The sequence below is a fragment of the Copidosoma floridanum genome, unplaced genomic scaffold (assembly GCF_036245765.1).
Source record: "Copidosoma floridanum isolate Cflo_tuat_1 unplaced genomic scaffold, Cflo_Japanese_pri ptg000017l, whole genome shotgun sequence".
NCBI lineage: Eukaryota > Metazoa > Arthropoda > Insecta > Hymenoptera > Encyrtidae > Copidosoma > Copidosoma floridanum.
In genome coordinates this window covers 8,130,192-8,202,280 of record NW_028321894.1, presented here as the reverse complement: position 1 = coordinate 8,202,280, position 72,089 = coordinate 8,130,192, and the positions used below count along the sequence as shown (strand labels likewise).

General features: G+C 31.9%; 3 protein-coding genes across 3 annotated transcripts; 1 reads left to right on the top strand and 2 right to left on the bottom strand.

Annotated features, from left to right (window-relative positions):
- Positions 1-30,389: 30,389 nt before the first annotated feature.
- On the bottom strand, positions 30,390-46,236 carry LOC149374635 (uncharacterized). Its single transcript, XM_089592462.1, has 4 exons — positions 46,183-46,236; positions 31,268-31,334; positions 31,035-31,203; positions 30,390-30,558 (listed from the first exon to the last, which is right to left on the bottom strand). Exons 1-4 carry the CDS (start codon positions 46,234-46,236, stop codon positions 30,396-30,398), a joined length of 453 nt encoding a protein of 150 aa, XP_089448588.1. The 3' UTR covers positions 30,390-30,395.
- A 1,143-nt stretch (positions 46,237-47,379) lies between these two features.
- LOC149374634 (uncharacterized) lies at positions 47,380-50,849 on the top strand. Its single transcript, XM_089592461.1, has 5 exons — positions 47,380-47,874; positions 47,926-48,103; positions 48,193-48,421; positions 48,470-49,496; positions 50,772-50,849. The coding sequence occupies exons 1-5, from the start codon at positions 47,380-47,382 to the stop codon at positions 50,847-50,849; spliced, it is 2,007 nt and encodes a 668-aa protein (XP_089448587.1).
- Positions 50,850-59,526: 8,677 nt separating this feature from the next.
- LOC149374633 (uncharacterized) lies at positions 59,527-60,564 on the bottom strand. Its single transcript, XM_089592460.1, has 2 exons — positions 59,688-60,564; positions 59,527-59,630 (listed from the first exon to the last, which is right to left on the bottom strand). The coding sequence occupies exons 1-2, from the start codon at positions 60,562-60,564 to the stop codon at positions 59,527-59,529; spliced, it is 981 nt and encodes a 326-aa protein (XP_089448586.1).
- Between the last annotated feature and the right edge of the window lie 11,525 nt (positions 60,565-72,089).

The window sequence follows — 72,089 nt, the reverse complement described above, 5'->3', positions numbered from 1 at the left end:
ATTGTTATACGTCTATAAGTCATATGAGCACTATAAACTTTGAAAATTCCATTCCGACCGTACCTCATCTCAAAGTGCCGTTTTTTTGGTTTTAGAGCAATTAGTCCTGACTAAACTTCTTGTTTATCACTGTTGGGCTGAAAGACGAGACACGTGTCTCGGGGCTTCGTCCAATCGGCCTCTTTTCGCTACATAAATATAAAAATGGTGGTGTTACTTCCAACGTTGGTAACCAAGTGGTGCATTTCATTAGGTGGCTTTATCTGGGATTAAGTGAAGGCAAGAATATAGTCGTAATACTTAAATTCAAAATCTTTGAATTTTATGACTCGAACGAAAACATACAGGAATTTTTTTAAAAATACTGAATTTAACCCAAAATCACATTATTAGCGATAGTATCGGTCTAATTAAAACAGCTGTAACTTTTGAATGATGGCACAAAATCAAACACAATTTTTTTTTTATTAAAGAGTCTTGATCCCAGCTTTTATTGAAGCCTAGTTAGAACACTTAAACTGTTAAAGGAGCTTATCTACACGTATTTAAAAGAGATACAATTATTCAAAAATCGATGAAAACTGACTTTCATAAAATTTCTTATAACTTTCGACCAGTAAATCTTGTAGTTGCATGTCTTTAAATATTTGTTACTCATGTTGTGTACAGTAGAAATACCATGAAAAACTTTTTTTTCGACCATTTTTTTTTTTAACAATTTTTTAAGTCGATCTGAGCAAATTGCGACAGAATTACTCATTGATATACGTACACGTACACTATTTCTCGATCTACATATATGTAACCCTAAGTTAAACGATGTAAAAGACATTTTGTTCTGTGTTGGCACATTTGTATTAAGAAAGCTTCCCTGTCTACTGCTTTAGGCAAGTAGAAGAGTCTTCTTTGTGTATGTATACGTATATACGTACGTCACCTTGGGCAAAATAATTTTCAATACGAAATAAAAAAATTTAAAACTATTTAATAATTTTCGATATTTCCTAATAATTTTCAATAATTATTATTAGTTATTTCAAGAATTTGGACTCATTTATTTGCAAATATCGAAGATTATTAAATACCATTGAAAATTATTTGCAATAATTGGAACTTGTTGAATTTTTTTAATTTTCTTACTATATTTTGACTTGAAAAAATGTTTAAATGTAATAATGGTGCAAAAATAATTTTGGTTATTGGCTGGACGAGATTGTCTTGAATAGAAAAAAAAGCCTTTGAAATTATTAAATAATTTCAGATAATTTTTGATACTCTGTAATTATTGTTGGAAGAATTGAAACTTTTTTGTAATCATCCAAAACTATCAAAGATTATTAAGAATTATTAGTAGTTATTTAAATTTGCTTAAGTTTTTTCTTAGTAATTTTAGATTTAAAAAAAATATTCAAAAATGGTGTCGTGGTTCGAAAATAATTTCGCAAATTACTATGCGTCAAGTTAATAATTCGTACAATTACACATACATTGTTTTACTCAGTGAAATCTTAAAAGTCTCAAGGAAAGCTTTTTGTAATGTATGAGTTTTTGGTTTATGTGCATAATTGTTAATAGATAAATAGTTTCTCTATAACGTGACGTCAAATTTTTTATAAATGTATAATAGAACAATCATTTATTTTATCCTTAATGAATCTAATAGTTGTTCTCGTCGGATAAGTGCCATCCTCTCCTGAGCTTTTTTGCGACTCGAGGGACGTAAGTTAGCCCCAGAGCGATGATGCTTATGTGATGGATCCTACTTTTTCTACCGAGGGCACAACAGCCTCTCAAAACATCCCAGGTAAGAATAAGAATTTATATTACGGGTGCTTTTTCGATAATGTCACGCCCTTAGTAGAAAAAAAAGTATTAGCCACTTATGTGCATTCCCCCAGGAATTAATGAGTATTAATTAACTACGGAAAATAATTGTAAATCTTGTTATAGAAAATATGTTACTTTATTATTTTTTAGCCCCTACCGTATTATATGACAACATTGTAACATTTAATCGTTTTTTTTAATTAACCACTGAGGAAACCTCTTAACATACTACATATATACTATTTGTTACCGACGCGGATTAATATACGTTGGTTTCTTAAATCGTTCTTTTCACAGGAACTAATTTAGTTGAACTAAATGAAACACTTATTAACATGTCGAATAACTACTGTATCATCATTTTGTTGACGGCTTATTACTATTGGATGGAAAAATTTCACAACTTGTTCTGTTGTATCATTTAATACACAAACGTTATACATAACAACTTTAAGTCCACTATGTGTTTTAATAATTGAATCATTAATTTTCAGATTCTGTGTACAACGTTTATAAGCGTAGTCTCGGCCTATATAAATTAGTTTTTCGTATCTCAAGCAGCTTCCTCCATATGCCAAGTTTCTTTCTTGTTTGTTTAAATTTTAAGGAATTGCTGCACCAAGATCTATTGCACAGCTTACAACAATACATAATTTTACTCGATTATCGAAATTTTCTAAAAATTCAATGATTCGTGGTCCAGTTGAAAACTTTGGGGCAAAACTTGGTATTGACCTGTAAAACGTGTACTGTTTTGCTATTTGAGTAGCAAATTCTGTTGGGCGTTTTTTTTTTATATGTAATAGTAAATCATTTTAGTTTTTAGAACAAAAGGCATCATGAAAATATAGTGGACCAAGATCCACAACAATTCGACACACATGTAGTTATAAAAGTATGTTACATTTAATTTCTTCTTTACCAAAGTACTTTTGAAAATCTAACAAGAATTTAATTAAAAGATTGTTAGTAAATTTTACATCCTTTAAACCAATTGCGTCTCCTAGTACCATTGCAACTTCCCTGACTAATTGAGACAGATGTTTTAAATATTTTGACGGCAAAATACTATCCAGACATATTATACTATAACACAGTAACCATAATCACTAATCCGATGCACTCCATAAAGCCCGATGATTAAGAGATCTTGCTGTTTTTTATATTAACTTTGGTGTTTTTATAGTTTGTAGACGGTCGTTTATCATAGTCAGTTCTGTTGGGGATCCAACATAGTATTGTTTCTTATAAGAATTTAGTAGTAAGTCCATGTGTGGTTCTGCCACACCAAAGAGTATGCAATGCATGCTGTCTGGAGTCATTCTATCTGTTAGATCAAAATATTTAAAATTAGTTAAGGCAAATGTACCTTTTACACCAATAATTTCTTCAAATTTTACCTGGCCAGTTCGTTTATCCAACTCTCGCGTTGACATCATATCTTTAACGATATTCACATGAGTTTGAAGTAAAAAAAAATCATTTTCAATAGTATATTTTTGCACACCGTCTATGTTTTCGGTTGGGTGGTAGCAAAAAGTTTACTTAAACGTACCATTAAACCGTTTTATGTTAAGAATACTGCACCTGCACGGGGAATCTACACAGCATGCCAAAGAAACAATTTTAAATTTCATTTTTCTCCACTCATTTTCCAATCGATACCTTCCGTTGACAAAGAGTTAAGTTTTTCAACAATTAGTAGTAGAAGCGTATGTGTTTGTGGTTTTTCTTGATTTACCCATAATTCAAATGAAACGATGTTATTGTTTCGAATTTTTAGGAACAGCTCGTTAATTTGTAGGTAAACAGGCCACACACTTACAGAGTTTGTATCTGTATGAGAAATTATATTTATGAGATAAAATATCGCTTGGAGAGGATGATCTTTTATACAATACCCCATCATAAACATCCTCAAAATTATTTTTCTTAATTTTCTCGCGGTCCCATCTGTAATAAAGATTTGGTTATACAGAGGAATTTTATAATAACTGATACTGATTACAAGAAGTTGATGTATTTACAATTAAGTAATCTTAAGTCATTCAATAAATGCGGCTTTTAACATGCTCAGAACTTCTTGAATTTTTTTTTTTTGTGATAATAAGCAGTTAATTTAGGAATTAACCTGCTCAAGTGCGAATCCATCTTGTTTTTTACAGCCCTTTCATCGTTTTCCTGTCAGTATTTTTGAAAATGTCTAAGCTTTTACGTTTATATACTCAAACAGTAAATTAATTTGTTATGTTTCTAACAGGTAGCTTTGTTAATATTGTTGTGATAAAATGTTTATTTAAAGTGTATTTCTCAAATTATGTAAAACAATAGAAGCCTTCAGAGGAAAATACGGTGGATGCAAGAGTATAATCAAAAAATAGGGTGAATTCGACTAGTCCGATATATGCGACTAAGAATAGAGTCCGACTTTAGTTTGTTCGATTATCTATCGTTCGTTCATTAGAACCTATGCTTAAGGAATGTAGGAAAACATGAGTTGTTTGGTAAACTGTACGTTTTATAATGATTTGTTCTACTTAATAAAGTGCGAGCGAATAAACGATAGATATTCGAAAGTAACAACTACCATTCAACTAATCTAAAAAAGCCACCACTCTCACCAGAATTGAAAAACCTCAACACTCGTGGAGATCTAAATTTTTTTAGAAAATAAATAGTTATATTAGTAAGAATCATTTGCGGCAATATTCAAATTTATATTCTACTTGAAAATCGATCATTAATTTATTTTTTTAAGGTTAAATATCGAGTAAAAGACAAATTTTCATCTTGCCGCAGATGATAATATTTAATAGAACTTTTTATTTTCTTAATGTTGGTCTATGTTGCCGCTAGATTGTAAATTCAATCACATGGCACTACTTAAATTACCACGTGACTCTTTACAAGAATGAAATATGGCAGGAACATTTTTGATTTATAAGAATCATGAAGACTAACAATTTTAGTAAGTGGCTGCTGGTTTAGATTTTCAACCAACCTTGAGCCTCAGGGGCCATATCATTTAACATTTTTTGCTTTACGGGCCTATGTTATAACATAGGCCAATGTACAGAAAATAGTTGCATGGTACGGCCCCTATTCTTGGTCTCTTCTGGGTTTTTCAGGCGCCCAAACTTTTAGGTTTTGGAACATTCCAAAATAATTAGATGTGGGTTCAAAGTCCAAAGTCGAAAGTCCACCTGAGTTGTCCGCATTTTAGAACATGCCCAAAACTTACAAAGATAAATACCAACCTGACTAACAAAGGACTTATTACAGCTGCTGACTTTGTGTACCTTCGATTAAACCACTACTGACACGTGTTAATACATCAAATGTAAAGCTTTAGAGCTGCCTAATTCGTTTAATAATAAACTCGTTAACTTGTTGATAAATTTTGTGTGCGCTTTGCGTTCATGTCTCAAAGCGACAGATAAGTATGTCAACGTGTACATAAAATCATTAGATAAACTTGAGTATGTGAAAGGAACTTAAATTGTTAACTTTGAATACGAAGAATTCGGTCAGCCAAGTAAAACATTTCAATCAAGGCCATTGTAAAAAAAATAAAAAAAAAAAGTAATAAAATGAAATAAAAATAAATAAAACAAGAAATAAAAAAAAAAAAAAAAAAATAAACAAGATAGAAAGAAAAAAATTTTAAAAAAAGTAATAAAATAAAATATGAAAAAAAAACCAAAAAAAAAACAAGAAATAAAGAGAAAAAAAAAAACAAAATAAAAAAAAACAACAAACCAGGGGGGATAAATGGGTCATGGGACCCACGGTAAGAACGAAGTTCTTTAAACATGAGATGAGTATAGATACAATTTCTCAGGTAACAAGGGGGTCGCCAGACCCACAGGAAGAACGAAGCTCTGTAAACGTTAGTACTGCATTCATGTTGTTTACTAAAACAAACACTTGAAAAACGCATAAAAAAAAAAAAAAAAAAAAAATAGTTTACAACTCACGATGGTTGGACTTCGTGAGAACGTCGTGCAAAAATACAGTAAAAAAAAAAAAAAAAAAAAAAAAAAAAAAAAAAAAAAAAAATAGTTTACTATTCACGATAGTTGAACTTCGTGAGAACTTCGTTCATAAATACAGTACTCACAAAGTTCAATTATCGTCAGTAGTAAACTATTTTTTTTTTTTTTTTTTTATTCGTTTTTCAAGTGTTTGTTTCAGTAAACAACATGAATGCAGTACTAACGTTTACAGAGCTTCGTTCTTCCTGTGGCTCTGGCGACCCCCTTGTTACCTGAGAAATTGTATCGATACTCATCTAATGTTCAAAGAACTTCGTTCTTACCGTGGGTCCCATGACCTATTTATCCCCCCTGGTTTGTTGTTTTTTTTTTATTTTATTTTTTTTTTTTCTTTATTTCTTGTTTTTTGTTTTGTTTTTATTTTATGTTTTATTTTATTATTTTTTTTTTCATTTTTTTATTTATTTCTTGTTTTTTTTTTTTTTTTTTTTCATTTCTTGTTTTTTTTTTTTTTTTATCTTTTATTTTATTACATTTTTTTTCATTTTTTTGCATTTCCTTTATTTAATTTCTTTTTTATTTCTATATTTAATCTTTTTTTTTGTTCCCTTTTTTTTTTTTTTTTTTTTTCCAATTTATATAGTTATGTGACATTGTAACACAATTAGTTAGTCGAATTTAAAATCTTAAAAACCATTGATACGTTGTGCAACTCTATCGTATATGTTTATTTTAATAATTTATTTATAAAATAATTTATTTATAACAGTAACTATTAGTATTACTGTAATGCCAAACAAAACCTCAGGTTTAATAAAAATCGGTCGGTATTTTATGCATCAAATGCATTTTTTTTTTTTTTGAACACAAATACACAATTTATCATGAATTAAATGTAGTATCAGTGAATGCATGTAAAAATGGAATATTATCGTTACGAACCGCACAATAAGTACAAGAAACCGATCTTCTATAGTCGGCAGCGCTTGTAGCAAAGTGGGTGAGGGACTGGACTCACGTGCAGGAGGTCGATGGATCAAATCTCTTTATTGGAAAACGTTTTTTTTTTTTTTTTTTTTTTTTTTTTCAAGAATTGTAAAAGAAAAAAATTAAAAGTAAAATAAAAGTTATTGTGGGAAAATAAAATTGTAATTGGTTTGAAAATTAATTGCTTGGGAGTGTGAGGGGAAATGGTGGGTAAAGGTGTGAAGAAGGGTAACACGGCACGGTTGACAGATATACACATATAGTGGGGAAAGGGGAAGTGTGTAGAGAACAGTAGGTGAGGGCAACGGAGTAAGGGGAGAAACCTGAAAGGCAGAGACTTTGGGTAAAACTACTCTCGTTTTCAAAAAAAAAAAATCTGTCGGTTTTATAATTCTAGCCCCCCGAGTAACGCGACATAAAGAACTTCGTTCTGAAAAGTGCATTTAAAAAAAAAAAGCTACGTACGCCAGAGTCTTGCCGTAGAAAGTTTGTAAATTGTATATATATTTATTTTTTGACAAAACGATAATGACTAGAGATTTTTTCAAAATTGCATGCGCTGTTTTTTCTTCTGCCATTTATTATTGAAGCTTTCAAAAAAATTAATGACCTTTTTTTTTAGCTATTAGAAAAGTAACTAAGAGCAATGTAGCAGAGCAACGCCCCCATGTAGTAAAGCTCAATGCATCAGACATGCATGTCGATGAGGAAAATCATAAAAATGAACTTGAGGTTGAAAGAAGTGCAGCTAAAAAATCTAATAAGGTATGACAGTTTCTACAATTGATAATAGTTATGTTTTAAATTTTAGATTACAATAGTGTCTGTATACATTCACTCGATAAAACACTGTCACAAAATTTTTTAAACATCAAGGACACAAAAGGTAAGAAAAAGAAAAGTGCTTACAAAGTTACGTCTGAAGTGATTGACCAGTATCAGAGCAGTTTGGTGTCAAATGAAAAGTAAGATAGCTAACTAGTAATGGAAATATTAATCGGCAAGATAATATTGAAAATGAAGAACATTTCGCTGGCCCCTCTACTGAAATACATAGAATACATGGAGAGCAAGAAGTGTATTCGTAATTCTTTTTAATTCATAGGATATATGTAACCTTGTGAATATAACATATATAATCACTTCCGTGAAATCTCTGATAAATAATGATTTGTTACTATTGCACAGAAAGTAAATTTAAAAGAGTCAGTAAATATAGATGAACAGGTAAAGGTTAAATTTGTACTATACAAACCGCTTATAATATCTGAATGCAACATGAGTTACTTTTTTATGATTTCTAGGTATTATTTAAAAATAATACGTCCTTACAAGTTTCTAAAAATTCTAAATCAAAAAGGCTACTCTCTGAAGAAATAAAGAAAAATCCATTTGCTTTGGACACTGTTGGAAATTTGCAGGCCACGTGTGGTAAAATAAAAAATAAACTTAATGCAGCAGCTGCTAAATAAGGTAAATACATGCTCAGATGTCCATTATTTACCAAATTTGACTATTAAGAAAGTATAAGATTTAGAGTTAATACGTACCACAAGACACAAAAAGATTTCGTCTTTAAATAGCATGAATTTTTTAAATTACAACCTTGTTTTATTACTTTGAACACTTAATATTTTTTTCGATCTTCAAAGTGTACCATTGGATTAAATATTTTTAACACTTGGAAATTTATTTTCTCCAGCTCAAAATAAGCAAGTTAAAAAAAGTTGATTTTGATGTCTAAATCTTTCGAAGAGAAGAAATTCCAAAAAAAATCGAATTTCTCAACAAACTCCTTTTGAGCGAGAAAAAATGAGTATCAATTTTAAGCAATATGTAACAAGATTTTATCGCTTAATAATCCTAAAAAATTTAAGTCCCATGGTATTTTAATAGGAAATTAAAATGTGTATAAGGATATAATGGCACGAGTTAACTCTTAAGCTTTTGTATTTTTTCGGTATTTAGGGATGTAAAGAAAAGATTTAAGAAGGTATATTATCAAAAAATTGAATTGGGTAAATAACGGACACCCTAATGTACGCAATAATCTAAGTCATACAATGAACAAAACAAGGAATATTACATTTGATGATTGTACTATTTGTAAACAGGAGCTGATGCAGCTGAAAGAAAGGCTTAAATAAAAAGAGAGAGCTGAAGGGCTTTCCGCCTATTATAAGTTCAAAAAGTACAATTTCGGCTCGTAAAGTGGCAGTTGAAAATGCCGATTTCAAAGTTGAGCTAGCTAAGTTTTACATCAATATGATGAACGCTACTTGGAGCTTCTAAGAGTTGGCAAATAAGTGTGTCAAAAAAACAAAATGAAACTCAAGGCATGATACAATTGACACCTAAACGTATCGAGTCGTTAAGACACACTTTTACAACTTTTTAAATCATTGTGAGTACCCTGAACTGCTGTACAATTTGCATTTATGTAAAATGAATGATTATGCACGTTGAGAAATCGATGGTTCTGTTGTTCATATGAAACTCATCGAGAAATATCCAGAGTTGAACGTTGAAAGTACCAAATCAAATGATAATATGATTGAGGTCTTAAATGTAATGATTTTCTCTTCTAAAGAACCCGACTGATGGAGTCATCTGATTTGTCAGCTGACATATCATGCCAAAATTTTATGTGAAACTTAACTGATAGTAATAAAATCGACATAATATATATCATATCAGCTGACACGTATTATAACAGAATAGTCATTACTTGTATATTTACGTGCAACATAGTGCCAAAAATACAGTGTATAACGTGTATTTTGCATTTGTAATGTACAAAAGATTTGCGATATATTGAATGAATAAAGTTTTTATGTATAAATTCATAAATTACTCTAACTTGTATGATTACTTTTGTTTGTCAGCAAATTTAATTATAATTAGATATGAAATGACTATTTTTTAAACTAAACTATTTAAAAAAAAGTTAAACATGACCTTAAATAATTTAAATAGTCTTCGAGAATTTCAAAACATATTAAATACATACAAAAAATTATAAATATTTTTCAATATTAAAAAAAAAGTCTCAATTCTTATGATTACTATCAAAATTAATCATGTTTTGTTCAAAATTATTTATATGTATCGAATATCTATGATTATTTAAATTTTTCGAAAATTATTGAAAATTATCAAAAATTATTAAATAATTTCAGTTTTTTTATTTCCTATTTAAAATTACTTTGGCTAGGACAGTGGTGGTATTCTGCTAAGGTCTGTCACTTAATACCTTAAGTTTTTTTTTGTTCTTTTTTTTTCACTAGGTATGAAACGCTCGTGTTAAGTCTCTATCATACATAACAAAACAATCTCATTACAGCGCAAAAATCATAACGCGATAAGTTACAGATAAGCTGTGCCAACGACAACTTATTTAAATATTTGCCAAACTAGATGTCACGGTGTCAGAATACAAAAAGAATTTATCATTCATTCTAAAACTCCCGCAAATAATGATAGTAAATTCATATGTACTATTACAATAAATCGAAAAAAGTTCAGTACTTTTCATAACTTGCATACATTATACAAGAAATCATTCTTACGATGGTCTAGAAGTCAAGTGACTATGTCCTTTTTGCGATAAAATCCACATTGTTGTATTATTTTTAACTGGCCACATATGAGGAAAAACAAAAAAATTAATGTTACAAAGATGAAGCAATGGCTCTTAATAACTTAAGTACATTAGAGAGAAATATGTCACAGTCTGTCTTTGTTTATAAGAATATCAAATATTACTGAAAAAATTTAAATGACAATAAAAGTTTTAATGATCCTAAGCCAGTTGAAAGTTGCTAAGAATCAGATAATTATAATGAACAACATATACAGAAACTATAATGAATTATATAGAATCAGACTTAAGTTGAAAAACTTACCAAAATTTGATCTCAAACTTAATGGTCAATTCTATTTACCTGTAACATTAGTGTAATGTATTGTCACTTACCTTAAAAATATTCAAAAACTAGCATTTACAAAGAACAAACAAAATGCGAGAGAAATCTTGCTTAAAAATAATGTTTCAGTAGAAATGGTAGATAAAATCACAATTAAAATTTAATGATAAAATTATTTTTGACAAAATCAGTAGTTATCTTTTTTCCACATTTTCCTTATAATTGGTTTTCATCTTTCTGGTAGCCCTGCTAACAAGATAATGCCAAGCTGCGCGTCTGGCATGGCCAAGCTAGTGCTTTTTAACTTGTGCTCACATGTCATAATTTTACTTACGTAGTTCTGTACCATTGCATAATCATGAAGCTTAGTAGATATTGGTAGAAAAACAAGCTTTACCCATCTCGTGAAAGCATCGTCTACGAAAATGCATGCAAGCTTACTCCACAGCTCTTTTCTATGACCAAGGTTGACCTTTCATTCAAACGTTACAGAGCTTTTGTAACACTTTTAAACACTTAACCCTTCTCCTAGTGTCTTAGATTTTCCAAAGCCCATTACCTGGTGAATGAACAAATGCGCAACCGTAAATGGGATAACAAAATAATTATAGGGTAAGGGATCAAGAATTGACTTTATTTAGTAATAATTGAGCTCGAGGGCTGGAAAGTCAACTCCTGTTACAAGCATACGGAGCATTATTAAATATTGCTAGAGGTAATGCCTACAGACTGACTACGTTTAGAGCTTAGCTGTACGTATAGATATAAACTGGACTCAGTGTTGGCCACGATGGTCAAAAGTTTACTGCATAGTACAGCCTATAGAGCCTACTACTGATTTTGTCAAAAATAATTTTATCATTAAATTTTAATTGTGATTTTATCTACCATTTCTACTGAAACATTATTTTTAAGCAAGATTTCTCTCACATTTTGTTTGTTCTTTGTAAATGCTAGTTTTTGAATATTTTTAAGGTAAGTGACAATACATTACACTAATGTTACAGGTAAATAGAATTGACCATTAAGTTTGAGATCAAATTTTGGTAAGTTTTTCAACTTAAGTCTGATTCTATATAATTCATTATAGTTTCTGTATATGTTGTTCATTATAATTATCTGATTCTTAGCAACTTTCAACTGGCTTAGGATCATTAAAACTTTTATTGTCATTTAAATTTTTTCAGTAATATTTGATATTCTTATAAACTAAGACAGACTGTGACATATTTCTCTCTAATGTACTTAAGTTATTAAGAGCCATTGCTTCATCTTTGTAACATTAATTTTTTTGTTTTTCCTCATATGTGGCCAGTTAAAAATAATACAACAATGTGGATCTTATCGCAAAAAGGACATAGTCACTTGACTTCTAGACCATCGTAAGAATGATTTCTTATATAATGTATACAAGTTATGAAAAGTACTAAACTTTTTTCGATTTATTGTAATAGTACATATGAATTTACTATCGTTATTTGCGGGAGTTTTAGAATGAATGGTAAATTCTTTTTGTATTCTGACACCGTGACATCTAGTTTGGCAAATATTTAAATAAGTTGTCGTTGGCACAGCTTATCTGTAACTTACCGCGTTATGATTTTTGCGCTGTAATGAGATTGTTTTGTTATGTATGATAGAGACTTAACACGAGCGTTTCATACCTAGTGAAAAAAAAAGAACAAAAAAAAACTTGAGGTATTAAGTGACAGACCTTAGCAGAATACCACCACTGTCCTAGCTAAAGTAATTTTAAATAGGAAATAAAAAAACTGAAATTATTCAATAATTTTTGATAATTTTCAATAATTTTCGAAAAATTTAAATAATCATAATAATATTAAAAAAAAAGTCTCATTTCTTATGATTACTATCAAAATTAGTCATGTTTTGTTCAAAATTATTTATATGTATCGAATATCTAATATTGAGAAATATTTATAATTTTTTGTATGTATTTAATATGTTTTGAAATTCTCGAAGACTATTTAAATTATTTAAGGTCATGTTTAACTTTTTTTTAAATAGTTTAGTTCAAAAAATAGTCATTTCATATCTAATTATAATTAAATTTGCTGACAAACAAAAGTAATCATACAAGTTAGAGTAATTTATGAATTTATACATAAAAACTTTATTCATTCAATATATCGCAAATCTTTTGTACATTACAAATGCGAAATACACGTTATACACTGTATTTTTGGCACTATGTTGCACGTTATTATACAAGTAATGACTATTCTGTTATAATACGTGTCAGCTGATATGATATATATTATGTCAATTTTATTACTATCAGTTAAGTTTCACATAAAATTTTGGCATGATATGTCAGCTGACAAATCAGATGACTCCATCAGTCGGGTTCTTTAAAAGAGAAAATCATTACATTTGAGACCTCAATCATATTATCATTTGATTTGGTACTTTCAACGTTCAACTCTGGATATTTCTCGATGAGTTTCATATGAACAACAGAACCATCAATTTCTCAACGTGCATAATCATTCATTTTACATAAATGCAAATTGTACAGCAGTTCAGGGTACTCACAATGATTTAAAAAGTTGTAAAAGTGTGTCTTAACGACTCGATACGTTTAGGTGTCAATTGTATCATGCCTTGAGTTTCATTTTGTTTTTTTGACACACTTATTTGCCAACTCTTAGAAGCTCCAAGTAGCGTTCATCATATTGATGTAAAACTTAGCTAGCTCAACTTTGAAATCGGCATTTTCAACTGCCACTTTACGAGCCGAAATTGTACTTTTTGAACTTATAATAGGCGGAAAGCATTTCAGCTCTCTCTTTTTATTTAAGCCTTTCTTTCAGCTGCATCAGCTCCTGTTTACAAATAGTACAATCATCAAATGTAATATTCCTTGTTTTGTTCATTGTATGACTTAGATTATTGCGTACATTAGGGTGTCCGTTATTTACCCAATTCAATTTTTTGATAATATACCTTCTTAAATCTTTTCTTTACATCCCTAAATACCGAAAAAATACAAAAGCTTAAGAGTTAACTCGTGCCATTATATCCTTATACACATTTTGATTTCCTATTAAAATACCATGGGACTTAAATTTTTTAGGATTATTAAGCGATAAAATCTTGTTACATATTGCTTAAAATTGATACTCATTTTTTCTCGCTCAAAAGGAGTTTGTTGAGAAATTCGATTTTTTTTGGAATTTCTTCTCTTCGAAAGATTTAGACATCAAAATCAACTTTTTTTAACTTGCTTATTTTGAGCTGGAGAAAATAAATTTCCAAGTGTTAAAAATATTTAATCCAATGGTACACTTTGAAGATCGAAAAAAATATTAAGTGTTCAAAGTAATAAAACAAGGTTGTAATTTAAAAAATTCATGCTATTTAAAGACGAAATCTTTTTGTGTCTAGTGGTACGTATTAACTCTAAATCTTATACTTTCTTAATAGTCAAATTTGGTAAATAATGGACATCTGAGTATGTATTTACCTTATTTAGCAGCTGCTGCATTAAGTTTATTTTTTATTTTACCACACGTGGCCTGCAAATTTCCAACAGTGTCCAAAGCAAATGGATTTTTCTTTATTTCTTCAGAGAGTAGCCTTTTTGATTTAGAATTTTTAGAAACTTGTAAGGACGTATTATTTTTAAATAATACCTAGAAATCATAAAAAAGTAACTCATGTTGCATTCAGATATTATAAGCGGTTTGTATAGTACAAATTTAACCTTTACCTGTTCATCTATATTTACTGACTCTTTTAAATTTACTTTCTGTGCAATAGTAACAAATCATTATTTATCAGAGATTTCACGGAAGTAATTATATATGTTATATTCACAAGGTTACATATATCCTATGAATTAAAAAGAATTACGAATACACTTCTTGCTCTCCATGTATTCTATGTATTTCAGTAGAGGGGCCAGCGAAATGTTCTTCATTTTCAATATTATCTTGCCGATTAATATTTCCATTACTAGTTAGCTATCTTACTTTTCATTTGACACCAAACTGCTCTGATACTGGTCAATCACTTCAGACGTAACTTTGTAAGCACTTTTCTTTTTCTTACCTTTTGTGTCCTTGATGTTTAAAAAATTTTGTGACAGTGTTTTATCGAGTGAATGTATACAGACACTATTGTAATCTAAAATTTAAAACATAACTATTATCAATTGTAGAAACTGTCATACCTTATTAGATTTTTTAGCTGCACTTCTTTCAACCTCAAGTTCATTTTTATGATTTTCCTCATCGACATGCATGTCTGATGCATTGAGCTTTACTACATGGGGGCGTTGCTCTGCTACATTGCTCTTAGTTACTTTTCTAATAGCTAAAAAAAAAGGTCATTAATTTTTTTGAAAGCTTCAATAATAAATGGCAGAAGAAAAAACAGCGCATGCAATTTTGAAAAAATCTCTAGTCATTATCGTTTTGTCAAAAAATAAATATATATACAATTTACAAACTTTCTACGGCAAGACTCTGGCGTACGTAGCTTTTTTTTTTTAAATGCACTTTTCAGAACGAAGTTCTTTATGTCGCGTTACTCGGGGGGCTAGAATTATAAAACCGACAGATTTTTTTTTTTTGAAAACGAGAGTAGTTTTACCCAAAGTCTCTGCCTTTCAGGTTTCTCCCCTTACTCCGTTGCCCTCACCTACTGTTCTCTACACACTTCCCCTTTCCCCACTATATGTGTATATCTGTCAACCGTGCCGTGTTACCCTTCTTCACACCTTTACCCACCATTTCCCCTCACACTCCCAAGCAATTAATTTTCAAACCAATAACAATTTTATTTTCCCACAATAACTTTTATTTTACTTTTAATTTTTTTCTTTTACAATTCTTAAAAAAAAAAAAAAAAAAAAAAAAAAAAACGTTTTCCAATAAAGAGATTTGATCCATCGACCTCCTGCACGTGAGTCCAGTCCCTCACCCACTTTGCTACAGGCGCTGCCGACTATAGAAGATCGGTTTCTTGTACTTATCGTGCGGTTCGTAACGATAATATTCCATTTTTACATGCATTCACTGATACTACATTCAATTCATGATAAATTGTGTATTTGTGTTCAAAAAAAAAAAAATGCATTTGATGCATAAAATACCGACCGATTTTTATTAAACCTGAGGTTTTTTTTGGCATTACAGTAATACTAATAGTTACTGTTATAAATAAATTATTTTATAAATAAATATTTAAAATAAACATATACCATAGAGTTGCACAACGTATCAATGGTTTTTAAGACTTTGAATTCGACTAACTAATTGTGTTACAATGTCACATAACTATATAAATAAAAAAAAAAAAAAAAAAAAAAGGAATAAAAAAAAAGATTAAATATAAAGATAAAAAAGAAATTAAATAAAGGAAATGCAAAAAAATTAAAAAAAATGTAATAAAATGAAATATAAAAAAAAATAAAACAAGAAATGAAAAAAAAAAAAAAAAAAAAAAACAAGAAATAAAGAAAAAATGAAAAAAAAAGTAATAAGATGAGATATAAAATAAAAACAAAAAAAAAACAAGAAATAAAGAAAAAAAAAAAAATAAAATAAAAAAAAAACAACAAACCAGGGGGGATAAATAGGTCATGGGACCCACGGTAAGAACGAAGTTCTTTGAACATTAGATGAGTATCGATACAATTTCTCAGGTAACAAGGGAGTCGCCAGACCCACAGGAAGAACAAAGCTCTGTAAACGTTAGTTCTGCATTCATGTTGTTTACTGAAACAAACACTTAAAAAACGAATAAAAATAAAAAAAAAAAAAATAGTTTACTACTCACGATAATTGAACTTCGTGAGTACTGTATTTATGAACAACGTTCTTACGAAGTTCAACCATCGTGAGTAGTAAGCTATTTTTTTTTTTTTTTTTTTTATACTGTATTTATGCACGACGTTCTAACGAAGTTCAACCATCGTGAGTAGTAAACTATTATTTTTTTTTTTTTTTTTTTATTCGTTTTTCAAGTGTTTGTTTTAGTAAACAACATAAATGCAGTACTAACGTTTACAGAGCTTTGTTCTTCCTGTGGGTCTGGCGACCCCCTTGTTACCTGAGAAATTGTATCTATACTCATCTTATGTTTAAAGAACTTCGTTCTTACTGTGGGTCCCATGACCCATTTATCCCCCCTGGTTTGTTGTTTTTTTTTTATTTATTTTTTTTTTTTTCTTCATTTCTTGTTTTTTTTTGTTGTTTTTACTTCATATTTTATTTTATTCCTTTTTTTTTTATTTTTTTCTTTATTTCTTGTTTAATTTTTTTTTTTTTTTTATTTCTTGTTTTATTTATTTTTATTTCATTTTATTACATTTTTTTTCATTTTTTTTACAATGGCCTTAATTCAAATGTTTTACTCGGCTGACCGAATTCTTCGTATTCAAAGTTAACAATCTGAGTTCTTTTCACATACTCAAGTTTATCTAATGATTTTATGTACACGTTGACATACTTATCTGTCGCTTAGAGACATGAACGCAAAGCGCACACGAAATTTATTAACAAGTTGACGAGTTTATTCTTAAACAAATTAGGCAGCTCTGAAGCTTTACATTTGATGTATTAACACGTGTCAGTAGTGGTTTAATCGAAGGTACACAAAGTCAGCAGCTGTAATAAGTCCTTTGTTAGTCAGGTTGGTATCTATCTTTGTAAGTTTTGGGCATGTTCTAAAATGCGGACAACTCAGGTGGACTTTCGACTTTGGACTTTGAACCCACATCAAATTATTTTGGAATGTTCCAAAACCTAAAAGTTTGGGTGCCTGAAAAATCCAGAAGAGACCAAGAATAGGGGCCACACCATGCAACTATTTTCTGTACATTGGCCTATGTTATAACATAGGCCCGTAAAGCAAAAAATGTTAAATGATATGGCCCCTGAGGCTCAAGGTTGGTTGAAAATCCAAACTAGCTGCCACTTACTAAAATTGTTAGACTTCATGATTCTTACAAATCAAAAATGTTCCTGCCATATTTTATTTTTGTAAAGAGTCACGTGGTAATTTAAGGCGTGCCATGTGATTGAATTTACAATCTAGCGGCAACATAGACCAACATTTAGAAAATAAAAAGTTCTATTGCATATTATCATCTGCGGCAAGATAAAAATTTGTCTTTTACTCAATATTTAACCTTAAAAAAATAAATCTATGATCGATTTTCAAGTAGAATATAAATTTGAATATTGCCGCAAATGATTCTTACTAATATAACTATTTATTTTCTAAAAAAATTTAGATCTCCACGAGTATTAAGGTTTTTCAATTCTGGTGAGAGTGGTGGCTTTTTTAGATTAGTTAAATGGTAGTTGTTACTTTTGATTATCTATCGTTTATTCGCTCGCACTTTATTAAGTAGAACAAATTATTATGAAACGTACAGTTTACCAAACGACACATGTTTTCCTACATTCTTTAAGCATAGGTTCTAATGAACGAACGATTGATAATCGAACAAATTAAAGTCGGACTCTATTCTTAGTCGCATATATCGGACTAGTCGAATTCACCCTATTTTTTGATTATACTCTTGCATCCACCGTATTTTCCTCTGAAGGCTTCTATTGTTTTACATGATTTGAGAAATACACTTCAGGTAAACATTTGATCACAACAATATTAACAAAGCTACCTGTTTGAAACATAACAAAATAATTTACTGTTTGAGTATATAAACGTAAAAGCTTAAACATTTTTAAAAATACTGACAGGAAAACGATGAAAGGGCTGTAAAAAACTAGATGGATCCGCTGAGCAGGTCAATTCCTAAATTAACTGCTTATTATCACAAAAAAAAAAAAAAGTCAAGAAGTTCTGAGCATGGTAAAAGCCGCATTTATTGAATGACTTAAGATTACTAAATTGTTAATACATCAACTTCTTGTAATCAGTATCAGTTATTATAAAATCTCTCTATATAACCATATCTTTATTACAGATGGGACCGCGAGAAAATTAAGAAAAATGATTTTAAGGATGTTTATGATGGGGTATTGTATAAAAGATCATCCTCTCCAAGCGATATTTTATCTCATAAATATAATTTCTCATACAGATACAAACTCTGTAAGTGTGTGGCCGGTTTACCTACAAATTAACGAGCTGTCCCTAAAAATTCGAAACAATAACATCGTTTTATTTGAATTATGGGTAAATCAAGAAAAAATACGAACACATACGCTTCTACTACTGATTGTTGAAAAACTTAACTCTTTGTCAACGGAAGGTATCGATTGGAAAATGAGTGGAGAAAAAATAAATTTAAAATCGTTTCTTTGACATGCTGTGTAGATTTCCCGTGCAGGTGCAGTATTGTTAACATAAAACGGTTCAATGGTACGTTTAAGTTCACTTTTTGCTACCACCCAACCGAAAACATAGACGGTGTGCAAAAATATACTATTGAAAATGATTTTTTTTAACTTTAAACTCATGTGAATATCGTTAAAGATATGATGTCAACGCGAGAGTTGGATAAACGAACTGGACAGGTAAAATTTGAAGAAATCATTGGTGTAAAAGGTACATTTGCCTTAACTAATTTAAAATATTTCGATCTAACAGATGGAATGACTCCAGACAGCATGCATTGCATACTCCTTGGTATGGCAGAGCCACACATGGACTTAATACTAAATTCTCATAAGAAACAATACTATGTTGGATCCCCAACAGAACTGACTATAATAAACGACCGTCTACAAACTATAAAAACACTAAAGTTATTATAAAAAACAGCAAGATCTCTTAATCATCGGGCTTTATGGAGCGCATCGGATTAGTGGTTATGGTACTGTGTTATAGTATAATATGTCTGGATAGTATTTTGCCGTCAAAATATTCAAAACATCCGTCTCAATTAGTCAGGGGAGTTGCAATAGTACTAGGAGACGCAATAAGTTTAGAGGATGTAAAATTTACTAACAATCTTTTAATAAAATTTTTGTTAGATTTTCAAAAGTAGTTTGGTAAAGAAGAAATTAAATGTAACATACTTTTATTACTACATGTGTGTAAAATTGTTGTGGATCTTGGTCCACTATATTTTAATGATGCCTTTTGTTCTAAAAACTAAAATGATTTACTATTACATATAAAAAAAAAACGCCCAACAGAATTTGCTACTCAAATAGCAAAACGCTACACGTTTTACAGGTCAATACCAAGTTATGCCCCAAAGTTTTCAACTGGACCACGAATCATTGAATTTTCAGAAAATTTCGATAATCGAGTAAAATTATGTATTGTTGTAAGCTGTGCAATAGATCTTGGTGCATCAATTTCTTAAAATTTTAACAAACAAGAAATAAACTTGGCATATGGAGGAAGCTGCTTGAGATACGAAAAACTAATTTATATAGGCTGAGACTACACTACCAAAAGTTGTACACAGAATCTGAAAATTAATAATTCAATTATTAAAACACATAGTGGACTTAAAGTTGTTAGGTATAACGTTAGTGTATTAAATGATACAACAGAACAAGTTGTGAAATTTGTCCATCCAATAGTAATAAGCCGTCAACAAAATGATGATTCAGTGGTAATTCGACATGTTAATAAGTGTTTCATTTAGTTCAAGTAAATTAGTTCCTGTGAGAAGAACGATTTAAGAAACCAACGTATATTAATCCACGTCGGTTACAAATAGTATATATGTAGTATGTTAAAAGGTTTCCTCAGTGGTTAATTAAAAAAAACGATCAAATGTTACAATGTTGTCATATAATACGGTAGGGGCTAAAAAATAATAAAGTAACATATTTTCTATAACAAGATTTACAAATATTTTCCGTAGTTAATTAATACTCATTAATTCCTGGGGGAATGCACATGAGTGGCTAATACTTTTTTTTCTACTAAGGGCGTGACATCATCGAAAAAGCACCCGTAATATATATTCTCTTTCTTACCTGGGATGTTTTGAGAGGCTGTTGTGCCCTCGGTAAAAGAAGTAGGATCCATCACATTAGTATCATCGCTCTGGGGCTAACTTACGTCCCTCGAGTCGCGAAAAAGCTCAGGAGACGATGGCACTTATCCGACGAGAACAACTATCAGATTCATTAAGGATAAAATAAATGATTGTTCTATTATACATTTATAAAAAATTAAACGTCACGTTATGGATAAACTATTTATCTATTAACAATTATGCACATAAACCAGAAACTCATACATTACGAAAAGCCTTCCTTGAGACTTTTAAGATTTCTCTGAGTCAAACAATGTATGTGTAATTGTACGAATTATTAACTTGACGCATAGTAATTTGCGAAATTATTTTCGAACCACGACACCATTTTTGAATTTTTTTTTTAAATCTAAATATACTAAGAAAAAACTTAAGCAAATTTAAATAACTACTAATAATTTTTAATAATCTTTGATAGTTTCGGATGATTAAAAAAAAGTCTAAATATAGTAAGAAAATTAAAAAAATTCAACAAGTTCCAATTATTGCAAATAATTTTCAATGGTATTTAATAATCTTCGATAATTGCAAATAAATAAGTCCAAATTCTTAAAATAACTATTAATAATTATTGAAAATTATTAGGAAATATCGAAAATTATTGAATAGTTTAAAATTTTTTTATTTCCTATTGTAAATTATTTCGCCCAAGGTGACGTACGTATATACGTATACATACACAGAGGAGACTCTCCTACTTGCCTAAAGGAGTAGACAGGGAAGCTATCTTAATACAAATGTGCCAACACAGAACAAACCGTCTTTTACATTGTTTAACTTAATGTTACATATATGTAGATCGAGAAATAGTGTACGTGTACGTATATCAATGAGTAATTCTGTCGCAATTTGCTCAGATCGACTTAAAAAATTGTTAAAAAAAAAAATGGTCGAAAAAAAATTTTTTTATGGTATTTCTACTGTACACAACATGAGTAACAAATGTTTAAAGACATGCAACTACAAGATTTACTGGTCAAAAGTTGTAAGAAATTTTATGAAAGTCAGTTTTCATCGATTTTTGAATAATTGTATCTCTTTTAAATACGTGTAGATAAGCTCCTTTAACAGTTTAAGTGTTCTAACTAGGCTTTTATAAAAGCTAGGATCAAGACCTTTTGATAAAAAAAAAATTGTGTTTGATTTTGTGCCATCATTCAAAAGTTACAGCTGTTTTAATTAGAACGATACTATCGCTAATAATGTGATTTTGGGTTAAATTCAGTATTTTTAAAAAAATTCCTGTATGTTTTCGTTCGAGTCATAAATATCAAAGATTTTGAATTTAAGTATTACGACTATATTCTTGCCTTCACTTAATCCCAGATAAAGCCACCTAATGAAATGCACCACTTGGTTACCAACGTTGGAAGTTACACCACCATTTTTATATTTATGTAGCGAAAAGAGGCCGATTGGATGAAGCCCTGAGACACGTGTCTCGTCTTTCAGCCCAACAGTGATAAACAAGAAGTTTAGCTAGGACTAATTGCTCTAAAACGAAAAAAAAGGCACTTTGAGATGAGGTACGGTCGGAATGGAATTTTCAAAGTTTATAGTGCTCATATGACTCATAGACGTATAACAATGACTTGTCCACCCATACTCAATTTTCTAGCTTCAAATGCAATAAGAGAACTGTAGTTTGTGTACCTGCAAACGTACACGGAGTGGTTGTTCCATGGGGGGTCAGAATGGAGTAAAATGTTTGTACGCACGAAATACGTAAGTAGAAGAGCTTCGCTATTCGAGACACAACAACTTCTGGTACTACTGTCATGAGTCTGTTAATTTTAGTCCTATACTTTAAAAAGTAACCATTGGTTAGCATTTCTAATCTAAAAAGTTATTAGTTTGAACTGATTTTTATTAAAACTGTTATTATGGTGTAGATATGCGGACAAAATCTATGCAGTGAACTCTTACCCATCTTTCTCAATTATTAGTGGGGCTAAGATACAAATCCTATCCCCAATAGTTAGGGTATAAAATGCTTACACACCCAAGTGGCAGACAAGCTTTATTTTTTACCGGTGAAAGTTTTTATGAGTGAAATTGAGTTGTGGACATGGGTCGGGATGGAAAATTCAACTTTAAATGATCGATTATCTCAATGAAAAACATTACATATCGGTATTAGACAGTCTGTCAAGTGAAATTGACAACATTTAATACAATTTGACGTTTTTAAATTTTTGAGCAAGTAGGTTTTACAAAAACGATCAGGACTGCTAGTCGGCAATTAGTAACGCGTGTCATTACGCTTTCTCAGTGATTATACTGGTGAATAAAATGAATTTCATCCACTTTCCTTTCTGTCCCCCCCCCCTTAGACCCACATTATACGCTCTTTACTTCAGGCCACGTAGATCACCGAGGTAGGTTATTACTTGTAGATAACTATTCGTACTACTATACATACACCCACTCATTGTCTGGCTAATTGGCTAGTGCTTATTTTTTCTCCCGTTGAAAAAAAAGGTATGCACTCTTTCACCAAAATTACTGTGTCGAATCTCGCTACATGTTTTCATGTCTATCTTACGCACTACAAGGAATATGGCAGAGTATCTTTATGTATGCTGTATGAGCTACAGGTATGAGCATCAGCGGTTCTAAAACTTTTGTAGAAATTTAAAATATTGTTATTACTTTTGAGAATTCTTATAAAATTAACAAGTTTTTTAAATTTGACAAATTTTTTTAGGTTTTAATCATGATGATTCAAATAAAACATGATTTTAGGGTGATACCTCAAAGGCCTTCAAGCAACAGTTCCAAACTAACCGTAGATTTTATCGGATGTATACGGATTTTGTAAGGTTTTTAATTAACGAACACGGTTGAACACAAATTTTTCTACGTAAATCTAAGTTTACTACAAAATTTCGTAAACAAGACAACTGTAAGTATGTCTTATATGTGCGTAAGAACTCAATAATTTCTCACCTTATTTAATAATAGTAGCATTTCTTGTGTCAATTTGTGAGCAGTATGTGTTCTCACATAAAACTAACTCTTAATAGTGGCAACTATTACAAAAGTAGTTTTTCTTCTCAACGTCTTTGAATATGCTGTAAACTTCTGCAACTTAACCTTGACATCTGTATCTTGTGCAATTTTTTTAAACACAAATAACTCACACAATATATCAAACCACAAATGACTGATACATAAATGAAGTCTATTCTGGCTTTCACGCTTCTCGTCGGATTGGGCGAATCTTTTGGTGACATGGTGACATGGTACGCTAACTTGTGGCTCAAAGAACTTGACAAATTGGTTTTCGCGTCTGTGACATCCCAGACACAAGCAATTCTACAAATGAGCCAACCGACAAGCACTACTTTATACTCAACCTAGCGTCGTTCTATTAAACGATCTTTACCAGCAGCGAAAATATTTTCATGTTATATGTTAAATTTTTCATAACTGTACTAAGAATTTTGAACAATGTGTGTAAATGCTAATGAATTCGTCAATATATCTCACACATGCCACACATTCGTACAGTTAAGTTCTTGCATAATAAATTCTATTTAGTCTATCTAGCATAGTTTTGAAAAATAATTGACAAGTTTTTTTTACTTTTTTTTAAAGAAATAAGAATTCAAACAGATATAGTACCTTAAAATTACAATGTTCTCCAATTATGTACCAAAAAATGAGTTTGGAAACATGAAAAACGATTCAAAACTTTTAAAGAGACAGCATTTTGAAAAATCATTATATATATATATATATATATACAACCGCAACTAACGTATGAGGAATTCAATCAAATTAACTCAAAATTTAACCTTGTCTACATAATACGAAAAACCAATATTCCTGAAAGTTTCGAAAAAACTGAATTATAGTAAAAAATGAAAAAGACTGGTTTAGCATGTATTGTTATGACGTCACACACAAAAGGAGTATATCTATAACTATGAAAAATAGAAAATCTCTTGGGGTTTCATCTTGTAAGATTTAAAAAAAAAAAAAAAAACATGTGCTGATTATTTTTTAAAATCGTACAAAATGAAGCCAATAAAAAATTTTATAAAAATTCTCGTTAAAATATGAGAACTCTTCATACGTATGACTGTAAGGCACAGTCTTGCTACGTACAATGTTCTGATTTTTAATGCTATAATTAAAAAAATAAAAATAGACAGCTTATAAAACTTCATTAATTGTTTCAAAAATGGAGATAAAGAATGATGATAATAAAGTTATAAATAGTTTACTAGTAATAATTATAAATTTTTGAAATACTGCTTATAACGTATAAAAAAAATTCAGATAAAAGTTAAAAGAACCTGTATCGAACCTGGAATATTTTTATTTTACAGAATTTAGAAAAAAATTTTCCTTAATAGACATAAATCAACTAAGCGTACTCAATAATTTTTTAAAAGTATGAAATTTTATATAATTCTTATGAATAATCATAAAAGTAATATTTAATGAAAGTTTTGTACCACATTTTTAAATGCAATAAAAAATTCTCAAATTTTTATCCTAACATAACAAATTCGTTCAGTACATAAATAACAAAATTTGTAATTATGATTATAAAATGTAATAATTCTTTTTTTATTTTTTTATTTTTTTTTTTTTTTACCAAACTTCATTATAAAATAATGAGGACACTTAATAAGTGCATTGCTTGTATTAACGTTCTTATTGCATTAGATTTCATAACATCGTACATTCATTGTTTTTGATACAAAACATGCAATTTTCGATAGATGTATTTTTTCAATGATTCTCAAAATACGTTATATTTTTAAGAGTGTTATTAAAAAGTTCCAAAGAAAAGTTGTTTGTAATAAAATTTTTATCCTAACATAACAAATTCGTTCAGTACATAAATAACAAAATTTGTAATTATGATTATAAAATGTAATAATTCTTTTTTTATTTTTTTATTTTTTTTTTTTTTAACCAAACTTAATTATAAAATAATGAGGACACTTAATGAGTGCATTGCTTGTATTGACGTTCTTATTGCATTAGATTTCATAACATCGTACATTCATTGTTTTTGATACAAAACATGCAATTTTCGATAGATGTATTTTTTCAATGATTCTCAAAATACGTTATATTTTTAAGAGTGTTATTAAAAAGTTCAAAAGAAAAGTTGTTTGTAATAAAATTCACCTATCAGTGCAGGTCTTTTTGGTTATTAAATTTTTTTTTTCGTTAATGTTGCAATCTAAAAAAGCATGAGCTTTAATTATATTTATTAACAAAAAGTATCTCACAATTAATTTGTAAGTCTTAAAATTCAATTGCCACTTCGATCATAAAAGTAAAGTAAAAAAGAAGGACTCTAAATTAACTATTTTTAGAGAAGCATAAATAGAATTGGTACAAACAAATTTTTGTTAATCTTAAATTCATCGAAGTAGTGATGCTCCACAATACTAAGTTCGTTTCTTAATATTAATAAACCTTTTTTCACTCATATTCAGTTTTTTAACAACATTATGACCTTGCAGCTTTTTAAGCACCTTGAAATTTGTCAATTTGGTATATTTGCTATCTAAATCTCCTCAAGTTTCAATTGAGTTAAGCTTTCAGACGAGTCATATACAGCTCATATCATATCATATACAGAATTGCAAAAAGCAATTGAAAAATCTTTAAACGTTTTCATATTTTTCTATTGTAGTGTTCGACATACAAGCATCACATCTACAATTACGGTTAAACTTGTAAGGTCATGGATATTCGCAACAAATTCAATTTCTGCCTTTGCCTCTAATGCCTTTGTAAGATCGCTTTTGTTTTTTTTCTTTTTTTATACTACCACTTTCAGTAAACAAATAATTATTTGGTATTAACTCGAACGTAAATAATTGACGTAAGCTAAAATTTCGCTCTTTTGCTAATTCTATTATTTTCTGAGCCATTTTATTTTGTAGGATTATTGAAAGACTTTTGTTTTGAAACAAATTGTTGTCTGAGTATCTTAAATTTTATATTTTAATTGTGTGAAAACATTGTTCGCGTTTTTTACTTACTTTTCAACAATAAATAAAGTTTTTTTTTACCAATAAAATAAACTTCTTAGTAATAATTTATATAAGTATTACTTTGAAAGAATGAGTATTTTCAAAAAGTATAAGCAAATTAATAATCAATCTATTTCTAAAAATAAGTTTTAAGCTTAATAAGAAAAAAGTAAGAAATAACAAAACTATTTTAAAAAACATTTTATTGATGTAAACAATGTTTTGAAGGCAAAAATTATAAATTTTGCCGTGAATAGTCGAAAAACAGCGATTTTCGGCCAAAAATGGGCCCAAGCTCGAAATGGGACCAGAATTGGGCCTGGTACCCTCGAAATTCAGAATCAGCGACCCCGAAAACATATGAATACGTTAGGTACTTGAGGGGACCTAAAATTGCATGCTCAACCCCTCCTAGCACCAGAACTAAATACCGCATGATTCTTTTTGCTAAAATATTAAAGTTAAAGCAGTATTGGTTACAGATGTAGATAATTAAAAACGACTTATACGGTCATATTTATTGAGAAAAAATTTAACAATATTACAATTAGATGTACAACGGTTTGTACAAGTTCTAGCAGTATTTTGGACTGTCGTGCACTCTGATTGTGGAGTATATGACGAAGAAAATACAGCGTGTTATTTTACTCGTTTTACTATATCATCCTTATTTGAAACGTCACTTTTTCAAAAAGGTCAATAGTACATAATATAATGTAGGCCTGAGTGTTTCAAAAGCTAACAGTATTTTTGGCACCATGAGAGCTTCAGATAATTATCTTATTACCTCCAAACAAACTTACGTACCGAAAAGAAGTACTCTATAAATTTGTAATAAAAGTTTAATGTTTCTCAAGTATGATAAATACGTTACTCTCAATGTGATACCCCAAACAATCATAACAAAAAGATTTTTTTTTCTATTATACAACAAACACTTATTTTCAGAAGTCCGATAAATTTTTGTAAATACATTGTTCGTAAAACGATATTTCACGAATAATATATTATTAAATAACAATATTCTCAATCTATTTTTGCAGGAATGTCCATAGGTACATTAATGCATGTTTTTCATCACTATCCTACGGATTACAGACTCAACACTTCAAGTACTTATTGTTTGATAAGATACATCTTTATTTATGGATACACTGTTAGATATATTCGTGTTAAATTTAATGCAAATGGCTTGGAAGCAAATTTCACACAGGCTAATGAAATATTTTTAATACAAATAATTAAATTTAATACACATGACGTACCTATAAGGCAAATTTTCATTAAATTTAATCAGTTAAATGCCCAAAATCTTTTTGAAAATGCAGTGTAATTTTAAGATGTGTTACTTGATTTTAAGAGAAGAACGTATGAAATTTGACACAAGCATCTGAAATATTTTTAGTACAAATCAGTAAATTTAATACACATGACGTACCTATAAGGCACATTTTTATTAAATTTAATAATTTGAATGCCCAGAATCTTTTTGGAAATGCAGCGTAATTTTAAGATGCGTTACTTGATTTTAAGGGAAAAACGTATGAAATTTGACACAAGCATCTGAAATATTTTTAATACAAATAATTAAATTTAATACACATGACGTACCTTATAAGGCACATTTTCATTAAATTTAATCAATTAAATGCACAGAATCTGTTTGAAAATGCAGTGTAATTTTAAGATGCGTTACTTGATTTTAAGGGAAAAACATAAGATTTGGCACACACTTCTGAAATAATTTTAATACAAATCATTAAACTTAATACACATGACGTACCTATAAGGCACATTTTTATTAAATTTAATATTTTGAATGCCCAGAATCTTTTTGGAAATGCAACGTAATTTTAAGATGCGTTACTTGGTTTTAAGGAAAAAACGTATGAAATTTGACACACGCATCTGAAATATTTTTAATACAAATAATTAAAATTAATAGACATGACGTACCTATAAGGCACATTTTCATTATCTTTAATAATTAGAATGCACAAAATATTTTTGGAAAAGCAGTGTAATTGTAAGATGCGTTACTTGCTTTTAAGGGAAAAACATATAAGATTTTTCACACGCTTTCGAAATATTTTTCTTGCAAATCTGTAAATTTAATAGACACGACGGAAATACAGGGCAAATTCTCTAAAAACCTAATAATTTAAATGGGCAGGATCAGTCAGAATTCAAAAAACATTTTTAAATTTCACACATGTTTTTTAACTTTTTTTATTTTAAGTTATTAAATTCAAACTGCTTGACATTAGCATGAGGTACATGTATCCAAAATTATAGACAATAATTGCATTGACGTTTAGTGTAAGCTCAGTGCAAGATTAAGTCATGTCCCTCAATTGACAAAACGTACTTGTAAAAATGCTCCTAATTATTTTTTTTTACATTAAGGAAATAAATATACTTGACATCACAATAATAAAATACATCAACCACTTTTTTTGTTCAATTGAATTATTATATTTAGTAAATACGTTACAAAATTAAATTAAGATAATTAAATAATTATAAACATTAGTCGTTTCCAAGCACTTTTTTTATCACTTCCAGTTTTTAAATACATTTAGTATGCAGAATAAAAGTCTTTAGAAAAATACTGCCAATGCACCTAATCACGTTTTATCACCTAGCCTCTTGATTATCCCTACTTATAAAAACTTATGCATTATTGATTACTTTACCAGATACATGGACTGTATTATACGAAGTATACTTATTGAGACTAATTATTGCAATTAATTTTTTTGTCATTTAAAATTATTAGTGGCTTATCGAGCATCTTACAAGAAATAATTTATTTTTAGTCAGATCTAACTTTTGAGATGATTAATATAGGTTATATAAAATTAACCTCATACTCTGATGTAAACTAATTATAGATCGTGTCCTAGAACTTTTTTTTATCACTTTCAGTTTTCAAATACAACTAGTACACTAAATAAAAGTCTTCACAAAATTACTCTTTATGCACCTAATCACGTTTTATCACCAAGTTTTTTTTTAAATCCCTACTCGTACAAACTTATGCACTATCGATTAATTTTACCAGGTACATAGACTATATATTAAAAAGTACATGTGTTGCTACTATTAAATTCTTTCTGGCTTTTAAAATTATTGCTAATTTATTGAGCGTCTGAAAAAAAAAATATATATATATTTTTCTGAAGTCAGAACTAATTTCAAAGATATTTAATACAGACTTTGCAAAATTAACTTAAGACTTTGATGTAAATAAAAAAAAACATTGATCGTATCCTACCGTTTTTCTATCGCTTTTTCTTTTCAAATACAATTAGTGCGCAGAATAAAAGTTTTAAAAAAAAACATTGTCTACGCACCTTATTACGTTTTATTACAAAGTTGTTTGATTATCCCTACTCGCATTAATTTACGCACTATCGATTGATTTTACCAGATACGTAGACTATAGAATAAAAAGTACATTTTTTGTTACTATTCAATGTGATAAGCCATTCTGGCATTTTAAATTAAGAATAATTTATCGATTGTTATAAAAGAATCATATTGATTTCAGTCTGACCAAAAGTTAAAATTTTCCTTGATAAAGACTATTTTCATTTGTATTGATTTCAAGTAAGATCATTTTAACTATGGAAATACTCTTTTTTTAATTTTATACGGCATCTTGTTCTTCATCTTGTTCTGCATTAAACTCATTTGAAAATCCTGCTAATTGCTTGGCTAACTTAAAAACTGCAGAATCATACGATTTACGCCGTCTTTTAGCATTTGATGGTCGTTTGCTTCCGGTTGGTGGAATAATCTTTAAAAATAATCTGAAAGTATGTAGAAAATTTTTTAGTTTTCTGACCATGACAGTCTTGATTTTAAGTTGATTAACTCATTTAGAAATTCACATAAATGTCTACGTACTTTGTTTTTAATCTTAACATTTCTTAAAAATACCATTATAATATTGTTAAATGAAAAATTTAATCATTTAATAAAGACAAACTTTTATTAATAACTATGTAGAAAAAAAAGATTCGGTTGAGACTCAAGAACAATTAATATGCTATTGCTGTAAGCAACAGTTTAATAATTAATACTTTTTAGATACGAACCAGTAACGTTTTTACAAGTACAACTTTTATACTAGTAATTAAAAATGGTATTTTTTCGAAATATATTTATCATGTAAATAAGTTAAAAATCATTTTATTTAATAGCGCCAACATCTCCGTGCGTTTTATTGCGCAGACATACATATAAAAATTTCATTCATAACATGCTTTTAGTAATTAAAATTTACCTTTGGATGAATTCCAATGTTTTTTCCAATTCGGATGGGTAGCAAAACCCAAATAGGTAGTAAGATAAAAACGTGATCAAGATACCGTCTACGGCATTGGTTACATGAATAGATAATTCTTTTTTAATAATAACGTTGAACTTTGCAGTTTCATCATCAAAACACTTTCCTGCAAAAGTAATACTTTGCTTTGACTGAGAACATTACATTTACACAAAAAATTATTAACATACCTCTGATCATTAAAATGGGGTACTCCGATGAAGCTAAACCTTTGACACCATCATTATCCACTTGGTTCTAGAAAGTAGGTGAAGGATACACAAATTCCATTAAAATAATAGCCTCATGAGCGTGATTCATAGTTCATAATTCTAAAAACTCATAATGGACTTACATCAATCAATTTAAAAAGAAAGTCTTCTGATTCTTGAAAGTATAAGAGCAGCAACCGAAACACAACTGATAATTTTGGTATGTTATCTTTTCTTGCTTGGCAAGCAGCTGTATATTCGGTTAAGATTTCTGTTTTTTTTTTCCATGTTTTTCATTTCTCGAGTTTTTAAATATTGTCTTGTGGGCTTGAACCTGTGCGTTAATGAATGAAGCCATACCTTTTCGATGTCTTTTCCTAATAGTCTAGAGCAGTGTTTTTTTTAAACTAAAAAACAAGTTTTTATTTATTTTTTATTGGATGAAACTAAAACTATTTTATTCGTATATATTTTTTTAAAACGTTAAAAAAGGTTAATTAATAAATACTGACGTTAGGGTCTGTAAATATGGATACGATAAAAGATACCTTGCTCTGTCTCTAAGTAGAAAATAACAAAATTGACCTAAGTAGTTTTGGGTTACTTTATGTATTTTCTGTAACGTTAAGTGAGCTTTAAATACTAGTCAGTGAGTAGAACTTTTTTTAAGAAAATCGATGGATTAAATGAAAATTTTTTTTTAATTTAACGACTTTGGTAAAGTTTTCTAAAAGGCGATGTTTTGCAGTGTTAACAATGGTGGCGAGGAAATATGCTAAGATTTCATAAATTTATTATATTTGTTAATTAATTTTTAACCTTCAAACCATAAGCATCTTGCAAAATAAGGTGAAATCGTTAAGTTTTTGCAATTCTGAAGTTGTGGCTCCCAATCAATCAGCATTAAATTTTTTATAAACGTTTGTATACATACTGAGTTAATTTATTTGTATTGCTACGTAATTCATCAATTTTCATTATAAAATGTTCAATCGCAGTTTATATAATGATTTGTCTACAATAAAAATTTTTTGGATCTCATACGCCACTTTCATACCATTACGTAAAATGTTTTTTTAATAAAAAAAAGAAAATTATAATTTATAGTGCAATTTTTATCAATTAATATCATTCATATTCATTTTTGAATTTAAAAATATTTTGGAATACGTATTTACTTTGAATTGCATAATGTAATCGTATGCCCCAAAAGTGAGTCACATACCCCCCCCCCCGGCTTCACCTTGCTGTCATTTAGCTCCTCTTCAGCTCCCGCTCAAATAATTTAGTTAATCGTTCATTTGCCAAGTAAATTTTCGAGGCTTAAAGGCAAATGCAATTTAAAAAAATCATGTTTTTTATTACTACAGATTAAAAAAAATAACATTGACTCAATTAGTTACGCCATCAATAAATCTATGTATAGATACAATTCATCTATTACTAAATAAACAGAAGCGAGAAGTGAGAAATATACAAAATCCTTCATTACTTTTTCATGGTTCAAACTAAAAGTATTCACACTAAACATATTGTGTTACGGTATTACATTGTAAACGCTCGCCTACTTTCTTATTCATTTTTATCGTTCCTACCTCTAAAAGCTACTTTTTACGAAAATAGAAGCTATGCTAAGTCATGTCACGGCTAGTTCATAAAGAGCCGAACCCGGAACATCTACTTTCTTACCAAAAACATTTCGAGTGTTCGATAAAAGAGAGGAAAATGGGGTGAGAAATTAAGTGATTCTCCCGCGGATGTTTGGCCATGAGTCATATTTTTAAGGAGACAATATCATCGCTTTATCAACGATAAACAGTTTTGGTTTTAAAAACTTTTCATGTAATATATTGCTATAGTGCGAGCGTACTTCATTTGTGATGTAAGCAAAATAAAGTTTTTAATTTTGTTTTTAAAAACAATAAATATTAAATAATAAATGAATGCTTTTTAAGATCAAACATGATAGTTCTTTTTCACAGTTTTTTCTTTTCTTAGGATGAGGTTCATATAAAAATCTTGGTTCCATATAATTCAAATTCTGACCCTAAAATTGCTAAATTAACACAATTTCTTAAAATACTAAAAGCTTACATAAGTTAATATTAATTCAAATACAAGAAATTCTATGTAAATACTTTAAGAATTTACATTACACACCCGATGTTGTAGATGTATACGTGCATGCTTATAATGTGGGCAACACCATGCTTGCATACAAATATATGCAGAACTTTGCATGCAAATTTAAGTTTCTGTAGATTCTTCTACAGTTCAATGCTTTTTTTATCAATCAGTTAAATAAATTTACTTAGCATTAAAGAAAATAACATGAAAGTAAGCGTTATTAGATCTATGCTTTTCAAGATGCATCAAATTTATGGTTACGTACATTCTTTTGACAAAAGAATAGTTCAACAATCTAGAATAGGAAGTTTTTTTACTATGGATGTAAGCTCCTTAAACTTAAATCTACTAGGTCAATGGGTATAAAAAAAAGCTAACTACAAAATTTCAACTAAATTGGATCTTTATTATTTGAGATATCCAAATATATGGATTCCAAAACTTCTTCGACAAGTCAAAAAGTTTATAAATTGTAAACTGGGAAAATCTTTACCCTTAAAGCAAAATATCTGCAATCTTTTTTTCAATAAATTAAGATGTTAAAACAAAGTTACTAACAAAATTTCAACCTAATTGGATTTATATTATTTAGATACCTATCTAACTATCCACTTTATTGTATAGTGAAAATTGACATCCGAAGCCATCGATGACCACTTTTGGGTTTCAAAATGAGTTTATTACTTAATTACAGCATAAACATATTTCAAAACTCCTAATAGCCCATGAATGGCTTTGGACACCTAAGAATGTGATTCTACCTAACTAAACTTCTTAACTTTATAGTGAAAATTTACATCCGAAGCCATCGATGACTACTTTTGAGCTTCGAAATAAGTTTATTACTTAAGTGTTTCAAAAACACATTTCAAAACTAAAAAGTGGTCATGGATGGCTTCAGATGTCAATTTTTATTATAAAATTAAAAAGTTTGGTTAGGTAAAATCACATTTTTATGTATTTGAAGCCATCCTCAGAGAGAGAGTTAAACGCCTAACTCAGGCTAGAAAGCTAAAGGCTAGATTTATCTGTATTTTTGAACCTAACTGCCAAAAACTTTTTTTTTTCAAATTAGTCTAAGTGTAAAAATAAAGCCTATTAAAAAATTCTTGTTTAATTTAATATTTGCGTTTGGAAACGTATCTAAATGTATCATTAAGATGTTGTGATATTTTTTAAACGTTACATTTAAAATACATAAATTAATTTGTTTTGTTTGGAATGTTATGCTGTAACAATTATTTTGCAAATACAATATTATGTCATTCTAGCTTTACAAATCAAGTGTAAAATTCTCTACGAATAAATATCGGTAGGAAAAGGAACGTAAGAGTCGATTTAAGAAAAGAAAGTCATGCACCAGCAGCTTATTATGTGTTTGTGGTAATTATTTTTATTGTATATTGATAATCTTAATGCACATGTCAGTTACGTTTATGTTTTTGATTATTCGATTTACCAATACTGTGCATGAATCATCCAATAACACTGTAACTGAAATTTAATATTTCAACATTCAATGTTAACTGAAAATTTTATATGTTTAATACTTTTAATGCACATGTCCGGTAAATTCAATTAATGCGCGAAAATTTTTAGAGTGAATGTTAAGATTTTCTCAACACTTAGGTCCGACTGATAAGAGAGCACATCCATACACAAGTACCTACAATTGCTCACCCACACTCGTAAACACGGGTTAAAAAACTTGGACTATGTAATTTTTGATTATAACAAGCACGCAGAGCTAGTTCTAACTAGGCAAAAGGACGCCACGTGACACAAGCGCCACGAGCTGCATAAAATTAAAACTTGCGAGTTGATCTGGATTGTAAAGTATTTGCACTTAGAACGCGAGGTTTAGAGTACATATAGGTTAACTTGCTTGCCACGCGAGCCCAACACCTCGAGACACGAGCCGAGACAGGCAGGAACGTGGTTATCGTTTATTAAGCACACATTTGCATCTGTAAGCTGGAAAACGTGAGAGAGGTTCACTACTCTCGTATTATGTACGTTAATGTTAATAATGTTATACTTAAGTGTTGTACAATACAGACTTTCAATATTTCCATTGAAAATGATTTTTGGAAAAGTACATGTGTGTGTACTTACTACGTATGTGTAAATATGTACATATGCATACAAACACTATCTCTTTCATATAAAAATATAATCAAAATTTAAACAGCACTACTTAAGGAGAATTAGCTGACGAAAACGACTTACCTATATTTTGTTGTCACGTTCCAAAATGGTGGTCATACAAGTTACTGGAAACTGAATCTCGTAGTGTATACTATAATCTTGAAAATTGTCTTAATTTAAGTACACTCACGCTGTTGATGCCATTAGTGGATTATTCTGATTCGTTTTCGTACCGACTTACCCTGAGTACTTGGACACGTATTATTTAAAGTCAGAATTAAAAGACTGAAAAAGAGGCCATAACTGTGCTTTGCAGGTAAAGTACAATGCCTCAAAGGGACCTTTCACACAAGTAGCTCGAGCCACACTGCTCACTGTAGAGAGATTAGTAAGGAATACGGATCCTATGGTATACAGTGTATGTCGCCGCCGTCGCTGCTTTGCCAGCAGAAGAGGGTAAAACCAAAATATGTGTATACGGATCTGCATATAATATATGGACTATGGAGAGAGAGAAAGAGAAGTATAGCTTATATGTAATGGGAATATTGGGATCGGAACAACAGTCGTAGACTAAGAGCTAGGGCCAGGTGGGTGGATAAATTGCAATATCGACGCCAATTTGTCAAATATTGGGAAAACTCATAACTCGTGTATATCCGAAGTATTTTTGGGATATCTATTATTGATAATGAGTTAGGTTGTTTTAAAAAAGTTCCAGGGTGTCAAACATCAAAATAGCCGCCACCTGGTCGAATGGATAGATGATAAAAAGTTAATAAAAGAAAGTGACATTGGCGGCAAAATTAGAGTACTTGACGCAAGTTGACCCTCAAGCTAGGACATCCCCGTACAAACACCGAAACAGCCGCCACTTTACCGAACGTTTTTTTTTAATAATATATGCTTAAAAACATAGTGGCGGCAATTTTTGGTAAATTGAAGAAGGGTAAATTATTTTTTTTGCGTAGTCAGTGAGTATTAAGAGTGCTGTTTACTTCATGCGCAACGCTTATATACGCCAAAAATGGCCGCCACTCTGTTTTTAAAAATATGTAATTGTAAAAAAACGTTCGGCAAAGTGGCGGCTTTTTCAGCGTTCATACGGGGGTGTAATAAAAATATACAAAATTTACAAATTTTTATAATATACAGCCCTTTGTTACCAATTTATCGCTACCATGTATTATGGTAGCGATGAATTAATGTATTAGTCAGTCGAATCGAAAAATAATATCTAAATGTAAAGTGTTGAGTTTTTTTTAATTAAATGTTTGTTGTTTTCAAAATTTAATATTCAGACGTACAATTTTAAGTGTCTTTTTTATTAAATATTTATTATGTTCAATGCACATGACGGTCGAGTTTAATGCACTTAGATATGAAACGTAATGCTTCTGTGCATTAATTGACTAATGATACATAACTTAAAATTTAATTTCCATGCATAGAACATTAAGTAACAATTGTCATAAGTACTTATTAATTTTAATAAACACGTATCTTAATTTTATGAAATTATTTATTAAATTTAACTTTGCCATGTATCACTGGATAAGTAACACGTGAATCAAAATTTAATATTCAGACGTACAATTTTAAGTTTCTTTTTTATTAAATATTTATTATTTTCAATGCACATGACTGTTGAGTTTAATGCACTTAGATATGAAACGTAATGCTTCTGTGCATTAATTGACTAATGATACATAACTTAAAATTTAATTTCCATGCATAGAACTTTAAGTAACAATTGTCATAAGTACTTATTAATTTTAATAAACACGTGTTTTAATTTTATGAAATTATTTATTAAATTTAACTTTGCCATGTATTACTGGATAAGTAACACGTGAATCAAAATTTAATATTCAGACGTACAATTTTAAGTTTCTTTTTTATTAAATATTTATTATTTTCAATGCACATGACGGTCGAGTTTAATGCACTTAGATATGAAACGTAATGCTTCTGTGCATTAATTGACTAATGATACATAACTTAAAATTTAATTTCCATGCATATAACTTTAAGTAACAATTGTCATAAGTACTTATTAATTTTAATAAACACGTGTCTTAATTTTATGAAATTATTTATTAAATTTAACTTTGCCATGTATCACTGGATAAGTAACACGTGAATCAAAATTTAATATTCAGACGTACAATTTTAAGTTTCTTTTTTATTAAATATTTATTATTTTCAATGCACATGACGGTTGAGTTTAATGCACTTAGATATGAAACGTAATGCTTCTGTGCATTAATTGACTAATGATACATAACTTAAAATTTAATTTCCACGCATAGAACTTTAAGTAACAATTGTCATAAGTATTTATTAATATTAATGCACAAGTGCATCTTTACATGATTAGGTTACCTTTGCATTAAATTTAATGAACTCTCGTGCATGAAATCGTGTTAAACTTCATGACATTTCTAACAGTGTACATTAAAAATTTTTTTAATACTAACAGCAAGCTATCTGTTAAACTAGACGTAAATTTGTCGCTTTAAAAAATTTAGTAATTAATAAACAATCAGGGAAAACGCTAGTTTGTTCTGAACATCTTGAGCACTTAAAAAAAATTTGTGAGAAGAAGAGTATTCAATAAAATATGCTAAAAAATGCGTATGGAAGTAATAACTTACATAGAAACTTGGATGCGCGGATTTATGTACAAAATTGACTAAGGTATAAGTTTCTGTAACAAAACTGTTTTAAAAAAAACACTTCTTATCATTTCCATTCTTTTCTCATTTAAAGACTTTGTATTCTTGAGAAACTGGCGTAGAAATTTTTAATGTTACTTCATCGTGGAAAATGTCATTACCGTTCAATTATTAATTTAAAAGTCTTGTAACTTGCATAAAGCATGAAAATAATTAAAAAACTGAAGCATGGTTAAAATTACCTTAAGTAGGTACCTAATCTTAAATTTTTACTAGTTTTTATCAATTTATAAAAAAATGATTATTACAAAAATCTTTTCATATTAGAAAATTTAACTTTTTTTGCATTATAATATTGTAAAAACAAACTACTATGAAATTGGTAGGGCCTAAATCGATTAAAAATTTTATCGTCAACAATTTTTTTTTCATATTTTTGCTTCGTAAAATCAATGGAAAAGGTGTATCTAGCCGAAATATCAGGAACCAAATAAACTTACTTCTAAAATTCGTACAATTAAAATTGAAGCTATAGCACTTAAGTTCGACAAAGCTATTGTTTGCTACTTATAACTTTACTTTATTTGTTAGTTATTTAAGCCATCTTCTTACGAATAGCGAAAACTTATTATTTGCTTTTAAGTACAAGTGCATCATTATAGCAGCTCATTTAAGTAATAGGTAGTTCCCAAAACCTTTATGGTTTAGAGTTTGAGTTTTATTTAAGAGTCCTCAATTTGGACTTTCACAGAGCTGTCTTGGTTATCTCTTTCTACCTATAGTCACATTGGACCTACCTATTGTTAATACTTTTACGTGATATGTGTTTAGCATACTGTGAAAATATATAAATTGCAGTCTGCAAGGATAATTTGATTGTTAAACAACATATTATTATTTATTCATTTTTTTTAACTCTTTCTCATAAGTATAGTTTTATATACAACAAACTTAAACTAAAGTAGCATTATTATTTTATCAGAGCTGTGGAATAAAAAATTATGATACAGTAAAAAGCATTACTTGATTTTCAAACAATTGTGGAAATACCTTGACTTGTATTTGTTACATAATATATAGTATTGAGTAAATTTCCTAATAATGATTTATTAAGATTATTTAAAAGAAAATCTTTATTAAAATGTTTTTTTAAATTAATTGTAGTAGCTGCAGTAGAAACCAAAAATAAATTATCACTTATATCAACCTAAAAATAACTATCTTTGAATGGTATAAATAGTTTAGTTTAAGTTTTTTTTCAAGAGAAATTTAACGTGGTATAAATACAGCTTATGTTTTATAAAAAAATTCTACAAAAATAACTACCCGGATCTGCACTTATTATGGTCGTAGCTAAATTTTATATTGACTTAAGTGTGAAGGTAATGTTTATTTAATTTAAAGACAACTGCACTAACAAAAACATTTTATTGAAGAAGATCATTTTTTTTAATTAGTCCATTTTTATACTTGACCTCTAAAAATATCTAATAATTTTTTAGAAAATCTCACAAGACTTGCCATGAAATTTATCAGACCTTGTAATAGTCATGGTTCAATTACATTTATACTATATAATCAGGTACTGTACACTTTACTTTAAAAAAACGGCACTATCTAAAATATTTGGTTGAAGAAGCATATTTTCTTCAAAATTGTCTATTTCTTATAATTGACAGTATGCAAGGAATAAATATGTACGTTCATACTTCTACTCAAAACTTTTATTAGTTATCTTTTAAAGTGACTTCTAAAATCATATGGAAGAAATAAACCAAAAAATATTTTTTTCATTACGAGTTATTTTAATTTGTGTCTTTTGAAATATAATAAATATGTAAGCGCAAAGGGTGGTCGGTAAAAGCGAGATTTACTGTTTCTGTTTTCGTGCAGAGTTCTAGCTGTGCCACCAAAGTTCAGTTTGATATTTCTTAACTAAATTCTTGAATAATTATGATTTAATATGTAAAACATTAGGGATAAAGTATAGTAAAACGTATTAAAGAAAACTTTTAATTCATAAGTGCCCTCACTTGAGTATCGTAATTAATATTCTTAACAGGTAATAAGTACATTAAATGTACGTTTTGAGAAATCAATAATTTGAACGTTTGTATGTATACTCACAAATAGACAGGCATGTTGATACAAATGTACCCTTATATGAATATACTTTGATGATTTGCATTCATAGTCTATGAAGTTTTCTTGTAAGATAACAATTTTCATAAAGTTTTATTTGAATAAAAGTAAAAAGAAGTGTCAGACTGATATCACCTTGGAGTTTTTCTAAAATTTTTGAGAGCTTTACTAGAAGTAGCTATAAATTTAATAATTTCGAATAAATCATTAGCATTAAAAAGTTTGTATTAAGTTTTTTTTGTGCAATAAACTTTTTATATAATATTTGTAGTAGTACTCATTATTACTTTAATTTAACTTTGTCTTTCTTATTTCTGACTAGTACCATATGTATCTTTTAAAAGTAATACATTATGGGCAAGAGATGTTGCAAGGAGTCAACAAATGTGTTAAGACATTATAGTAATCTATTTAGTTTAAGGTTATCCAGTTATAAGTAATAAGTCCAACGATTTATTAAAAAAAAAGAAATAATTCAATGTTCCCTGTGTATTAAGGCTATATAAATATTATAACAAAACCTTTCATTTGCAAAGTTACCTAACATTGTGTTTTTGTAAAAAAATGAGTTTTTTATGGATATTGAAAATTTCAGATGAGAATTTATTATCATTCACTTTTCCAGCACCTTACTTGTAAGCTAGTGCTAACAAAAAATTTATGAAATAAGACTGTTATATCTATAAGATTATTTAAATTTTTGATAATTGTAACTGCATTTTTTTTATGACGTTAAAGATGTATCACAAATTACCCTTTTTTTATGTGTAGCCTTTGCAATTTATTTTTATCACTAAATCATTGTATGGATTGATGAAGTTCAAAGATATCTAAGTTTAAAGATATTTTAAAAGACTCCCTCACAGATCATAAGTGTATGAATGGAGAATCAGTTAATTATCCATTAATTCTTAATTAGACAGCTTTTTTTTTTTTTTTTTTTTTTTTTTTTTTTTTTTTTTTTGTCAATGAAAAATATACATCAAGTAATGCGGGCTTTATAAATTATTTTATCTAATCGAAACTTATCTGTCATTTTGTCATTTAGTTTCTGATACAATAGCATATCCCTTAATGAAATTTCATGAACTAGCTAGAAAGTCAAACAGATCTTGTTATTCTTGTAGAAACTTAAAATTATCTTTTCATTTTTTGGTCATAACTGATGTATATTTATTATCTAACTATAATTATTCTTCAAGGTAAATTGCCTCTTATGTAAGTAATGACTTATGAATCACACTTTTTACGTTCAGTCCTTAGGTTATAAAGCAGGGCCGTATTACCTAGCATGCCAACCATTCGCTACGTGCACAAGCTGAAAAAGCGATCGCAGCAATACCTGTGCTAATATGTGAAACTAAACGATATGTTTGTCTTCTGCTAGCAGACTGCTAAGCATTACTATCATTAGAAAGTTATGTGTTTATACATCGACAACCATTCTAAGGGCTAAATTTTTAATAAAATTATGAGTAGTATGTACATATTTTACTTAGGCATGTTCATTAAAAAACGCAATGAAATACATTGGGTACTGTGTATTTCTTAGAGTTTTTAGATGGGGCCTGATCCTCTAAGCATATCGTATGAACGTGTGTACATACTGTGTGAACACGCCGGAATAGGGCTAACGGAGCTCTCTGATTGGTCAGAGGAGGTCTGTGTTGACTACATTGCAAACTAATAAAACGTATCACGTATCACACAGTACACGGACTTGTGTTGAAGTTATACTCAAGCGCTTATAGTGCTTGTAGTACAAATTTTGTCCTTAGTTATTCACATAAGATTGTACTACTTGAGACATTGTATTAGTTCTTGATATAATAAACACAGAACCTTTCGTGTATCTATCGAGGTACTGTGTTCCTATAGGTATCAAGCACATATCACGAATATTGTCTTCTGCTGTGCCAGACCAATAGCTCTCGTTTTTCCCTTGGTGGCGCTGCTTCAAAATTGTGCACGTAGCGAATACTATCATGTGGGATCACCAGGTAGACAGGGGGTGGCAACAAGATTGATAGAAATTAAAAGTTTAATTTATTTCTAAGATTCACAAATCATGAGTTCGTATGTTAATGCTCAACTTCCTCGTGTTTTAGTAAATAACTTCACCAAAAAATGTTATGTCATTACCTTGCATAAATAGCAAATAATTTTTTACGCGTATTACACATGCAAATATCGTTCGCCAATACAATAACTTAATTCGATACACAAAATAACAACGTAAAATACGTAACATTGGAATGCAAACTAACTTAATTTTTTTTTTTATGAACTTACTTAAATATATTGCGAAAGTATTTGCTTAGTTATAAGACCAAAAATGTAGACGTTCAATAATCAAGTCATAGGTAACAAATGATTGGAAAAAACTAATTAACTTAAATATTTGACTGAAAAAAATATTGTATTTTAATAGATAAAGATTTTTTTTTAAATCATAATGTAAAAGATACCAATTCTTTAAATGTTTTACCAAAATACACAATAGAGTGTACTATTTTCTTACCATGGGATCAAAGTTATCCACAAGCAAAAAGTATGATTTTGCACACTTGGAACGACCAACAACTATAAGGTGGTGAAATTAAAACAGAGTTTGGCTTGTAACTTTGCGGCCTGTTTGTAGAATTACTTAAAAAGAATTCGTTTTATGCCTTATCGAATTATGCTACCACTCTACTTTTGTATTTTTATCTAGCATACTAATAGATTTGTTCTGAAACCTTCTCATAAGTAATCAACCAAGTTTTGCGCTAGAGCTTCTTACTCATGACATACGGAAAATAGTACAAAGACAGATGGCATTACATTTTCTTACTAGGGGTAAATGACCTAATTACTGCGCACGCACCAAATACTGCGCACTTGACGGTAACTGAAAATAAGAAAAACAGACTGAAAAATTTGGGTGCTTGGATATTGTAACACGTACAGACATTATTAACGTTCAATTCAGAATCATACTTTACATCATGACATTTACAATTTTTTAACTGAGTGACTCTAAACGAATCTAATCTACAAAACTTTGTAGTCGTGCGTAGTGATTGGTGCGCAGCAATTGAGTCTAGGGCTTCAGCATGAAAACCTTATGGGAGATACCCGCGCAGTAATTGGGGGCGCAGTGACTGGTGCTAATTTTATAACCGTGCGCAGTAATACCAGCAAGTGATATCAGCACTAAAACAATTATTTAAAAAAAACAAAGTTACTTGACAGAAAAATGTTTGTCGTTTTAATCTCACAAGATGCTGCAGATAAAGATTAAGTAAAACTGGTTCAATTTACATCGAAAAACATTGAGAAATGAAAAATTTAGTACAATCAAAAATTTCAGTGCGCAGTAATTGGGTCATTTACCCCTATCTGATTTTTTGTTTTACTTCTTATTGTTTTAGGTAGTCATACAAATCATAAAATAGTGCAACAATGCTTTTTTGCTGTAGTGGCCGTTTTTCTAGAAGAATATTATAAAATTTTAAAGTAAGTAAACAGATCCAATTGTAAATCTAATTTCCGACGAAGCGACAAAAAAAAAGTTAGGAAATAAAGCAGCATTTCTGGTCTTGTGCACTATTTCGAATCAGTGTCATTAGCAACCATCTTTAGAACTGTTGGCTTCAAGTGGAAAAGAATAGTATTTAGTTTTTTGTTTGATTTTGAAGCCGATGTGGTATCTGCTTTAGTTATGCTAGATACTGATGTAAGTTCATTCGTTACGGGTAGCTAATATACATTATCAGCATCTTTTTTTTTAAGAATGTGTTTATCATAATCATTCAGAAAAGTTTTTTCTTAAAGTTTTAACTATGCTTAAAGAACGTTTTGTAAAGTCTGGTCAAGAAGAAGTCCTGATTTGAGAACTATGTGATGAAAATCTCTTAATTACTGGACTATTACAGTTTGTTTATGCCATTTTTTTTAAACTTCTGTAAAAAAATGTAAAATAGCTTAATTAAAGCTAAGGACATGAGGCATACCGACATAAGAACTTATTTCTTGCTGTTTGAAAATTTGATTATTTAACTCTCACGTAAAGTGCAGTGTGATTATAAATGCTTTATCTTTTTCTTTTACTCATTTAAACGAGCTTGAACAACTAGAGTATTGTTTTTATTCTTAAAAATTCTAGTAAAAATCAACAAAGAAGTCTTATATTTTTATATTTAAGTTTTTGACATAAAATACTTAAACATTTTTATGACACAAATATGTTTTTACTAAAAAAATGAAATAAAAGAATTAATGTTCTAAAAGTGGTGCTACAAATACCGTGTTTTTATCAAGTATACAATTTTTTGGGTCTTGCTAGCCCAAATTTTTTTGAAACTTAACTGGTTTCTACATCATGCAGTCCATAGTGACTAATAAACTCTAAAGCTAAATTAAACACTTATTAGTCATAAAAGATTATGAGTGTTCAGTTACACCCGATATATGTATACATAAGACAGCCGCGTTCATCCAGATAGTCACACCCACAAACAGACACAGATACATGAGTAGAGTCATGGAACTCATTTTTGTCTCACCCGCGCGCAGCTTGAAGGATAGGGAGAAGAAGACAATGTGCATCAATCAGCTCGGCATTATTCGGTAGCCAACGACCAAGCTCGAGTCAAGGGAGATGGTGGGGGTGAGCCGAGTATTGCCAATGCTACACATTATTAATATGTAACGTCATTAGACTTCTGACTCTCTTAAGAATTGGTCGTATATATTTCGCTAATTTCAGTGCTTCACCAGTTGAAACGCATACTTAATTTGCTCTTATTTTCCTTGCTTGATTGTCTCGTTCTCGCTCAATCTCGCTCAAGGGGTTTATTTAGAATCACGCGTTTGCGATCGCGTCTCGCGGCGTCCTCGTGGACAGCGTCGTCTTCGTAGACAATCGACAACATTCAAGGTTCCGGCGCCACGCCAACGATCACTGGCTCTGAGTCATCTACATCCATTTTATCACCAATCAACCCGGTGCCATCGCCAGGTCGACCGTGCACCGTCGATCAACGGCTCAGAGTCGTACCACGAACACAAAGACACATTTACACGTTGTCTGGCTCATACCTTTTGTTCTAATTATTCGTACTTAATTAATTAACGTCAATTCCAATTTTTATTCAATTTATTTGTATTCAGTATTCGTAATTTGTTTTTTGATGAATTGGGTTTTTTTTGCCACAAGGCTTTTTTCCCACAATCACGTGTTATATTTATCCAGCATAACCTTTAAATATTTAACCACGAGGATTTGACAAATTGACAAGGTCTCGACGATTCATTTTGGTGCCTGCTGTGAGGTATGAGCCATTCATTAAAATTAATTTAAGAACACAAACTCAAACAAGTGAAGTGAGAGCCGACAATTTTGCTGGTACGCCGCACAGGCGATCCAGGCCATTGGTTGTCATCATCACAGGACATACAGGACATCACCTGTCATCATCAACGTGGATGCCACCTACTTCCAGCCACCACACACGTCTCCAGGATCGACGATCATCGCACCGAGATAAGTACCTTGTTACTTAAGAGTTATCCAAAATTGCAGTACTTACATCCCATTTGATTTTTCATGAATTATAGTAAAGACATTTGCGCAATTTTCTGCCATCCGCGTAACTATAGTATTTTCTCTATCTTGTCCTTACCGTTTAATTCATATAAAACACTAGAATTTGGAACTTTCGTCCCAGTTGTGCGCGATTCCAGGAATAAGGAGACACTCGTGCAACAGCGGTTGAGCATGCTCGAACCCGAGTGGGAGAGAAAAAGAGATAAGACCTCGTATGACGGTTGGCTCGTCAGCACGTATAGTCTGAGTTTGCGCGGGCTCATGTATATTCAACCAGCATGACCGACCACGTTGCTCTCTTGCAGCGGAAGCGTCCTATACTGAAGGGAAAGATCACCAACTTGAAAACGGCCATTAATGATGGAAATTTCGAACGAACGAATGCAATGATACGTTTTGAGCGCCTTACTACCACATTTAATGAGTATGAGACGTTCAACGACGAGCTCGCCACGATCGACTCAGAAAATGCCGAATTGACGCATATGCCGGGTTTAGAGGATAGCTACGTAGAGATCGCACTCCAGGTGAGGAGCATGCCAGCACCGGGCAGCTCAGCTGGCGCTAATAGCACGAATCTCGGTAACCCGCTCGGAAATTCGACTTTTTTAGAGAAATAGCGTCTCTTAAAACTTCCAGTTGCTCAGTTTTCACGTTTTAATGGTGATTATGACAAGTGGCTCTCTTTTAAAAATACGTTTACCTGATTGATAAATACGCGTACTGATATCGATGATCTCAACAAGTTTCTTTACTTGAGATACTGCTTAGATAATCCGGCGCTTAATAAGCTTTCGCTTTATGATGCCAGCGCAGAAAATTACCAAACGGCGTGGAAGGTGCTTGTAAGTGAATATGAAAAGCCGCGTATTTTTATGGGCAAACACTTAAATGGGATTATTGATATTCCGGCTCTTACTTATGCAACCCCCGAAGCGCTTACAAAGATCGCAGACGATGCTCGTCAACACCTGAGCATGCTGCAGTCTTTGAAGGTGAAGCTTGAGAGCAGTCTAGTCGTGCGATTGTTGGAGAGGAAGTTACCTAACGATATCCAGACGAAATGGGAGGAAACTCTTAACTTTAACGTTTATCCAACTTTCGACGAGTTTTGCAAGTTTGTGAGTGACACTGCATTTAGGCTCGACACGCTGAGTAGCACCGCGACAACCAGCAATAATTCAGGCAATGCTTCCAGCAGGCTTTCGCATTACAAGCTTTGCGAGCGTTTCCATAACACGCTTTCACATTTAAACACGGTGCGTGACGCCAAGAACAATCCGGGTGCACACGGAGTCAAGCCCCAATTAACTCATAATGCATCCCAGGGAAAATCAGCATGACTAGGCGCGGAGAATTTAAGTTTAACGTCACAAGCCTCGCGGACTCAATTAATGATGAGCACAATGGTTCACTTGAGAAATATCGACGGAAAATTCGTGCAAGCGCGTGCTCTTCTGGATACCTGCGTGACCACGAACTTCATAACAATAAGCTTTGCAAATCAACTTCGACTTCCAATGCGCTCGGGCCAAATACCTGTAGGGAAAATTGACGGGATGCGTACCGTGTCAAAGGGCAAGATTAGCATTCAACTTTGCTCAACAAACGGGGATTCCTGCAAAACCTTAATTTTTTTGACGGTACCCAAAATTGCCGATTTGGTGCCAGACGAAGTGTTTTCTCGCGATCGAATTAAAATTCCACCTAACTGTCGATTGGCCGATCCGCTTTTTCATTTACTGAGGCCTGTAGATATTTTGATCTGTGGCAGCGTAACTCTGTCTCTGTTTAGTGTGGGAAAATTGAACTTAGCACGCGGTGATGACGATCTAATTCTACAAAAGACACAACTTGGTTGGATAATCGGGGGAAGCATAAGCGAGGGCGAAACCACGTTGGTAACTTGTAACTTGATTAATCTTACACAGCAACTTGAAAGGTTTTGGTAGATTGAGGATTTTGATTTGAAATCATTGAAAACGGCTGAAGAGACACAATGCGAGGCCCATTACGTTGCTTATATAACTAGAAATTTAAACGGCCGTTATATAGTGCGTCTGCCTTCCGACAAGACAGTAGAATTTTTGGTGACTTGCGGTCCCAAGCTCTGCGTCGTCTCAACTCCTTGTAAAAAAGGCTAGATCAAAATCATGAGCTCAAATGTTAATATGAAAGGGTGATGCAGGAGTACATTTATTGTGGCCATATGTCTCTAGCACACGACAAGACTGTAAGCGGTTACTATATGCCCCATCACGCGGTAACTAAGGCGTCAAGCTCTACGACCAAGGTGCACGTTGTGTTTGATGCGTCTGCAAGGACCAGCAAGGGCCTGTCTCTCAACGACGCTTTAATGGTTGGCCCTACTATTGAGCCCAAACTTTTCGCGCATTTACTTCGTTTTTGCACCTACAAATTCGTTATTACAGCCGACATTGCTCAAATGTATCGTCAGATACTTATTCATCCCGAATATAGACAATTTTAACGAAGTCTGTGGTACCACCATGAAGGCGAAGTCAAAGTGTTTCAGCTTAACACAGTTACTTTCGGCGTGTCTTTGGCCCCCTTTCTCGCTATCCGCACCATTCAGCAACTCGCAGATGACGAGGGCACGAATTTTTCACGAGCCGCCACGGTTAAAAAAAATGATTTATATGTGGATGATCTTTTAACGGGTGCGGACTCAATTAAAGAAGTGCTCCAAATTCGAGATGAAGTTACTTCAATTTTAAAACGTGGAGGGTTTGACATTCGGTGGTCGGCCTCAAATCATCACAGCGCGTTAAAGAACATCGAAGAAAAAATCGTTGATTTGGATTGTATTATAGATGAAAATCCGGTTTTGAAAACATTGGGCATCGGATGGTACTTTCAGGACGATAAACTTTTATATAACGTAAGCCGCATTGAATCAGCCGAAAAAATCACGAAACACCTAATTTTCTCTAAAATTACCGCGATTTTCGATCCCCTGGGTTTTTTGGGGCCGGTAATTTTGTTTGCCAAGGCAATATTGCAAGAGTGTTGGAAAATCAAGACAAATTGGGATGAGTCAATATCACAGCAATTAAATACAAGGTGGGCCGTATTCTCAAATCAGTTTCTGATTATGTCAGGTCTAGAGATTGATCGCCCACTTTTTATCAACGACCTAAAACGCGTAGAAATTCATGGTTTCTGCGACGCGAGTTTGATTGGATATGGCACATACATCTACATCAAGTCAAGCGATTCTAACGGTCACGTGGTTGTTCACCTTGCCTGCGCGCAGTCCCGAGTTGCTCATTTAAAGCAAATCACGATACCAAGACTTGAGTTGTGCGGGGCGCAAGTTCTTTCACGTCTGTTTGAAGAAATGAGTCTTTCATTGAATAGATCCGTGGACAGAGTAGTATTCTGGTCAGACTCTACGATTGTACTACACTGGCTTCAAAGGTCTCCGCAGTCGCTTAAAACATTCGAGGCTAACCGCGTAGCCGAAGTACAAGCTCTAAAAAACAACGTAGAATGGCAGCACGTTTGTACAGCCAACAACCCCGCCGATGCACTGTCACGTGGCCAACTTTCTTAAGATTTTGTGCGGAACAAACTGTGGTTTGAAGGGCCCCCTTGGCTTCAATTATCAGATGATTCGTGGCCAGCGAGCATAGTTTCTGCCGTCTCGGATTTGTCAGGGGTAAAAAAGAATACGTGTCTCGCATCATATAGCGTTAATTAAGATATTCTTTCTCGATTCTCGTCTCATCTTACTTTCTAAAATTCAATATCATATTGTTTGTGGCTACTTAAATCTAACTCATACAAACACGACGGTAAAAACATTAGTCCAGCCGAAAGGATCGTGACGGAAGAGGGTTTTGCGAATTATTCAGTCTGAACAATTTGAAAACGAAATAAAACGTATCGTTGACAAAAAAAATTTAAAAAATACTAGAATTTCCGCGCTTAATTACTTTGTTGATGAGGACGGGTTGCTTTGCGTTGGAGGCCGATTAGTTAATATTGAAATAGATTCAGACCAAAAATTTTCTATTCTCTTGCCCTTTCACCACCCCGTTACTGACTTAATAATTCGTGAAATGCACTTAAATTCTTATCACGCTGTCATTCAGAGCACGTTGTGTACAATCTGACAATGCTACTGGCTAATCGATGGAAAAAATCAAGTGCGAAAAATCGTGCGTCGGTGCGTTACGTGTATAAGGCACAAGCCAAACCTGGTTCAGAGCAAGATGCAAGATTTGCCCAAAGCGCGCGTTGGTTAAGCCTTTCCATTCGAGCATGTGGAAGTTGATTTTTTCGGCCCCCTATAATTGAGAAAAACAAATATAGGAACCGCACGCGAATTAAATCTTACGGCTGTGTTTTTATATGCATGGCAACGAAGGCTGTGCATATCGAGATCGTTAGCGATCTAACACTGGACGGATTTTTAGGCGCTCTGCGACGATTTATCGGTCGCCGATCAAGACCCTTGAATATTTACTCTGACATCGGGTCAAATTTTGTCTGCGCGAACCGTTTAATCCACCCCTCGCACCACATTTTGACGGCATATGGGAAGTGGCGGTGAAATCTTTTAAACACCATTTTAAGCGTGTTATTGGCAATTAACTACTTACGTTTGAAGAATTAAACACATTTGCAATAAAAATCGAAGCACTTTTGAATTCGCGACCCATATGCTCGCTCTCTACCGATCCGAACGATCCCGACGCATTAACACCTGCTCATTTTTTAGTCGGTCGCCCTTTGACGATACTGCCGGAATGTAATTTTCTTTCTGTTCCAGATAACCGCCTGTCCATTTGGCGATTTATCTCAAAGGCTCGACAACATTTTTGGAAGAGATGGCACGTTGAATATCTAACGGAGTTACAAAAATGACAGAAGTGGCTCGAGGGGGATGAAGACCTCAAATTAAATACGATTGTACTTATCATCGACATAAACGTTCCCTGCATGCAGTGGAGGCTGGGATTTGTGGTGGAGGTGCATGCAGAAGATGACGGAATCATTCGAGTAGCTACAGTAAAAATGGCTCAAGGCACCTTTCAACGCAGCGTGACTCGTTTGTGTCCTTTGCCGGTTGATTGAATCAAGACATTTACTTTTAAATAATATAATTGAACATTTTTTGTGAAACCAAACACACATTCATTACACTTACACCTTTGCTCGCTTTCTCTCGCAACGCGGGGAGAATGTTCAGTTACACCTGATATATGTATAAATAAGACAGCCACGTTCATCCAGATAGTCACACCCGCAAACAGACAAAGATACATAAGAAGAGTCATGTAACTCCTTTTTGTCTCACTCGCGAGCAGCTTAAAGGATAGGGAGAAAAAGACAATGTGCATCAATAAGCTCGGCATTATTCGGTAGCCCACGACCAAGCACGAGTCAAGGGAGACGGCGGGAGTGGGCCGAGTATTGCCGATGCTACACAAATTATTAATATGTAACGTCATTATACTTCTGACTCTCTTGAGAATTGGTCGTATATATTTCGCTAATTTCAGTGCTTCACCAGTTGAAATGCATACTTAATTTGCTCTTATTTTCCTTGCTTGATTGTCTCGTTCTCGCTCAATCTCGCTCAAAGGGTTTATTTAGAATCACGCGTTCGCGATCGCGTCTCGTGGCGTCCTCGTAGACAGCGTAGTCTTCGTAGACAATCGACAACATCAAAGGTTCCGGCACCACGCTGACGATCACTGGCTCTGAGTCATCTACATCCATTCTATCACCAATTGACCCGGTGCCATCGCCAAGTCGACCGTGCACCGTCAATCAACAGCTCAGAGTCGTACCACCAACACAAAGACACATTTACACGTTGTCTGGCTCATACCTTTTGTTTTCATTATTTGTACTCAATTAATTAACGTCAATTCCAATTTTTATTTAATTCATTTGTATTCAGTATTCGTAGTTTGTTTTTTAATGAATTGGGTTTTTTTTGCCACAAGGCTTTTTTTCCACAATCACGTGTTATATTTATCCAGCATAACCCTTAAATATTTAACCACGAGGCTTTGACAACTTGACAAGGTCTCGACGATTTAATGAGTGGTCTTTTATAAATTATAATTTAATAAGGTCTCGTGACTTATAAACTGTGTGTGCAAGCAAAATTGTAATATTGCTGTATGAGAAAAATAATAAGTGATTATGAATCTTATATTGATCAATAATTCTCATTTCTATAAAAATGAAACTTTTTGTGATTTCAAAACTACTTTTTATTACATAATTGTAGGCAATAAAGGTCGCTGTTTTTACCATTACCATATAAAAGTAAGGAGTCCACACAATTTAACGAAGGATTATCCTAATTATTTTCAACTATATTTTACAATCTGAGAAAATCGTTATAAATATTGAATTTTTAAAATATATGAGTCAGGGCAGCAGATTAATAAAAAATAAAAGCAACTAATGTTCCTTCTGAATTGACAGTTGTCACTAAGGTTGAGACTGACGCAACGTACTTATATAATACTTATTGAAAACGACTTTTACCTACAGTAACATCGAATACAACATAACAATACTTGTGTATACAAATGTTTTAAATTATTGACACTTAAATTTCTGGACTAAGTAAGCTACAAACTTTAGACAACACACATTTTTTCTGAGTTATAAGCGTACAATATTTTTGGTTGTTCAGTAGAATATGAAAATACCACCATATCAAATTTTGTGATATACTTTAATAATTTAAAACAACTTTTATTATTCCTACTATCAAAACAATTATGTTTAATGTTTAATGCTAAATTAAAGAACAAACAAATAGTGTTATAACTGGAACTTCTTAAATCATGTTGTATCTTACAGTTTTGTCTATAATATGCTTATTTTATTCAGGCGCAGTCACAATGGCACTAATTACATTAATGTAGTCTTATTTAAATATATTTGTTTACCTTACTCCACTGACGATTTTAGTAGACACATGTCGTTATATTATTTTTTTAATAATCTACTAGAATCTAAAGACAACACATTTTTAATGTTATGCATTAGATAATAAAATACTTAGTACTTAACAAAATAGTCAACATCAGATTTCAACGATAGCATTTCTGAACAATGAACGAATCGAATTAGAATAAAGAGTTTATTTACTGTTTAACTGATTTACTTAATATTTAAAGCAGAAAGGTAAAAAAAACTAGGGAAGTCGTAATTCTTTATAACAATACGATATTTAGCTTATGATTGAAAATTTAATCGAATGTAAGGGTGTTATTTATAGCACCCTCAGCTGTTGACTTTGACGGGGATACACGTCATTATTTTTTATTATAAAATAACTTGAAAAAAGGCTTTTTTTCGTTTTTATTAAATGTCTTGAAAATTTTTGGTTTTAGAGCAAAATATTGTTAACAAAAAGGTTCACATAATGATTTGACCAAAAAAAAAATGTGATAAAAAAATTGAAAACTTTCTTTTACTGTTTAAGCGAGAAAGCCAAAAAATAAGAAAAAACTAAAATGCATCAAAATACATGTTGCAATATTTAAAACTACGTAAGAATCAAACATTTTATGGACACTTGTACGTTTTTTATTATACGCCAAGTCCTATCGCAAAATTTCAAAATGGTCGCCTATTGTACAATTGTTAATTAAAAATTTCGATAATGGATAAAGTGTGTCACGGAATTGGTATCTAATTTTCTGAAATCAGTAAAAAAAAAACAATATCCTTACTTCCTACAAAACTAAATGTTTTAAATAAATAAATAAAAAAGTTATTGACAAAAAACCACAAGTACAAGGCCGTATTTTCTGTAATTTTTAAGTAAGACAAAAATAACTTAGTGCAATTGATTATCCTCATTCTCATGTGAATCTAAAAAGGAAAAGCTACATGACCCATAGAAACCAAGATAAAATACTTTTAGTTTCTTATGCATTCTAGCAGTAATATTTAATTTTTAGAATCCCACCAGCACGATTTTTTGCTAAAGATTTATTGTACCATAAAAAACGTATCTTCCTACTGGTTTGCTCAATCTTTTTCATGTAACGACTCATTAAAAAAAAATGAAAAAGAGCAGGTGAACCGCGGTACTGGAGCAGCTGCAGTGAGCAATGCATCACTCATGTAAAGTAGCTTTACAAGCGCTAGTTGTACAACTCAGAACCCAGGCACAACGCCGGAAGGCTCTGCTAAAGCACTTTTCAAGCTGCAGCTGCCCAAGCACCGTAGTTTACGTGCTACTTTTTACGATTTCAATTAGTTGTTACATGCAAAAAAAATGACAAAACTTATAAGAAGAAGATTGTATGCGGTACAATAAATGTTTAGCAAAGAAATCAGGACGGTCTGAAGTATAAAAATAAAATATAAATGCTACAACGCATAAGAGACTGTAAGTATTGTACCTCAGATTTTATCGGTCCTATAGCAACTTTTTTTTTTTTTTCATGTAACAATAAGCGTAACCAATGGTAGTAAGTTGTTTTGTTTTAAGTAAAAAATTACAGAGAATATGGCCCTATACTAACGGTTCCTTGATAATAACTTTTTTATTTCTTTTTTTAGAATATCAAGTTTTTTAAGTAGTAAAGATAACGTTCTTCCTTACTGATTTCAAAAAATTAGACATCAATGCTATGCCCGTGATACATTTAATGGACAATCAAAAGTTTTAACGAACAATTGTACAATTGGCCACTATTTCAAAATTTTAAGATAGAACTTGGCGTACAATAAAAAACATACTTATGTCTATAAAATGCTTGATTTTTATCCAATTTTAAATATTGCAATATGTACTTTCATATATTTTGATTTTATTGTGTTATTCGGCTTTCTCGCATGTATAAAAAAGTAGAAAAAAATTTTTTAATTTTTGTTAACGCTTATTTCTGACGTAAAATCATAGTGTAAGCCACATTTTTTTTAAATATTTGGCTCTTTAACTAAAAGTTTCCAAGATATTTTATAAAAACTGAAAAAAGACCATTTTCCACGTTATTTTGCAATAAAAAATCACGACACGTATCTCCGTTTAAATGGACGATTTGGGGTGTTATTCAACGTTTCATTTCTTGAATTTTTCGCCATAGATTTCTAATAATTAGTTCTTTTGCAGCCTCCTTTAAATTCTTCTGAAAATTATTAATTTTCACTGTGTATTAGGTTTTACCACAATTTCAGGTGATAACATACTAGCAAAGCTTAAGATTCAAGTTTAGAAGTTGGTACTTCTGAAGTTATTCTTGCAATGTAAAGTGTGCTCTATATGAAAAAAATTTTGCTCTTACACAAGAAGTACTAAGAAAAATAAAAACTATACATTTGAGATGACTTTTCCATTGAAAAAAGATCTCAAAAATATCATGAAATTTATAAAAAAAACCATACTTTTTGAGTCCCCTTCTGTTTAAGGGCATTCCGTATATCATCTAAAATTTATACTTTATCGACTTCCCTATAATAATATACTATTGTTAATAACTAATTATATAACTATTTAAACCCAAAATAATAAGAAGAGCCCCTAAGCTGGTACTTCGAAGAAACAATCAAGCCTAAATTCAATACAATTTGTTGCGAATTGAGAGAGAAAAATTACATTTTGTGATTATAAAAGAGTGTGTCAGTGTGCACAATCTGAAATGTCAATTTTTTCTCTCAATTTGCAACAAATTGTATTGAATGTAGGCTTGATTGTTTCTTTAAAGAACCAGCTCAGGGGCTCTTCTCATCATTTTGGGTTTAAAAAGTTATATAATTAGTTGTCAACAACAATTTTTTATCATATAAAAGTCGGTAAAGTAGAAATTTTAGATGATATACGGAATGCCCTTAAGGTAGTAGATTAAAAAATGAGGAATGCATAAGACTTTTAAAAGTTCTTAACATACAATTCTTGGGCTACTTTGAATTGACTAATAAATCTTCGAAAAAACCAACTCAGCTCCCGAAATCATGCAATACATCAAATACAAAAGAATACATATTCATAATTATTTGGTTTTTTAATATTTTTGAGTAAACAGTTGAAATTTATACTTAATGCAGACAGCTGAGCCAAGCTGACATACATATTATAACAAGCAAAATAAAATTGAAGTATATACACACGTAAAAGATTGTAAAGACAAACTTAAATTATTTGGGATCGTAAAATAATCATCAAAGGATGAAACAGAGGACGGAAGGCGATCATGCAGGATAATAAAACAAAAAAACAGTTTCAAAGATTTAAAGAATCAAATTTGCTTTAATACACGTACAGGCTATGAAAAGAGATTATAAGTGAACATTAATATAAGTTGAATGTTAGTTGTACTAGCTTGAAGATAGCTAAATACGTTATTAATATTCAAGGCCCTAAGACTATATTTAACAAATACATTTATTTAGTGGTTGTTACTCTACCTTTAGAGAAAAAAGATTCTAGAACAACAGAATTTCTTTTTAAGGCCTCCTTCTGCCCATACGGTCTACCAGGGCCTAAAAAAACGTGACAATCGATGGTTAGAATGTTAATACCATGGTATCCTTTTAGGCTCCAAAGAAGTACCCAATAAGGATTTAATCGTTACTTTTTAGTCTATTTTTAAAAAGGATGACGTAATTTATAGTAAGAAACTAAAAAAATGGAAAGGCTCTGTCAAGTGCTTCCCAATAGGTATATACTTCATGTTATTCAATGTATAATAAGCAAAAGATAATGTTTTGTATTGAGGTTTGAATCTGAGGGATTCTTGAATATTTTATTGTAAGGTTAACACACAAGAATTGGAAGTGCTGAATGAATAGAAATAATCAATTTATTATAAAACTTTCTATTTATTTTACACTTTTAAGATCCTAAATTTTATCAGGCTTATGACTAATATACTAAGCCATATAATTTTACCTAATGCTTGAACGCTGAGTGAGTTTATAGAGAGAATTAAACTGTTGTAATAGAATGAAAACTCCAACAAAAACGATAGAACGCTAGCTGGAATACAATAAGATAGTTACAATTCACAAAACGAAAGTAAAACGAGACACTAGAGTGACTATAAAGATCTCGCTTGAGGTGCGCGGGGGGCTCGACGGTTAGAAGCGGACTGACGAGCGCGCGTTGTCTCTCGACGAGAGAGCCGCAGCTCTCTTTACAGGCAAGTCTAATTGGTCAGAGAGACACGACGAGTTGGACTCTCATTGGCGCATATTGATGTCAGCTCAACCTGTAAATACTAAGCATTAAGCGTGCCTATATTTAAACTCAATACCGAACATTTTCCCCCACCTTTGATTCGACCAGGGAAGAAGCAAACAATAAATCAAGCAAATGAAAGAGCCAAACTGATTGTATTTGGCTCCACTAAAGTAACAAAAAAGACTGAATTTAGTTTTTGTTAGCGCAACTAAATAATAGAACTAACAAACTATTTATGATTCTAAACTTTCGTTTAAATTAATAAAACTAACTTATTAATAGGCCTAATTAGGGTAGTAGCCGAGTTTTTTAATTTTATAATTCTTACTTTTAAATTAGAACCCGGAAATATTTCAATGATGCGAGCTAAAGGCCAACATCGGGGGGAATTGTTTTCACTACGAATTAGAACTAAATCATTCACCTGAAACCAACGCTTCGGGACTACCAACTTTGACCTTTGTTGCAGTGATGTTAAATACTCTTCTGACCATCGATGCCAAAAACTCGGGTTTAATTGCGATATAAGCTTCCATCTGTGTAAACATAAGATTTTAACATCTGTAAGGTTTACTTTAGGCAATATGGTAACTGGACGCAAATTGATAAGATGAGCAGGAGTTAGGCAATCAAGATTGCGGGGATCACTCGTTAAGGGAGATATAGATGGTGAATTCAGACATACCTCTATTTTACAAAGTAATGTTGAATACTCTATAAATGTGAAAACCTGCTCACCGACAACTCTCTTCAAATTTTCCTTAGCTGATTTGACAGCTGCCTCCCATAAACCCCCCATATGCGAAGCGGCTGGGGCCTTGAAATGCCAATTGGTTTTTAATATCTCTAACTTGTGAATTAGGTCGGCCGATTTGCAAAGTTCAAGCCAATTTCTCTCAGTTCCGTATCAGCGCCAACAAAATTTGTTCCCCTATCACTAAAAAGGTCCGAGCAATGACCTCGTCTCGCTATAAAACGCTGAAATGTGGCTATAAATCCTCCTGAACTATAGTCTTCAACTATTTCTAAATGAACAGTGCGAGTGTTCATACAAACGAAAACAGCTACATAGCCTTTAGTCGTGCCTTCACTCCTGGTTTTAAGAAGTCTGACCGACAGCGGACCGACGTAATCTACACTTGCCTTAGGAAAGGCTGCGGAAGGTACGACTCGAGCGCTAGGCAGGTCGGCCATAAGCTGACTTAGAGTTACAGCAGAATATCGTTTACAAGTAAAACACTTGGTAGTAACAGAGCGATCACTTTGACGACCACGTATAATCCAATACTCACGACGACAAGTACTTAATGTTAGTTGAGGTCCACCGTGTAAAGTAATCTTATGAGCTTGTTCTATTATCAATTTGGTGAGATGGTCACTCGAAGCTAGAATCAACGGGTATTTAACATTGAAATCTAATAAAGAATGGCTCAAACGAACCCTAACCCTAATCAAACCATCTTTAAGAAATGGTTTGAGCTTAATTAAAGAACTTTTGGATGGTAAACTAACTACTTGCTCACTAGATTCTGATAACAACTTTAACTCTAAAGGGAAATAAGTAGTTTGATGAAGGTAGACCATTAGCAATTTAGAATTCGTGAGTTCAGAAACTGTGAGCGATAAATTTGCACGAGAAACAATAGCATCTACCTCAAGAAACAATAACTGAGTTTTTTTTCAACACGAGCTAGTAATTTGTAAAAAAATCTTAAACAATATGCAGTCACACGTAATAGTTTATCTAAATTAGAGTATTGGTAGTAGAGATCCCAAGTATAAGTTGATTGAGTTTGCTGGTGACTAACAGTATGAACCGATTCATCAGTTGAAACTGTCAACGGAGTTTGAAAGTCGCGATACTTGGGGTGAAGTTCGTGTAGTAAACTAGGACCACAGAACCATTCTGAATCTACGCTCAACTGAGATAGCAAGACACCTTAAGAGGCAATGTCTGCTGGATCTAATTAACCTAATACGTGATGCCAGTAAGCATTTGGAACTAACTGATGAATGTCACTACAATGATTAGCTATGAAAGTAGGCCATTTGGAGGGTTGAGCGTGTAACCAATACAAAATATCTTTGGAGTCTGACCATAAATGAATAGAATCGATGCATAGTTTTGAACTAAGACTAAATAGGTGGGTAATTTTGGCTAATAGTTGAGCAGGGCAGAGTTCGAGCCACGGAATACTGAGAACTTTTAGTGGAGCTACCTTTTCGTCTTAACTAACAGGAGCGACACGCTAACTTGATCTCCTTGAACCATACGAGTGTACAAGAAGGCAGCGTAAGCTGATTTTGAGGCATCAGCATAACCATGTAACTCAATCTAATCAACTTGCGGATTGAAACTATTTCATCTAGGTATGCTAATGTTATTCAGTTCTAGAATTTGCGACAACCAAGGTAACCATTTATCCGTTATTTCCTTTGGAACTGGAGAGTCCCAATCTATTTTGACTAACCATAACAATTGTAAAAAAATTTTGGCATACACGATTACTGGAGAGAGCCAACCAAGGGGGTCGTAGAAACGAGCTATGTAAGAGAGTATAGATCTTTTGGACCATTTCTCTTGAACAGGAGGATCGTGTACACGGTAACGAAAAACGTCTTCTAACGGAAACCAAACTATACCTAGCACCTGAACCGATGAATCTATTTCACTCAAGGAAACCGAAGGTGAGTCGGCTAACAATAGAGTGGACACTCCGTGTAAAAGCTTCAAATTATTAGTAGACCACTTATGTAGCGAGAAACCACCAAGAGTAGTAACCTTTATCACTTGGTCTCTTTTGTCTAGAGCCTTCTTCAAAGTATGACCTCCCGAGAGGACGTAATCCATGTAGATTTCGTAACTTAACACCGAAGAAGCCATTGGGTATTCCTCAATATAGTCTATAGCTAACTGTTTTAAGACTCGAGACGCCAAAAATGGTGAACAAGCTAAACCGTAAGTGACGGTTTTTAACGTGTAAATCTGCATAGGCTCTGAGGATTGAAACCGCCAGCAGATGCACTGAAATTTCCTATCTGATGCATTTATCCAGATCTGGTGGAACATTTTTTCAATATCTAAAGTAAATGCGAATTCGTAATTTCGCCAAGAAGAAATAAGCTCAGGAAGACAAGGTAACAGATTAGGGCCTGCATGAAGCAATTCGTTAAGTAAAGTACCTCCAGGAGTCTTGGCAGAGCCATTGAAGACCGTTCGAAGTTTAGTGGTGGTACTCGATATCTTAATAACACCGTGATGCGGCATGAACCAACACTCTTTGACTAAAGCATTATTCAGTGTAGATATGTGATCTAGATCTCGATATTCCTGCATAAAATTTATGTACAAAGTAGATAAGTCGGGATATCGGTGAAATCTATGTTCTAAATTAGCCATCATTGACAACGATAAAAACCTAGAATCTTCGCGAGACTTTTGATAACTGTAAGGATCAACTCTGAAGGGTAATCTGACCACATAGCGACCAGATTCATCTCGGTAGTGCGTGTGCTTGAAGTAGTCTTCGCAAGCTCGCTCATCGGCAGTGAGCTACTAAGTAGGACTGCTAGAGAGCTCTTCTACTTCCTAAAAGCGCTGAAGCAACGGTATCAACTGAGACTCATCGGAACATTAAAGAGAGAATTGAGAACTAGAAGAAGGCTTAGCAGAACCAATAGAGCCAGACAGAACCCAACCAAGTAGAGTACGCAACGCTATGGGCTCATTGGTATTACCCTTTCAAAGTCCTTCTTCTACAATTTGAGCATGAACTGCAGCTCCAAAACTGATTTCAATTTTATCTGAACTTGTATATTGAGGATCGGCTAATTCAAGATTGTCTAAATAGTTTAAATTTGATTTAAATCGACTAGCAGGAGGCTGATAGGACGAAACCTGTGGCAATACTTCCGTTTCGACTAACAACTGGAATTGCGAGGGAAACCTAGGTCGAACATTAAAACTAACTATACCTTTAGCAACTCCAACTAAAGTACCACCTGTTCCCGAGATGGAAATACTCGAGTGTTGATGCTTTAGCCTTAGAATATCACATAGCGAACCAGTTATGATAGAACACTGCGAGCATCGATTTATAAGAGTTCTAACTAACAAACGTACACCAGTAGGTCCAGTGACGTAAACTCGAGCAGTAGCCAGTAATACACCAAGACCACGAGAAACAGACGAATCAGTATGATGAGAAGTCTGCTCAGAGTCACTACCTTTAGAGTGATTGGCTTTGCTAGAATTTAAGTGAGTATCATGAGGCTCTTGACTCTGAACAGGCTTTGGAATATGTAAGAGGGTATGATGCCTTCTTTTACAATTAATACAACTATACTTGGACTCGCAATCCTTTAACTGATGATGACCTAGACAATTAAAACACAATCTATTTTTGACTATTAACTCCTTTCGAGCATCAACCTCTATTCTTTTGAAACGTTCACTCTTAGAAAGAGTATGATCACCTTTACACTCTGAACATACCAGGACATTCTTAACTACTCCTTGACTATCAGCTGAATCGGAAACATTGGACTGATGAGAGACAGAAGCAGATGCCTTCGGGACAGGTTTCTAAAGTGGTGGCTTAGGGTTTGAACTAACTGTTTAACACGATTCAAGAGTTATGATTTGTGAAGAGATAAATTTCCGTAATTGGATTAGAGTGGGTGGTTGAGTGCTACTACCTAGGAATTTACTCCAATCCTTATTGGTTGTGATGTCAAACTTACTAACTGTTAGAGCAATATAGAGATCCCCTGTGCCTAAATCACGGCCTAATGCATTTAATGAATCGATTGTGCTAATCATTTCCTTACTAATGCGTTTCAAATCTAAACAGGAGTCCGACTTTATGGGCTTACAAGTTATCAAACGATTAAAGTAATTAGTTACGAGGCGACGCTGACTATTATAATAATCAAGTAGAGTTTGCCAAGCTAATGGATATTGATCCTCTGCCAAAGGAACAGATTTAATTGTATCGAAAGCGTCACCACTTAAATGAACTCGCAGCTGGTGGTACTTGATAATGTTGTCGATGTAAATTTTTCTATGCACAAGAGAGCGAAATGTATCACGGAAATTTTCCTATTCGGAATGTTTTCCTGTAAACTTTGGTAGTTCTATACGCGTCAAGTAAGAATTGCTAGTAGGCTGAGCACCGGGTGTTGGTAATGGGGCTGGTGGTAATGGATCTTGAGCACTAGCTCTCCTAATAAACTCTAAAAAGTCCCCTTTTACCGAATAATATAAGTTATCTGCCTTATCCGGTAACTCAGTAGAAAAATACAAATGATTTTCATCTAACGTAGTAAGCGACATTATCTGATCATGGATTTCGCCAAAACGCGCTATGCACTTCTCTAGAGCTTCAAGGCATGCTTCAGCCCTTCCTCTGGTCATTTCTTCGGAACCGGATTTTTTAAAGCTCTCATAATAACTTCCAATTTTAATAAATATCTTAGTTTGAATTTGGTACAAGGCTTCTATCTTTACTTCCCGACTTAAATGACCAGAGGAACAGGAAAACTACGTAGATAATTTGAGATTTGACTTTAACTTGATTGTTACGAAAAGCAACTTAACCTAGAACTGTCACGCGTCTTATCTAGAAATTTAAAATTCACTTAGCGTCTCTTATTTCAATTATGCAGCAGCAGCAAAATGCAGTGACACATGCAGCGTCGTCTTCCGGGCCTGCAGACGAGCAGGCGGCACTTCCTCGGGCCTGCAGAGGAGCAGGCAACGTAGCAGTGGCGTTGTCCTTGTGGGCCTGCTGAGGCAGCAAGCGATGCAGCAGCGTCGTGGCAGCAGCGACGTCGTTGGCAGGGCGTGCAGGGGGACGAGCACGCAGCACGTAGTAGCGTGGACGACGTAGAGGGGCCGGCAGAAGCAGGTGGTCACGTAGCACATGGCGGTAGCGACAAAGTCGTGGAGATCAAGAAGCGCCTGTACAGACAGAGAGAAATAAGCCTTGCACTTACTACTTACTTTTCTTTTTTTTAACAAGGCCAGCCGGGTGTGGCCCTGCCGTCCGTTCGTCCGTCGAGCTCGAAGTCCTCAAAGGGGGGGGGGCGTCTTTCTCTTTTAGCGAGAAGAGACGGTGCACACTTAACTTTAACTGCCGTCGCAAAATGGCCGAAGGCTTTGTGCGAGCCGCGCGCAATGTGTGTGTGTGCGTGAGAGAACAACACCTACAAAAAGGAGAAGAAAGAAGACGAGCGTGGCAATCAAGATGGCTGTATTTCTTATAGCTGCGTGCTTAATGCCGATACGCGTTCTCGTTCACTTCACACTCACTCGCGTCAGGTCCCTATTCGGGCACCGATTGTTTTGTATTGAGGTTTAAATCTGAGGGATTCTCAAATATTTTATCGTAAGGTTAACACACAAGAATTGGAAGAGCTGAATTAATAGAAATAATTAATTTATTATAAAACTTCCTATTTATTTTACACTTTTAAGATCCTAAATTTTATCAGGCTTATGACTAATATACTAAGCCATATAATTTTACCTAATGCTTGAACGCTGAGTGAGTTTATAGAGAGAATCAAACTGTTGTAATAGAATGAAAACTCCAACAAAAACGATAGAACGCTAGCTGGAATACAATAAGATAGTTACAATTCACAAAACGAAAGTAAAACGAGACACTAGATTGACTATATAGATCTCGCTTGAGGTGCGCGGGGGGCTTGACGGTCAGAAGCGGACTGACAAGTGCGCGTTGTCTCTCGACGAGAGAGCCGCAGCTCTCTTTACAGGCAAGTCCAATTGGTCAGAGAGACACGACGAGTTGGACTCTCATTGGCGCATATTGATGTCAGCTCAAACTGTGAATAATAAGCATTAAGCGCGCCTATATTTAAACTCAATACCAAACAGATAACAAATAACATCCTAAAAACTTTTTCTCTCTCTTAGGTTCATTTACACTTTTGAAGAGTGTTTGTCGCTTACACATATAAACATAGTTCATGTTTTACGTACTAATCATGTATTTAAATAAGTCTATGGCGCTGTAAAAAACGATACAGCTATAAACAATAAATATATAAAAAACACAGCTCAACAGATAAGCTATTCCTTATTTAAAGTTGTTGTATAGTAATTTAAGAGTAAAAAAATTATTATTTTAAACAGAATTTTTTTCTTATCTTCCTGAGTGATCCATTGTTTATAGAAAAAGTATTTTTTTGCCCTAAGAGTACTACTGCAGCAACATAACTGTAAGCATAAAACAATAAAAGTATTTGAAAAACATCACACGATAAGAATATAAGAGGTCTTAACGGGATGTTGAGGCCCTTTGCATGAGTATCTACCAATATTTATAATCTTTTAGAAACATTTCTGTTGTAAAAAAACAGTCAACTTCTGCTTGTAAATAAAAAATTCTACTGGTACGTCCCTTATTCAACTATACATACAAAGCTAAGGTTGTAGAAGTACAAGTGCTGTTTATAAGACAAACCATAGTTATCAGTTTTTTTCCAACCAAAAATCTTTTCAAGGACCACTAGCTGTCTCCTCACTTCTCAGCAGTATAAATGCATATTTTTTTTACCAGTTCGTAAAGTATTATGAGAACAATGTTGTATTTTGCAAATAAAAAAAGTGGTGAAATGAGTGATAATAAAAAATTCCCCTTTTTAAAACCAATAAAAAAAAGAGAGTTATTATTACTGATTTCAGAAAACAATGTGTACCAGAAAAGTTTGCTTAAGTAAAACCAGGTAAATCATAACCCATATATTTCATAAAAAAACCGAAAACCAGCAATAAATAGTAGTGATTCCGAAGATATTACAAATTCTGAAATACAGAAAGATAAAACTGAAATAGTGAAAAATAAGAATGATTTTGACATTGACAGTGACAGTAATTGAGATATCAACAGTGACAGTGATTAGGATATCAACAGTGACACTGATTGAGATATTAACAATGACAGTGATTGAGACATCAACAGTAACAGTGATTCTATTATTAAGAGTGAGAGTAATCTCAGTATTGACAGTGATAGTCACACTATTCGCTTTGAGCGCAATTCCGAAATCGTGCCCCCACTGGGCACTTTAAGAACGATTGGTCATGATTAGAAGAGGACAGTACAATGAATTGATTTTCACATGCTTGTAGAAAAGCGACAGTTCAGGGTTGGCCACCTAGCAAGTGGAGTCGGGAGCTTGATTTCATAAGAATTACCTTTTCTAATGACGACCAATGGTTCTCAAAGTCTCCAGTGCGGGCGAAATTTCGGAATTGCGCTCAAATCGAATAGCTAGCCTAAATAAAAATTAAAAAAAAAAATTGATGGTGTCTCTAATGATGTAGATTTTGATGGTGATGGAAATATTCATATGAGTAATAGAGACAGTGATACTGACACTGAGATAATCGTTGATAATTATGAGTTCGATAGACATAACGTTATAAGCGATAGAAACATTGATAGAGACAGTGATAGAGACAGCCATACTAATACAATAGTTGTAGACTATGATAGTTGTAGAAACATTTCCATTAATGATGGAGATAGTAATAGTGACGTTTGTGACATTCAAAGTGGACGTCCACTCACTGTAGTGGATAAACAAAACATTAATAGAAAAAAGTTAAATGTAATAGTTGCTATAGTAAAATACAATTTGGATAATAAAAGCAACTACATTTTAGTGGGTAAAGAAAATGCCTAAATTGTAGTGACGCTGCTTCAAAATAAAAAGATAAAGACTCCTTAGGATTTCCAAAATATTACTTATGACTGCGGTGCGTGTAAAATAACAAACAAAGTTAGTGGTTACTAATACTGAGAAGATGTGATAAGTGTAAAACATATAAGAAATTATATTACAGACATCATGAAACGCCTAAATGCACATGGCAGTTTTATAGAAGATTGGGTGGTCTTATTTATAATAAGCGTATTTATATTATTCAAAAATCGTCATTACAATTTTTAATTGAATATAATTAAACATTTGAGATTCATTAGTTTTTCATAGATACATATTATTAAAATGTAAGAAATAATAAATGTAAGAATTGTCATATGTAACAAATAGATGTAATAAATAACATAAAAATTGTACATGTGCATACACATGTGCGCTTCTGGTGCTACTCTTCCTCCACGAGAAGCGGTGACAACCTACCACTATCAGGGGGGAGACTTAATCTCTTGTGCTACATCTCCCCCCTAGGTAAGCCAGAACCGTCACACTCTATCCCCTCCCCTTTGCAGGGCCGATCTTATTCAATCCCATAGTCAGAACGTTCTTTTGAGAAAATATTACTACTGCACAAACAGAAGCTACTCTTCTGATTCATCCAGGGTTCTTAGGACACGTGGTCCTTAAAGTATTTTAACTTTCTTGAAACTTGGAAAAAGTAGATCTCTCTCTGACACTTAAAACAAGTTGAAGACTTAGTTTTGGTGAAAAATAAGTCTATTTCTCCTGGTAAATGGCCCCTAGTAAGAGTTTTCGATGTCTTCAAGGATCTAAACGTGCTGCTTGCTAGTTGTAAAGATTAATATTCAAGATACCCTTTTAACTAGACCTATCTATAAATTAACATTACTTCACACTGTACTCAAGATAGAATTATATATATAATTATTATATAATTATAAGGCACTTTTTAAATTTCTTATAACTAGCGAAGATGTGCAGTTTTGTATTCACGATCTCACCTCACCACTCTTTCCCATTATATAGCCAATAACAGTAAAAAAATTTTAATTATTAAACGAAAAGAAAAATAAAAAAATTTTTTTTTACTCTGTACTTTGTTATTGTAAAGATTTAATCGTGCTTAAGCGTTTGTAGATCTCATTTGCAATATTTCAAACAAAAAATCATGTTAACTGTTTTTTTTATTTAATATTTTTTTTTGTGTCTTACTGGCGTATACATTTTTTCGTTTTCAAGCTAAGAAATTTTGCAAATTTTTTATTGTATAGTAATTCATTTACAAACAATTTACATGGTCTACCACAAGTTGTTTTTTTGATGAGAGCTTTTGCGTAAGACATTACTAATACTCATTAAACTTGATAAAGCTAGAGTGAAGATAAATTGTAAGCTATGCTTAAGAGAACGCTAAGAGTTTGACAAGATTATTAAGTTAATTAGTCTATGTAAAAGTTCACTGTTTGTATGTAATTGGAAGAAACTATACAATTCGATGACCATGCCTTTAATTCTTTACGAAAAGAAGGTGTGCTGTTTTATACCTATTTATACTTCAAAATAAATTTTACCTTAAGCTCATTTTTAATTGTAAGTGGAAAGCGCTCCACCATCGTTTTTCATGCTAAGTTTACTGCCATTTTGTAACTAAGCTTGTAAACGTATGCTTTATTTTTATACTCTCTTGATGACCATTCGTATGGCCTTTGATTCATCAACTCGAGGAGCATGAATGACATCAGATACTCTATGTCAAGTGTGGACGCATGTAAGTATATTGAAAGCCGTTTGCACTGAGTACTCTACGCGTGTACTGTGTGTAAAGTGCATGCACCGTACCTAAGCGAGTCAGAGATTGTTGGTCCGAATTTTGTGTCTCGTGCAGTTATAAGCCGTCCGTTTACTATACGTATAAGAGCCACTTGTTCCACGCTGATCTCTCCATTATCTCTCTTGGAGTTCTATACACTAGGAAAATAAAACTAATCAAAAAAAGTCCAAGTCAAGCTCTAATTAGCGCAACTTTTTTTTTCCATTTTCCTGCACTTTTTTCCTAAAAGTTCCAACCTCCATCCAGTGCAGAATTGTGCCTCCCAGGACCTGTCCTACACATAAGCTATTTCTACATGCCATTAAATTTGGTTCAGAAAGAGAAAAAAAAAAAAATTTTAAATGCCTAGAAATACCGAAGAAGTAAAAGGATTTCAGGGGTTTGTTACTTTTCGCACGAAGTTCTCACGTGATGTATGATACAAACTAAAGCCCCTACTAGAATGAATTTGTAAGAATCAACATTGGAAATGAGAGAGGAGCAAGTACTTGCAAGCATTCAACCACGTTAAAAATTTATTCAACCATGATTTATTTCTAAATCATCTTGACTTTAGTGCGCCATTTATGTTATATACAGACACTAGTATCATTGCTCTTGGAACTATTCTCTGTCAAATAGATAATCATAATAAAGAGAAAGTCGTATCTTTGTCTAGTTGGACCGTAAAATTTGCCAAAAAAGTTATTTACCACAGAACTTGAATTACTATTCGATACCCCAAACGATAGCTAGTGATTAGGGACGAGACTAAGGGAAAGAGTTTTTGAGCATACCATAGGTACGAAACATGGTTTCACATGCTTTGCACATATTTGGAGGGAGAGGACTGAGGAGGTGGGTATTGCACTTGTATCTTTTTCTAGCTCTGCTGTTTTCGTATGGCACTTGTATCCTCATCGAACGCAACTGTCTTCTTATTAGACTGGAGTAGTTGCTCTGAGGTTAAGAAAAGTTGAATAGCTCTTTTATATCCATCATTCAGAAACAGTACTCTGAACCATTAAGTTAGACATTTATATTATAATGGCGAGAATGCAAACAGCTTAAGAAAACAGCAAGAATAAACTTAAAGAGGATTTAGAGTTTCAAAATTTTTTAAACGAGATGCCGCCATATTTTGTCAATACTCAAGATAAAATTTTTCCGAAGCAACTGATAGAGAACGATTTTTGAGGTGAATCAATTCTTTTATCAGCTTATGTTTAAAACTCAGGAGTTATTAGTAAGTTATTTTCTTTACTTATTTATTGTTTTTTAGAATGAAGTTCTTTATGTCACGTCACTCGGGGGGCTGAAATTTTAAAACCGACAGATTTTTTTTTTTTTGAAACGAAACTGGTTTCACCCAAAGTCTCTTCCTCTCAAGTTTCCCCCCTTACCCCGTCCCCCTTGCCTACTGTTCTCGATTTCTCGATACACTTCCCCTCTCCCCACTATATATGTATATCTGCCAACCGTGCCGTGTTACTCTTCTGCACACTTTTACCCACCATTCCCCCTCTTACTCCAAAGCAATTAATTTTTAAACAAATTTTAATTTGACTTTTTCTCAATAATTTTTATTTGACTTTGAATTTTTTTCTTTTACAATTCCAAAAAAAAAAAAAAAAAAAAAAACACTTTCCAATAAAAAGATTTAAACCCTCGACCTCCTGCATATGAGGCCAGTACCTTACCCACTCTGCTACGAGCGCTGCCGACTATAGAAAATCGGTTTCTTGTACTTGTGGTGTGGTTTGTAACTATAACATTCCATTTTTAAATATATTCACTGATAATACATTTAATTATGGATTTGTTTTCTAAATAATACATCTAAAAAAAAAAAAAAAAAAAGTTAAAATAAACATGTAGAATAGAGTTGAAGAACGTATCAACTAAAAAACGTATCAATGGTTTTTAAAGGCGCTTATTTCGAATTCAACAAACAAATTATGTTACATTATCACATAATAATATAAATAAAGTAATTCATTAAATTGATTATAAATGAATTATGTACGATCATTATATAAATATATTTCGAGTTTCATATCATTTTAATCGTTTTTCAGGGCACTTATTTTAAATTTGATAAACAAATAATGGCACAATGTCATTGAATAATATTATAAAAATAAAACAAAAATTGCATTATTGAGCTATAAAATCGCAAAAAAATAAGTGAAAAAAAAAATTTTTTTAAAAATTAATGAAATGAAATATGAAAATAAAATCAAACAAAATTAAAAAAGACATAAATACATACAATGGAATGGTAAAAAATAAAATAAAAAAGGAAATGAAAAAAAAAAGATTAAATACGAAAATGTAAAAAGAAATGAAATAAAGGAAATACAAAAAAATAAAAAAAAATGTAATAAAATAAAATGTGAAAAAAAATAAAACAAGAAATAAAAAAAAAAAAAAATAAACAAGAAACGAAGAAAAAAAAAAAAAAAAATTAAAAAAAAAAAAAAACAAGAATTTAAAAAAAAAAAAAAAACGGAAAAAATTACAAAGGAACTTAAAACAACAGACCAGGGGGTATTAATGGGTCATAGAACCCATGGTAAGATCGAAGTTCTTTAAACATGAGATGAGTTTTTTAAGTTCTTATTTTAGTAAACAACATGAATGGAGTACTAACGTTTACAGAGCTTCGTTCTTCCTATGAATCCGGTGACCCCCTTGTTACCTGAGAAATTGTGTCCATACTCATCTCATATTTAAAGAACTTCGTTCTTACCGTGGGTCCTATGACCCATTAATACCCCCTGGTTTTTTGTTTTAATTTCCTTTACAATTTTTTACTTTTTTTTTTTCTTCATTCGTTTTTTATTTTTATTTATTCATTTTGATTAGTATTAAAAGTATTAAAGTTTATATTAATAAGATTCATTGAAGTTAAAGAATCACCAATCTTTCCATACATGAAGAGTTTGGACACTCTTAGAGCAAAACGCGTTGCAGGGCCAATAGCTCCTCTTGATCTGTCGGCTATATTATTGCCAGAAACCGCAACTAACATGATAAATTTAAGAATTTTTATGTTGAAAGATGAGTTTGATTACTTCTTACTATTTTTTCTCGTCTTTATGAAGCGTTTCTTTCTTTATTGTTTTTTCCTTTACCATTATTTCTTACTTTTTGTTCAACAGCTTATAAAGATTAATATTTCTGAATCAGTGACATCAAAGAATTTCGAGAATCAGCGATCTCACCAACTTATTCATACTTGGAAAGTTTTGACGCTCTTTGAGCAGCAGCAACAGCAGAACGCGTTACAAATCACGGAGCTCTACTTAATTTGTCGGTCGTTTTATAGCTGGCAGAAACCACAACTAACGTCGTCAATTCAAAAAATTGTATATTTGAAGGTGAGTTAAATTACTTTTTATTATTTTTTTTACTTTTTTTTAAGCGCTTCTTTTTACTTTTTTTTCTTTTCTTTGTAACGTTATATTTTACTCTTTGCTCAACAGATTATAAAGTTTCATATTTCTAAGTCAGTGACATTAAAGTAGTTTGAGAATCACCAACCTCCCCAACTTATTCATACACAAAGAGTTCTTACTCTTTCAAAACAGTAATTGGTCATATATTTCACTGCAAAGAGTACTGCTTAACTTTAGCACAACAGTACCCTAGTTAGCACAGGCACCACAAATTACCGATTTGTCCTTTTCACCAGAAGATGTGGGCATATTCATTACTCCACAGCCACCTGTCAAATAAACTTCAGAAATAGTTAAAGTTAAAAGAAAAAAGGCAGAGAAAAAAGTTATTAATAAAGGTAATAAAAAAAAAGTATGTCGCATAAAAAAAATTTCAATGACTTTAACCATAATATTGCCATTAAATTGTGGATTAATTGTTAAATATACTGTATTAAATAAAGTAATATCCTTAATAACAATTTGTAATGTTAAGTACTAATTAAACAAAATTAATTCGATCGAAAGTCCTTACAAAAGCATCTATTATCAGCTATTAAACCAATAGAGCCACCGAGAACTTGTTTACTCAATAAGGGAGAGCGGGGTACTACTGGCTCCCTAAGCTAATTAAATGATTGTACTGAATTTTTTTGAATTTAATGATCAAAAAACTTAATGATAAAGACAAATACCTAAAAAATATAATTTAAGACCTCCATGATTTTATTAAAATTAAATAAGCATGTCATCAACAAAAATAGAAACCGTTTGAGAACGGGGCATGGGCCGTCATAGAGAAGTATAATTCGTCATGGTGTTGGTTCTTATTAGGGGCACGTTTGGCCTGAGGATTACCTGTAAAATAATTTCATGCATCTTCTATTAACACGAATTAAGATTTAATTTATATGTTTATTAAAAAACGTTTTACAAAATCAAATGAAGTTAAAAATATGGAAT

What these genes read in the sequence shown, in the direction of transcription:
- LOC149374633 (XM_089592460.1), bottom strand. Translation starts at nt 60,564, where the DNA reads ATGGCTAATTTAGAACATAGATTTCACCGATATCCCGACTTATCTACT. An exon ending in TCGTTTCTACGACCCCCTTG is followed by an intron (nt 59,631 to 59,687) that starts GTTGGCTCTCTC and finishes TGTTATGGTTAG; the next exon opens with TCAAAATAGATTGGGACTCT.
- LOC149374635 (XM_089592462.1), bottom strand. Translation starts at nt 46,236, where the DNA reads ATGAGCCCGCGCAAACTCAGACTATACGTGCTGACGAGCCAACCGTCA. An exon ending in CCCCATTTTAATGATCAGAG is followed by an intron (nt 31,204 to 31,267) that starts GTATGTTAATAA and finishes TTACTTTTGCAG; the next exon opens with GAAAGTGTTTTGATGATGAA. An exon ending in ACATTGGAATTCATCCAAAG is followed by an intron (nt 30,559 to 31,034) that starts GTAAATTTTAAT and finishes ACATACTTTCAG; the next exon opens with ATTATTTTTAAAGATTATTC.
- LOC149374634 (XM_089592461.1), top strand. Translation starts at nt 47,380, where the DNA reads ATGGTTCACTTGAGAAATATCGACGGAAAATTCGTGCAAGCGCGTGCT. An exon ending in GCGAGGGCGAAACCACGTTG is followed by an intron (nt 47,875 to 47,925) that starts GTAACTTGTAAC and finishes AGGTTTTGGTAG; the next exon opens with ATTGAGGATTTTGATTTGAA. An exon ending in CTGCGTCGTCTCAACTCCTT is followed by an intron (nt 48,104 to 48,192) that starts GTAAAAAAGGCT and finishes ATATGTCTCTAG; the next exon opens with CACACGACAAGACTGTAAGC.